This window comes from Corvus hawaiiensis, chromosome 12 (assembly GCF_020740725.1).
Source record: "Corvus hawaiiensis isolate bCorHaw1 chromosome 12, bCorHaw1.pri.cur, whole genome shotgun sequence".
Classification (NCBI taxonomy): Eukaryota; Metazoa; Chordata; class Aves; order Passeriformes; family Corvidae; genus Corvus; species Corvus hawaiiensis.
Window position 1 is genome coordinate 62,904 of NC_063224.1, and position 70,413 is coordinate 133,316.

Genomic DNA, 70,413 nt, shown 5'->3' on the forward strand with positions numbered 1-70,413 from the left:
ATTTGAAGCCTGCTGTGCCTCACAGCTGCTTTTCTGCCAAGGGCATTCCCATCTTTTCTCTTTTAGCCCAAATAAAGGTTTGCAAAGCTGAGTTTTGTGAGAAGTGCTTCATATTTGGATTATTCTTAACTTGGAGTTTCCCTCGGCACCAAAATCAGGGGGTAAACCCAACATGGCCTCAAAGGGCCATAAGATCCCAGATACCTAATCCCCAGTTCCCTCAGGATTGGTTCATTAAAGCTTTTCAGGGGTAATTTGGCAAACTTCAGGGTTTGGTGATTTCACCATCAAAGCCACATGAAACCTGTGCAAAAGGAACTCAACTAAAGCTGGCTAAAAGTGGTCCCTGCTGATGACTCATTAAAACACCCCCTTAAAAAGGAGCTAGGATTGATTCCACACTCACAAACCCCCCTTGCCACGATCGGCGCTCTCTGCCCGCCAAGGACACGGCACCGGGCAGGGACATTTCTCCCACTCCCCGGCAGAGACCTCCTCCTGCCACATCCAGGGAACCGCAGCCGCTCAGGGAACACCAACTTTGTCCTGGGCTGGGAACAGGACAGGGACAAGGAACACTTTGAAGTCATTCCCACCTCGGTGCTGTCCAGACCTGGCAGAAAGCGCTTCCCACACCTCTCCTGGAATTCTCTTCCCCGGCCCTTCCAGCTTCGGAAGGCTTCTGGGGGAGCCTCGGTGCAGCTCAGAAGCTGCACGCGCCTAAAGCATCCCCACGGGAACACGAAGCTTCCCTCGGGCATTTCGTTTCTTTATCCCAAATATTCTCCCCACTCAGCCACAATCTAGAAAGAACAAAAGGGAAAAGAAGGAAGACCAATTAATTCTGACGTAAGGAGTCTTGACTATCCCGACACACTGCCACGTGAAAAAACATCCCTGCCCCTCTAACAAAGCCCTCTGATACTGTCTCCATTCAGGATCAATTATTTAAACGCTGTATTAAGGAGCGTAAGGACACAACGCTTGGAATTCTCAACAACGGCTCAGCTCTCGGCTACTCCAAGCACTTTCCCACCCGGGGAGCTGAGCTGTCCCAGATTTAAACGCCACGTTTGATCCAAATCCGACAGAAATCTGCTCTTGTTTGGTTACTGAGCTTTCCCAAAAGCTGTGCAGTCGAGCCTGGAAATCCTCACTGAAGCTTTGCCATGTCACATCGGGATTTACCCTTGGGAAAACCCCACTGAGCACTTGGGTTTCAAGAGGTTGCACCCGATGTTACAGACGCAGAATTCCTGTGGGGTTTGGCATTTCCTGCACCTCCAAACACGTGAAAAGAATGAAGTGCAGAGTCCCAAGGCTCCATTATTGCCATTCTCCTCACATCCCTTTCCTCAGCTGCACGTGGCTTTGTGCCTCCTCTGAAGGGCTGGAAAGGAATTTGGGAACCCCCCCTCAGCTTCTTCGGTTTTCAGCCTTTTCTCTGAGGCAGCCCAAAAGGCAAACAGGAAAAAAAAACCCCAGAAGTGCACAAAATCCCAGCCCCTCCCAAGATGCAGCTCCTCACACCAAACCTTGGGAGAATCCCTGGTGCTTCCAACACCGCTGCAATCCCACCTGGAGCTGAGCTTACAGGCTGCTCTGCCTAATCCACATGCAAGCCTGGATAGCCCAAAGCCTGCAAGAAAAGAGGAGGCAAAGTGAAGGGGAGAGGGGAAAAAACGGAGTTTCGGGTTTTCCCCGTGTTCGCAACAGGATTGAAGGGCAGGATGGAGAGGTTTCGTGGAAAAGAAGTACCAAAGGCTGCTTCATTGCCAGCAATTAGCGCCGCTCAGGTTGAATCCAAGAGGACAAATGCACCGGGATCAAACAGGAGCGGCCGACAGGATGGGTTATGACACAGATCTGTGAAGCTGGAGCCTTCTTTCTTCTCCCGGGCTCTCCCAGAAATTCTCCATGGCCGGACGTGCTCCCGCTCTCCCCGCTGGGGAGGATGGACTTGGATAGCCCGGCTGACTGGTGAGCCTGAAACAAGAAAGTGATGCAGTGATCCAAGTGTTTTTCCAAGGAAATGACATATTCTCTGGACCTGGGATAACCCATATCCCATGGCCTTCTCCAGGAAGGGTCCCAGCTGGATATGGTCTCCCAGAAAGGATTCCATAGGGGCTCACCTTTTGCCTGGAGCTCGGCTGAAGTCCTCAGCAATGCCAGGGAATGTGGCCATTGGAGGCTTTGGGCAGGATTTGGCTCATTTGCCTTTTTAGGCTTTGTTTCCTTCTCTCAGCCTTCCCACTGGATTGTGGTCTCCGAGGAATACGTAAAATCCCATTGGATTCCTGCTCTTTTGGACATTTGTTTGTACCGTTCCTGTACAAAACGAGGCCCCCTGTTCGATGCTTTTCCCCACCGCTCCCCGGCAGTTTTATCTGCCACTGCATTCCCTGCGTTGCTTGGGCTCTTCCCAGGTCTCTGAGCTCCTTCACAAGGCAGGAGATCGATTTGGCCCAGGAACTAAACCCTCCCGAGGAATTGTCTGATGCCATCTCCGCATTTGACAGCTGATCCTTGTGCTCAAAGGATCCCTCTTTCTTCCCTTCAGCCAATTCCAAGGCTCATGCCCCCAGCTGGGATCAGTCCCCAGTCTGATCCCTGCAGTCTTCCCTGCCGGGATCCTGCTCAGGAATCCATGGGCTACGAATGTAAGAATTAATTCTTCCCACCCCTGCCCAGTTCCAAAGGATTTGGTGTCTGCCTTACCCGGCTGGAGCCTGCTTCCAACTCTGTTCTTGCTGCTTCTGCTGCTTTCCATTTCCCAGGAATTCCACCGACGGAGGGACAGCGTTTTCCACCTCCTCCAGGATTCCCTCTGTTGCGTTTGGGTGCTGGAAGGATATCAAAACTTTATTCCTAATGCTGGGCTCTGCATATGGCCGAGAAAATCCCGGCCTCCACACAGACCCAGATTCCAAACTTTTTGATACATTTTAGCAAACCGAGAAATTCACCTTCCCTGCTCCTTCTTAAGGGCATCCTTCTCTTCCCTTACCCGGCGGGCTCTCTCCCACTGGGGGTGGGTTTTCCCCTTCCCGTGCTAATTAGTCCCTACTTCTAGGAGGTTTAGGTACCTTTCTTCCCTGCGAGGGATTTCTTAACACAGCTACCGAGGCTTTGGGAGTCTTCTTTTTCTCCTACTTTCTGCAAAAACACCCTGTGATCCACAAATGCCACAATCCAGACGCCCAACTTCAACAAGACATCCTTTTTACCTAAAAACACTCACTCTCAACTCTTAGATCTTTGGAAGTTTTACCCCTGCAAAATTCCTCTATCTTTCCACCACTGAATTCCTCAGTCCTGCTTCCAAGGATTTCTTGAATACCATGGGGCTTTTCTCAACATTTACCCCCACGACCTTCCCTACGTGCCCACTGCTCATCACCTCATTTTTCCCTCAATGTCTTCGTTCTCCACCCCAGAGAGTTTGTCAAGTGTTGCCCCCAAAATGTTCCCCATCTGTCCACTACTGAGTTCCCCATTTTGCCTCCAAAATATTCCTTCTGTCCCCTCCAGATTGCATCCACTTTTACCCCCAACATTTTACTTCCTCTACAATATTGATCAAACCTTTTCCATCCCAAAAATGTGCACTCTCTCCCTTAAACAGCACCTCAGCTTTTCCCTCAAAAACGCCCCAGAGAGAAACTCAGATTCAGCCCCCAAACTCCCATTTTCCTACACAAACAGTTCTTGTGGCCCCTCTCAATTCCCCCAGGCTTTCAGCTAAAGGAAGAACTGGAAGCCTATTCCCTCATCTCCGCCCCTGTTTTGCTTTCCCGGAAAACCTTGCGATCCCACACTTTCTCCAAGAGATCTGCTGGGAGTACTGCAAGGTTTGCTCTGTCAAGAGCGCATGGGGGGTTTACAGCACTTGTTCCTCTGCATCTTTACCCTTTCATCAGCTTTCCCCTGGAACGGTGTTGTGGGAGAAGCTTGGAATTACCAGAAATGGATCAGGTGCACATTTCTGCCCCACCAGTTTTTATCTGGTTTGAAATTCCTGGAATTACCCTCAAATGTGCCCTAGAACACTGCTGTGAAAGGATCAATGAGAAGAACAGCCTGAAAGCAGAAAACCACCTCCAGCAGCAGCCAGAATGATCCCATTTCTCTTCTTACCTGGTCCTGCCAGAGCTCCCAACAGCCATTCCCATTCCGAAACAAGAGCTATGGAAGACATTCCTGCTGTCCGTGAGGGTGAGGTGGCAGTTCTGGATGGTCTTTGCTGTGGAACCAGACAACAAACAGAGTGTAAAGGATCTTGGTGGTCCCTTCCAAGCCAAACCACCTCGTGATTCCATGCGTGGATCAGCACCTGTCCCAGCTCCATTCCAGAAACCTCCTCCCATTAACCCAGAACTTTCCTTTTTCTGCTCAACATCAGGGATTTGCTGCCGAGTGCCCCGAGCAGGGGACGCCTCAGCCTTCCCTGGGACCGCAGCATTCCCTGCGCTGCCTCAGCACTCCCTGCGCTGCTGTTCCACGCCCATCCCGTGGTCCAGCGCCTGTGCGGGCTGCAGTGCCGGGCTCTCCCCACAAGGCGGCAGCACCGGGAGCGAGCAGCCCCGGCCGGTCCCGCTGGCTCGGGGCAGCTGCGCCTTGAACCCGCCCTGAGCCGGCGGGGCCGTGAACACAGCGGGCACAAACCCCACCGGTGCCCTTTATTTCACCCTCAGAGGCACAGGATCGCAGCATTTCCTGGGCTGGAAGGGACCCGCAGGGAGCATCGAGTCCAAATCCTGGCCCTGCACCCCAAGAATCCCACCCTGTGCCCGAGAGCCTTGTCCAGACCCAAACTCTTCCCCCAAGATCCTGAAAACACAGAGGGGCTGGGAGAAGGATGACAATGGAGGATTTTTTATATAGATCTCCTTGTACGATCGTTATATAATATTATTAGATAGTCCAGGAACCCATCCCTGTGCCTGGACACCCATCCCTGTGCCGGGACACCCATCCCTGGGCCGGAATACCGATCCCCCGCGGCCCCCACCGTCCGCTCGGGGCTGTCCCCGTTCCCCGCTCACCTCCGAGCCCGGAGCACCCGCCCCGGTGCCCCCGGCCCGGCCGCGCTGCTCCCCGGGCTCCCCGCCATTGCCGCTCCCGGCGAAGAAGGGCGGAAGTCACCGGGACCGCACCAATGTGGCGATCGGGTCAGTGGCTATTCGACCTTCTCAAGATGGCGGCCGGAAGGACACCCCCCCCCCCCGCTCCGTCTATTCGACTGCCTGAATGCTCCCGCCTGCCCCAGGCGCCGCTGACCCCACAGTCGGTGTCCGCATAGCGGGAAACGCCTCAGAAATCTGCGTGCAAGCGCTGGGCTGGCGTCGGCGTTGCGTTCAGGCAGCCGAATAGACGCACCTTGGGGGGGCCTTCCCTGCCGCCATATTGAGAAGGTCAGAAAACAGCGTACACGGCCGCCATCTTTAGTGTGGCGGTGACGAAACTTCCGCCCTTCGCCGCCATCTTGGGTGCTGGCAGAAGCCACTTCCGGTCGAGCCGCCATCTTTAGTGTGGTACACTTAAGGGCCCCCGCCGCTCCTCACAAGGGCGTCTATTCGGCTGCCTGAATCCGGCCCGGACTCCGACGCCGGCCCCGCGCTTTCCGCGAGATTTTCCGCGGTGCTTCCCGGTGCGAGGACACGGCTGGTGGGGTCAGCGGCGCCGGAGGCGGGCGACTGCTCCGCGACCGGCGGCAGGCATCGGCAGGGACACCTCTCAAAGGGGCCTAGTGCGTCCGCCATCTTGAGTGTGGCGGAAGTGTAAACCACCCTCTGCAAGGTCCTGGCAGGTTCTAATAAAAACGTCACTTAACGCCGTCCCGAGAGCGCCCAACTGCGCCTTCCTTTCCGAGCCGCCTCCTTGAGAGCGACACGCGGGCGGCTCGATTCCGACCGTGCCCGCCCGGTGCCCCCCGCCCAGGTCGCGCTGCGACCGCGCCTCTGCTGCCCGGCAAAACCGGCCCCGCCCCCCGCCCTGTCATTCCTCGCGGTCACCGCCCCGCACGGCGCCCACTCCTTTCCATAGCTGTGGCCCCGCTCACGCACGGCCGTGTCCCTCGGCGCTCCGAGCCGCCCTTCGCCCCTCCCCTCCGCTGACAGACACCGCCCCGCTCGCTCCCGCTCCTTGCCCTTGCCACGCTCGGCAGCCACCGAGGCCGCCGCCCGCCCTCTCGGCTCAGCCGGCACCGGGCGGCAGCAGCGCCGGGGCGCCGTGTCGGGGGCGGCAGTGCCGCGCTCTCGCCACCAGGCGGCAGCAGCGCCGCCCAGCTCAGCCCGGGGGCAGGGACAGAGCAGAGGGAAAAGCCGCCTCTGGGCGCTCTGCAGCTCCTGCAGCCCGAGCGTCTCGGCTCCTGGGGCCAGGCACTTGCTTCTTTCCTTCCTACAGAAAAACGCCGGCTCGTTATTCGCAAAACTTGCTGATCTCTATTCCCAGCTTCTTATATTCCTGTATGCGACAGAGTAGAGAGAGAGGGCTGGCTCATTTCAAAATGAATTTACATCTAAATCAGTAGCACTTGCCTATAGATGTAAAAGTGAAGAACTTAACAGGTTTTAGTGTTCTGCACACATCCCTCGCTGGGAGGAATGGTAAAAAGTTAAAAACGAATGAAATGTAAAAAGTAGAAACAAAGTTACAACAGCAGAAATTTAGAAACAAACAAAGAGGTAAAATACAAGAAACAAACAAATTTCCAAAGGTCGAAAGTTAAAAACAAACAAAGTTAGAAAGAAAAAAAAAATTAGAAACAAAATTAGAAAGGTAGAAATTTAGAAACAAAGTCAGAAAGGCAAGTGTTGAGCCTTTGACAGGGTACCCTTCCCTCTCGGACCAGGGTGAAAGAGCAGAGGAGGCTGCTGTTCTGCTGAGTTCTTTATTTCACAGTCTCACAGCTGTCTTGAAGGCAGAGTTCGAATGGGGTTACATGATAAAGCCAAGCAGCAGCAGCAGGCAAAACCAGCTTCTTCTATATGCTCCATACACTGTATTTTTTCTTACAGAAGTGTGGATTCTATTTGTTAATTGACCAGTAAGATGAACACACCATTCTAGTTTTCTTTTTCTTAACCCATCCTGGTCTAATTCTAACAGTCGTAAGCCTCACACAAGTGTCATCTGCCCTTGTTCCATAAGGAATCCCTCTACAGACAGGGAGTTGTCACCGGCCCCGTGCTCATGGGCTGCAGGGGACACCTGCACTGAGGAGGAAATGGAAATGGGAAAGAGGGAAATGCAACCGGATGGGACGCACCTCTGGCACCACATTTCCTCTTCTTCCTGCTGTCCTGGAAAGTCCCAAGTAAATCCAGTCCCTCAGACCTTGCCTCCCTGAACACCAGGAGAGCTGGTGTTTTACCCAGATCCCAGTGCCCTGCACGGCTGCGCTGACACGAGCGCAGGCCGATCGCTCCGCCCAGCACCATCCCTCATTTGCCTCCCACGGCTCCCCAAGCGGCCCCAAACCACCCCAGCGTGTCTGTGCCGGGCCCAGGGCCTGCCCCGAGCCCGACCAGAGGCTGTCACCCAGCCCTGCACCAGCTCCCACCCCCGGCAGAGCTGGGAATGCACTGAGAGCTCGGCTCCCCGGGCTCCCCAGCACCCAAACCGGTCCTCAGACACACAAAAATGCCCAACCTGCCCCTCTGGGCACAGCCAAACACCACAATTCCATCATCCCCAAGGAACTCTGGCACTTGCCTCTTCACCTCTGCCCATTTCCAGTAGCCGGGGCTAGGACCGGCCTGTCAGAAAGAGCATTCCCTAGGCAGTTCATCCCAGCCCAGAGGAGAAGAGGAGCCTGTCCCTGACCCACACCATGGGCAGGACAAGGGGGGCCCTAGCTGGCTTTGCCTACTCCAACACCAAAGCTCTTGGTCCCAAAGATGGGGCGAGTTCAGTGGTTTTTCCTGTCCTGAAAGAGAGCAGAAAAGGGAAGTTAATCCCACTGTGGAATCCAAGACTCCTGCATTTCATATTTCTGCTCTGATTGCTCACCGTGCAGTTTTAGCCATGGAAAAAAAAAAAGAGAAAGACACCATATCAAATAAAATTGCCCTTTTCCAGCATTTTTATTCCAGGCATTAAAAGGATGCTCATTTCTCTTCTAGCATTGTTTCCCTCATTTTAGGAGAACCGTTTTCATCCCAGACCCCACTCGTCAGTTGTTCGATCCTCTGGCACTGGATTTGGACAAAAGAAGGGATGCACCTGGACTGCAGGAAATCACTGAGAGAAAACCCTTCCAAAACCTGACAGAGAAAAAACAACAGGACATGCAGGAAGACACAACCCTCATTTGCACGTCTGGAATGCTTTTCTAAAGACTTCTCTGCACCTGGACGCTCCTTGCTCTTGGCTTTCTTTACAAGAATGCATTTGCTGCTAAACACGTCTCAGACCCTTACTTGATCGGGATAAGGTGGGATGGAGATGAAGACTCCCACAGGGAATAGCCAGGGAGATGCAGGGCCTGGGAACATCAAGGACGGAGAAGAGAAGGAACAGGGATTGTTTTTCTTGTTTAGAGCCAGCAGTGCTGTGAGCTTGGAGAACACACGGCACCGCAGGGATCCAGGGCAGGAGCGGGATAACTCCGGGATAAGGGGAATCTGCTCCCGCTCCAGGGCTGTGCCAGTGAAGGAGGGGAATTTTTTAGTGCCTTCATTGCACACAAAAACCAAACCCAGCACCACCGAGCTGGACTTCCGTGAGCTGCAACACAAAGCGGCCCCTGGCCTTTGGGGGAACACAACCTCCCCGAGTCACGGAGCCAGGGGATGACACTTGGGAATGATCCTTGCTGCCTGCAGGCAAATCAGATGAGGGAGCCACAGGAGCTCTGGGGTTTCCTGCTCTTCCTGCAACGCCATCGGTCCAGACCAGGAGACCTTTCCTGGAACAGATCTTCCCTGTAAAGGGAGCTGCACCAAAGCTCAAGCCCTCATTTAGAGACCCTTGGAAAAGCAAAGGTGAGAGGGGATTACCTGGAGCCCCAGGGGACCGAGGTGAAGGCGATGAAGAAGCAGACAGCAAAGTGCTTCCACTGCTTCTCACTCCAGCAAGGGGAACATCCCTGGAATTTCATGTCCAGCGTCGCTCCCAAACCCCACCGGTGAACCCACACGTACTCCAGGACTGATCTCCTTCAAACTTCCAGCAGCACAGACCCACCGGGAGGAACTGCAATCCAAGGACACACATCAGCAACCGTCTTCCCGCTTGCCGCTCTCTCCACATTTTCCCTTTCCAGTGGGATGCAGGTGCCACCCCCCAGAGGCAGGAGAACTGCCTTGCAATCCGCTACAAAACCTGCCTGGAAAGCCCAGGATGCCCGCAGCCAGCAGCCGTTTCTCCTGGAGCTCCTGCTGACAGGCATTTGAAGCCTGCTGTGCCTCACAGCTGCTTTTCTGCCAAGGGCATTCCCATCTTTTCTCTTTTAGCCCAAATAAAGGTTTGCAAAGCTGAGTTTTGTGAGAAGTGCTTCATATTTGGATTATTCTTAACTTGGAGTTTCCCTCGGCACCAAAATCAGGGGGTAAACCCAACATGGCCTCAAAGGGCCATAAGATCCCAGATACCTAATCCCCAGTTCCCTCAGGATTGGTTCATTAAAGCTTTTCAGGGGTAATTTGGCAAACTTCAGGGTTTGGTGATTTCACCATCAAAGCCACATGAAACCTGTGCAAAAGGAACTCAACTAAAGCTGGCTAAAAGTGGTCCCTGCTGATGACTCATTAAAACACCCCCTTAAAAAGGAGCTAGGATTGATTCCACACTCACAAACCCCCCTTGCCACGATCGGCGCTCTCTGCCCGCCAAGGACACGGCACCGGGCAGGGACATTTCTCCCACTCCCCGGCAGAGACCTCCTCCTGCCACATCCAGGGAACCGCAGCCGCTCAGGGAACACCAACTTTGTCCTGGGCTGGGAACAGGACAGGGACAAGGAACACTTTGAAGTCATTCCCACCTCGGTGCTGTCCAGACCTGGCAGAAAGCGCTTCCCACACCTCTCCTGGAATTCTCTTCCCCGGCCCTTCCAGCTTCGGAAGGCTTCTGGGGGAGCCTCGGTGCAGCTCAGAAGCTGCACGCGCCTAAAGCATCCCCACGGGAACACGAAGCTTCCCTCGGGCATTTCGTTTCTTTATCCCAAATATTCTCCCCACTCAGCCACAATCTAGAAAGAACAAAAGGGAAAAGAAGGAAGACCAATTAATTCTGACGTAAGGAGTCTTGACTATCCCGACACACTGCCACGTGAAAAAACATCCCTGCCCCTCTAACAAAGCCCTCTGATACTGTCTCCATTCAGGATCAATTATTTAAACGCTGTATTAAGGAGCGTAAGGACACAACGCTTGGAATTCTCAACAACGGCTCAGCTCTCGGCTACTCCAAGCACTTTCCCACCCGGGGAGCTGAGCTGTCCCAGATTTAAACGCCACGTTTGATCCAAATCCGACAGAAATCTGCTCTTGTTTGGTTACTGAGCTTTCCCAAAAGCTGTGCAGTCGAGCCTGGAAATCCTCACTGAAGCTTTGCCATGTCACATCGGGATTTACCCTTGGGAAAACCCCACTGAGCACTTGGGTTTCAAGAGGTTGCACCCGATGTTACAGACGCAGAATTCCTGTGGGGTTTGGCATTTCCTGCACCTCCAAACACGTGAAAAGAATGAAGTGCAGAGTCCCAAGGCTCCATTATTGCCATTCTCCTCACATCCCTTTCCTCAGCTGCACGTGGCTTTGTGCCTCCTCTGAAGGGCTGGAAAGGAATTTGGGAACCCCCCCTCAGCTTCTTCGGTTTTCAGCCTTTTCTCTGAGGCAGCCCAAAAGGCAAACAGGAAAAAAAAACCCCAGAAGTGCACAAAATCCCAGCCCCTCCCAAGATGCAGCTCCTCACACCAAACCTTGGGAGAATCCCTGGTGCTTCCAACACCGCTGCAATCCCACCTGGAGCTGAGCTTACAGGCTGCTCTGCCTAATCCACATGCAAGCCTGGATAGCCCAAAGCCTGCAAGAAAAGAGGAGGCAAAGTGAAGGGGAGAGGGGAAAAAACGGAGTTTCGGGTTTTCCCCGTGTTCGCAACAGGATTGAAGGGCAGGATGGAGAGGTTTCGTGGAAAAGAAGTACCAAAGGCTGCTTCATTGCCAGCAATTAGCGCCGCTCAGGTTGAATCCAAGAGGACAAATGCACCGGGATCAAACAGGAGCGGCCGACAGGATGGGTTATGACACAGATCTGTGAAGCTGGAGCCTTCTTTCTTCTCCCGGGCTCTCCCAGAAATTCTCCATGGCCGGACGTGCTCCCGCTCTCCCCGCTGGGGAGGATGGACTTGGATAGCCCGGCTGACTGGTGAGCCTGAAACAAGAAAGTGATGCAGTGATCCAAGTGTTTTTCCAAGGAAATGACATATTCTCTGGACCTGGGATAACCCATATCCCATGGCCTTCTCCAGGAAGGGTCCCAGCTGGATATGGTCTCCCAGAAAGGATTCCATAGGGGCTCACCTTTTGCCTGGAGCTCGGCTGAAGTCCTCAGCAATGCCAGGGAATGTGGCCATTGGAGGCTTTGGGCAGGATTTGGCTCATTTGCCTTTTTAGGCTTTGTTTCCTTCTCTCAGCCTTCCCACTGGATTGTGGTCTCCGAGGAATACGTAAAATCCCATTGGATTCCTGCTCTTTTGGACATTTGTTTGTACCGTTCCTGTACAAAACGAGGCCCCCTGTTCGATGCTTTTCCCCACCGCTCCCCGGCAGTTTTATCTGCCACTGCATTCCCTGCGTTGCTTGGGCTCTTCCCAGGTCTCTGAGCTCCTTCACAAGGCAGGAGATCGATTTGGCCCAGGAACTAAACCCTCCCGAGGAATTGTCTGATGCCATCTCCGCATTTGACAGCTGATCCTTGTGCTCAAAGGATCCCTCTTTCTTCCCTTCAGCCAATTCCAAGGCTCATGCCCCCAGCTGGGATCAGTCCCCAGTCTGATCCCTGCAGTCTTCCCTGCCGGGATCCTGCTCAGGAATCCATGGGCTACGAATGTAAGAATTAATTCTTCCCACCCCTGCCCAGTTCCAAAGGATTTGGTGTCTGCCTTACCCGGCTGGAGCCTGCTTCCAACTCTGTTCTTGCTGCTTCTGCTGCTTTCCATTTCCCAGGAATTCCACCGACGGAGGGACAGCGTTTTCCACCTCCTCCAGGATTCCCTCTGTTGCGTTTGGGTGCTGGAAGGATATCAAAACTTTATTCCTAATGCTGGGCTCTGCATATGGCCGAGAAAATCCCGGCCTCCACACAGACCCAGATTCCAAACTTTTTGATACATTTTAGCAAACCGAGAAATTCACCTTCCCTGCTCCTTCTTAAGGGCATCCTTCTCTTCCCTTACCCGGCGGGCTCTCTCCCACTGGGGGTGGGTTTTCCCCTTCCCGTGCTAATTAGTCCCTACTTCTAGGAGGTTTAGGTACCTTTCTTCCCTGCGAGGGATTTCTTAACACAGCTACCGAGGCTTTGGGAGTCTTCTTTTTCTCCTACTTTCTGCAAAAACACCCTGTGATCCACAAATGCCACAATCCAGACGCCCAACTTCAACAAGACATCCTTTTTACCTAAAAACACTCACTCTCAACTCTTAGATCTTTGGAAGTTTTACCCCTGCAAAATTCCTCTATCTTTCCACCACTGAATTCCTCAGTCCTGCTTCCAAGGATTTCTTGAATACCATGGGGCTTTTCTCAACATTTACCCCCACGACCTTCCCTACGTGCCCACTGCTCATCACCTCATTTTTCCCTCAATGTCTTCGTTCTCCACCCCAGAGAGTTTGTCAAGTGTTGCCCCCAAAATGTTCCCCATCTGTCCACTACTGAGTTCCCCATTTTGCCTCCAAAATATTCCTTCTGTCCCCTCCAGATTGCATCCACTTTTACCCCCAACATTTTACTTCCTCTACAATATTGATCAAACCTTTTCCATCCCAAAAATGTGCACTCTCTCCCTTAAACAGCACCTCAGCTTTTCCCTCAAAAACGCCCCAGAGAGAAACTCAGATTCAGCCCCCAAACTCCCATTTTCCTACACAAACAGTTCTTGTGGCCCCTCTCAATTCCCCCAGGCTTTCAGCTAAAGGAAGAACTGGAAGCCTATTCCCTCATCTCCGCCCCTGTTTTGCTTTCCCGGAAAACCTTGCGATCCCACACTTTCTCCAAGAGATCTGCTGGGAGTACTGCAAGGTTTGCTCTGTCAAGAGCGCATGGGGGGTTTACAGCACTTGTTCCTCTGCATCTTTACCCTTTCATCAGCTTTCCCCTGGAACGGTGTTGTGGGAGAAGCTTGGAATTACCAGAAATGGATCAGGTGCACATTTCTGCCCCACCAGTTTTTATCTGGTTTGAAATTCCTGGAATTACCCTCAAATGTGCCCTAGAACACTGCTGTGAAAGGATCAATGAGAAGAACAGCCTGAAAGCAGAAAACCACCTCCAGCAGCAGCCAGAATGATCCCATTTCTCTTCTTACCTGGTCCTGCCAGAGCTCCCAACAGCCATTCCCATTCCGAAACAAGAGCTATGGAAGACATTCCTGCTGTCCGTGAGGGTGAGGTGGCAGTTCTGGATGGTCTTTGCTGTGGAACCAGACAACAAACAGAGTGTAAAGGATCTTGGTGGTCCCTTCCAAGCCAAACCACCTCGTGATTCCATGCGTGGATCAGCACCTGTCCCAGCTCCATTCCAGAAACCTCCTCCCATTAACCCAGAACTTTCCTTTTTCTGCTCAACATCAGGGATTTGCTGCCGAGTGCCCCGAGCAGGGGACGCCTCAGCCTTCCCTGGGACCGCAGCATTCCCTGCGCTGCCTCAGCACTCCCTGCGCTGCTGTTCCACGCCCATCCCGTGGTCCAGCGCCTGTGCGGGCTGCAGTGCCGGGCTCTCCCCACAAGGCGGCAGCACCGGGAGCGAGCAGCCCCGGCCGGTCCCGCTGGCTCGGGGCAGCTGCGCCTTGAACCCGCCCTGAGCCGGCGGGGCCGTGAACACAGCGGGCACAAACCCCACCGGTGCCCTTTATTTCACCCTCAAAGGCACAGGATCGCAGCATTTCCTGGGCTGGAAGGGACCCGCAGGGAGCATCGAGTCCAAATCCTGGCCCTGCACCCCAAGAATCCCACCCTGTGCCCGAGAGCCTTGTCCAGACCCAAACTCTTCCCCCAAGATCCTGAAAACACAGAGGGGCTGGGAGAAGGATGACAATGGAGGATTTTTTATATAGATCTCCTTGTACGATCGTTATATAATATTATTAGATAGTCCAGGAACCCATCCCTGTGCCTGGACACCCATCCCTGTGCCGGGACACCCATCCCTGGGCCGGAATACCGATCCCCCGCGGCCCCCACCGTCCGCTCGGGGCTGTCCCCGTTCCCCGCTCACCTCCGAGCCCGGAGCACCCGCCCCGGTGCCCCCGGCCCGGCCGCGCTGCTCCCCGGGCTCCCCGCCATTGCCGCTCCCGGCGAAGAAGGGCGGAAGTCACCGGGACCGCACCAATGTGGCGATCGGGTCAGTGGCTATTCGACCTTCTCAAGATGGCGGCCGGAAGGACCCCCCCCCCCCCCGCTCCGTCTATTCGACTGCCTGAATGCTCCCGCCTGCCCCAGGCGCCGCTGACCCCACAGTCGGTGTCCGCATAGCGGGAAACGCCTCAGAAATCTGCGTGCAAGCGCTGGGCTGGCGTCGGCGTCGGCGTTGCGTTCAGGCAGCCGAATAGACGCACCTTGGGGGGCCTTCCCTGCCGCCATATTGAGAAGGTCAGAAAACAGCGTACACGGCCGCCATCTTTAGTGTGGCGGTGACGAAACTTCCGCCCTTCGCCGCCATCTTGGGTGCTGGCAGAAGCCACTTCCGGTCGAGCCGCCATCTTTAGTGTGGTACACTTAAGGGCCCCCGCCGCTCCTCACAAGGGCGTCTATTCGGCTGCCTGAATCCGGCCCGGACTCCGACGCCGGCCCCGCGCTTTCCGCGAGATTTTCCGCGGTGCTTCCCGGTGCGAGGACACGGCTGGTGGGGTCAGCGGCGCCGGAGGCGGGCGACTGCTCCGCGACCGGCGGCAGGCATCGGCAGGGACACCTCTCAAAGGGGCCTAGTGCGTCCGCCATCTTGAGTGTGGCGGAAGTGTAAACCACCCTCTGCAAGGTCCTGGCAGGTTCTAATAAAAACGTCACTTAACGCCGTCCCGAGAGCGCCCAACTGCGCCTTCCTTTCCGAGCCGCCTCCTTGAGAGCGACACGCGGGCGGCTCGATTCCGACCGTGCCCGCCCGGTGCCCCGCGCCCAGGTCGCGCTGCGACCGCGCCTCTGCTGCCCGGCAAAACCGGCCCCGCCCCCCGCCCTGTCATTCCTCGCGGTCGCCGCCCCGCACGGCGCCCACTCCTCTCCATAGCTGTGGCCCCGCTCACGCACGGCCGTGTCCCTCGGCGCTCCGAACCGCCCTTCGCCCCTCCCCTCCGCTGACAGACACCGCCCCGCTCGCTCCCGCTCCTTGCCCTTGCCACGCTCGGCAGCCACCGAGGCCGCCGCCCTCTCGGCTCAGCCGGCACCGGGCGGCAGCAGCGCCGGGGCGCCGTGTCGGGGGCGGCAGTGCCGCGCTCTCGCCACCAGGCGGCAGCAGCGCCGCCCAGCTCAGCCCGGGGGCAGGGACAGAGCAGAGGGAAAAGCCGCCTCTGGGCGCTCTGCAGCTCCTGCAGCCCGAGCGTCTCGGCTCCTGGGGCCAGGCACTTGCTTCTTTCCTTCCTACAGAAAAACGCCGGCTCGTTATTCTCAAGACTTGCTGATCTCTATTCCCAGCTTCTTGTACTCCTATATGCAACAGATTAGAGAGGAAGGGCTGGCTCATTTCAAAATGAATTTACATCTAAATCAGTAGCACTTGCCTATAGATGTAAAAGTGAAGAACTTAACAGGTTTTAGTATTCTGCACACAACCCTCGCTGGGAGGAATGGTAAAAAGTTAAAAACGAATGAAATGTAAAAAGTAGAAAGTTAGAAACAAAGTTACAACAGCAGTAATTTAGAAACAAACAAAGAGGTAAAATACAAGAAACGAACACATTTCTAAAGGTAGAAAGGTTGAAAGTTAAAAACAAAATTAGAAACAAAAAAAAAAATTAGAAACAAACAAAATTAGAAAGGTAGAAATTTAGAAACAAAGTCAGAAAGGCAAGTGTTGAGCCTTTGACAGGGTACCCTTCCTTCTCGGACCAGGGTGAAAGAGCAGAGGAGGCTGCTGTTCTGCTAAGTTCTTTATTTCACGATCTCACAGCTGTCTTGAAGGCAGAGTTCGAATGGGGTCACATGATAAAGCCAAGCAGCAGCAGCAGGCAAAACCAGCTTCTTCTATATGCTCCATACACTGTATTTTTTCTTACAGAAGTGTGGATTCTATTTGTTAATTGACCAGTAAGATTAACACACCATTCTAGTTTTCTTTTTCTTAACCCATCCTGGTCTAATTCTAACAGTCGTAAGCCTCACACAAGTGTTACATCTGTATTACACAGATTTGCACAGACAGTTTCCATCAGCTCTTATTGTTTATGTGAACACTCCATCTAAAAAATGTGAAAAGTCTAATTCGATCTAGATTTTGTCTAAAGTAAAGAATTCTGTGAAAAGGTAACACTGCTGCAGCAAGAGCTGTGTTTAAGATCTCTGCTACAGCTTTTTCATGTTTAAGACACTTAGCATCTATTTCTACTAAAAGTTAAAAATCTGTCCAAAGGTTTTAATTCAAACCTAGTGCTTTGGCTTCCCTCTGGGCCTGAGGCCAGAGGAGCCTTCACTCTAACAAGAAGGTTAGAAACAAATTTAGAAAGGTAAAAGTTAGAAAGTAAAAAACAAATTTAGAAAGGCACAAAGTTAGTAAATGTAGAGTGCTAGAAACAAAGTTAGAAAGGTAAAAATGGGGAGAAAAACAAAGCTATAAAGTTTCAAAGTTCCAAACAAACAAAGGCAGAAAGGGACAAATCTAGAAAGTTAGAAACAAACAAAGGTAGAAAGCTAGAAAGGTAGCAACAAAAATGGTAGGACTGTAGGAAGGTAGAAACAAGCAAAAGTAGAAAGTTAGAAATGTAGAAAGTCAGAAAAGTAGAAACAAAAAAAGAGAGAAAGTCAGAGATGTAGAAAGTTAGAAACTAACAAAGGTAAAAAGAGAGAAAACTTAGGTGGTACAAAGTCATAAAAGTAGAAACAAAAAAGGCAGAAAGGCACAAGGTCAGAATGGTAGAAATGAACAAATGTAGAAAGGTAGGAACATAGAAATGAACAAAGGTAGAAACGTAGAAAGTTAGAAATGAAGAAAGATGGAAAGATAGAAAGTTTGAATGGTAGAAACTAACATGTCAATTTAGAAGGGTAGAAAGCAACAAAGGTAGAAAAATAGAAAGGTAGGGACTCAGAACCAAACAAAGGTAGAAAGTTAAAAAGGCAGAAATGAACAAAGGTAGGAAGTTGGAAAGGCAGAAAGTGCAGAGGCTGGCAGCAGCCATTCCAGCCTTAACGAGAGCCCTGAGTGGGAGAGCAACTTGTTCCATTGATCTTCACTTTGCTAAGGGCCTCCTGGTCTCTTGGGAAAGATGCAGAGCAGGCAAATGACTACAGGTAGAAGCACCAGGTGTGACTGTTCTTCCTTCACCTCCCAGAAAGCTGGGGGGTTTCATGTTTGAGTCAGTGGCCTAGAAGGGGCAGAAAGTCTGCCCTGACAAGTGTGTGGGCATGGATCTGTTTTGTCTTTCCCTGTGCCCATTCCCAAAACTCTCTTAAAACTTTCCCAAAATAGAAACACAAAGCCTGGGGCAGATCGTGCCTGAAGAAAGAGCGGTCTCTTGTTTTTTTCCAAGCTGCTACAGAAACAACCTAAGGTAGAAAGGTAAAAATGAACAAAGGAGGGAAGGTGAGAAAGGTAGTTCAAAAGCCAAAGTCAGAGAGAGAGAGAGAAAGAAAGTCAAAGTCAGAGAGAGAGAAATAAAGTCAGAGAGAGAGAAATAAAGTCAGAGAGAGAGAGAAAGTGAGAAAGTCAGAGAGAGAGAAATAGTCAGAGAGAGAGAAAGAGTCAGAAAGAAAAAGAAAAATAGAGAGAAAAAGGAATAGAGAAACAGAAGAATAGGGTTTGAGAGAAAAAGAAATAGAGTTTAAAAGAGAATTAGTGTTGAAGAGAAAAAGAGAAACTGAGAAATAGAGTGACAGAGACATCCAGAAACAGTTAAACAGCAAGAAAAAGATAAAGAGTTAGAAAAAGTCAAGTGAGGAATAGACTGAAAAGTAAAGCAAAGCAGAGCAGCAAAGCAAGAAATACGGTGAAAAAATTACTAAACCACACCAAAGGAAGAGAGCAACCACAAGGGGGGAGGGGGGGTATCTTTATTAGGGTTTATTCAACTTGATTGAACGAGGGTTTTTTATTTACACTTCAGCAAAGCAAGTGGAAACAACAATGTACACAAGCACAAGTACAATCCATATGCACACTGGTCAAAGTCCAACTGACATACAGAGCAATATGTGCAAGTGCAGCAGCAAACACGAACACAGAGCAACACAAGCCAACCCCCTATCAGTACAATGTAACAATTGTTCTATTTCTGGAAAATTTAGGACATTTTATTGTTCCAGGAAACCCAAAACAACAGCAGCACACGGAGAAGAAAACACTCATCCACCACACACCTCCTTCAGCTGACACACAAACCCACCCTCGCTCTCGTCTCGAGAGCACCCCATGGGAACGCGGTTCCCGGGAGCCCCAAAATCATCCCGCCTGACAAATCCCCGGCACGGTCGGCACCCAAACCCTGGCGATGAACGTCACCTCACAGACCGGCTGGGTCTCAGATAAAAAAACCCAGCCGGGAGGGAGAAAATCCCCAGACAGCGCAGCTGGGTTGTTTTTACTCTAAGTTTAAAAAGTAGCTGAAAAGCCTGAAAGGCAAAACTCCCACACACAAGGTCAGAACCATTCCACACCCGCACTCTTCTCACAGGCAGACAGACAGTCACACATACACACAGTCACACACCCTTCAGCTTATACCCTGACTGCAGCCCTTACTCAAAACATTCCAGCCATGAAGATGCTCCGACACAGCTTCTGGATGCCGCTCCTCGACATCAAACAGTGCGCGCCGGGAAAATCGGCAGCGTAGGTGACCGCGGAGATCCGAAGCCACCTCAGGAACCTGCGATACAACGGGAGGCGGTCAACGAGACGCCGAGGGCTGGGAGTTATTCCCACACCGGGCCCGTACGTTTTCTACCCAAAAACCCATAGAAAAGAGATGAACCACTAAGTTTGATAACTCTTCTACTTAACTGTGACCCTACGTGCCGGGGCAGGGCAGCTCAAACCCAGAAAGCACACAGGGAAGTGTTTTACCACGTACAGCCCTGTGAAACAGAGTGGGCCAAGAGGCAAGAACTAAAACGCAGGGGAAAGCAGGGATTAGATACAATAAAATGTCGGTAGGGCCTTTTTTAAGCTGAACCTAAGTCGATCACTACATCAACTCAAGCTGAACTCTATGTTCACTTCCAAAGACATATGTCTTTTCAAATCCAGATTTGCAGTTTTAGGAAAACAGGAGCTGCGCGCTCAACATACCTGGACTCCTGGCCAGTGGACGGGTGTGACAGAGCCCCAGGTCACAAAAAAGAAAAGCAAAACACGTGATCACATACCCTTGTACAAGAAACAATATCAAAGTGAGACCAACTTGGAGCAAGTCTGGATCATTCCCATAAGGGTTACCAGGAGGGTTTCTCCGGTCTTTCTCTGCAATGGGACTCCCCAGCTCAAGTACAGAGCAGGATGACAGTAACGTTTTAGGGTAACTGCTGTTGTATCCCTTCCTAAGCCCTACTAGAATACATAATAATGATTTGATGCATTGCCTTTCTACCTTGATTGCTGTAACTGCTTCTTATCCATGTAGTTCATTCTTCTTACTTGCTTATCATCCATATAATAAATAAGCCTATCCCAAAAGAAGCACTCTTTTGTTCTGATCACTTCACTAACAGCACTAACTGGCAAAAGAATACTTCCCTTCCTCTGGCAAAGAGCTCTCCTTCTCATCCAGGTGCCTGTGGCTGAAACTGGAATTCCACCTCCAAAATGCCCTATGTCCAAGGTTAATAATTGCCAAGGAAATTCCCCACCGATCATAAGCAATCACCTATAACTTCTCCTCTGGAATCGTTACTGCTTTGGCTTTCTGTGGAAGTGTTTCAAACACCCATTGAGGCTTCAGGGGCTTGCTCGGGTTGCTTATGGCTCACCCTGACAGGCCCAAGCCAACTCCAACTACCCAGAATTTCAGGGCAATATTGATGCAGTTTCTAAATGCTCCCCTTCCCTGCAAGTCAGTCCTTCACTGCACAACCAGGGAGCCGATTTACTCCGTCCTTTGTACTCAAGAGCACCTCTCCAGCACAAATCCCACCTCTCGCAGACACAAACCAAACAGAGACCTACTGCAGGTGTTTGCATTGAAAGTACAATTCTTAGTACATCTGGCTACATGATTAAAACACATGCATGCATTGATGTCATAGAGGGAAAGCTTTTCAGCAGAGAAAACAGCCATTTTGGTAGCATCCTTGGATACACCTTCAGAAAAAGCAGAATTAGCACCAATTCCTAAGACTCCTGCTGAGGAATCCAGCCTTCCTTGGGACACCCAATGCAGCAGACACTGAAAAAGGAGGGAAAAAGCCAAGCTTGGAGTGGAAAAATAGAACATAAATACACCAGCCTTTCAAAAACCTTCACATTGCAATAGTGGGAAACAGTCACATTTACTCTTTCCATGCTTTTTGCGATTACACAAATATGAAATAGAAACATGTTACACAGAATGCAGAGGTAGGATTTTACAGGTGTTTATTTTGGCAGCCTGAATGAAAAACGCCTCTTCCCAACACTAACACCCAGCCCCGTTTAAATCCATACTTAGCCCAGGGGCAGGGCATATCGCCCCTCTCCCTACCACAGGCGGCTGGTGCAGACAGGAGAGACAACCCAGGCGGGCAAGGCCCAGCAGGTATCATCTCCTGGCACCAAAAGGTCTGCCAGCTTAAGAGTTATGGGAAGAGATAAAAAACCAGAGGTGACCAAAAGGCCTGGTTTCACACTGTAAAAGTAGTACAGGTTGTCAAGGAGGCAGAAGTCTCTTACACGCTCCCTGGGAACGGGCAAGACAATTTCTCCCTGAAGCCCGGACGCAACTTCATGGTCATTTTTCCAGAAATTGAGAGAGAGGATTTCAGTGCGTGCCCCTTCAACCATTTGGTGGTAAGGAACATTGGATCCTAAGTTCTGCTATTTCTTAGCTAGCTGAAAATTTAATGGTACATTTAACCCTGTGCATATAATACTAGTGGTCCCTTTTGTCTTACTCCTGTGTAGTAATAGTCTCTTTTAAGTCTCACGTCTGTTAGTTTTGTGTCCATTCACTAAATAATTCATTCTATAATAGACCAAATCAGCCATCATTAAAGAACTTACGAATGAGAGCGGCTCTTGGCGTGCTGGCCACCTCCGTAACGTGACTGCCTGCTACCAGAGGCCTGGGCAAAAGGCAGGGACTTCTCTAAACCTACATCATCCATTCATTACATTCTGGAGTAGTCAAATGAATATTATGAATGAATATTATGAAAAGAGGGGAATGTGTTGCCCCTGTGCAGTCAGCTAAAAATACCTCTGCTGCTGCTACACAAACCGGCTGCTTGCAAGCACAACACAGCCGTGCAGACGCAAGCATCCCAGCCTCTGCAGAGGCAGATCTTAAGGCATTTAAGACCGCTGCCGAAAGAAACTCCAAATGTACTAAGAAATTGTTTAGGAGAGAAACAGGTAACAACTGCCTCGAGTTTCCAAGTGCCAAAACCTGCTTCCGAGTGGCAGGGGGGGAAAGCGGCAATTCAAACGCCTCACAAATAAAAACCAAATCAACCAACCCATCAACCTAACAACACTCCTTTACAGCAAGCAAAGGCCACACATCCTAAGGGCTAGATGACCCATCAGCCAGCTTCCCCACATTCCTGCATTTCAACAGCTTCTGATTGCCCCTTGTACTCCCTACAAAAGCCAAAAACTAAACTCAAGTTTTAGAAAAATAAAATTAGAATTGGTGAAACTAACTCTAATAAAAAGTGTTATCTCTTACACGGCTAAAATCTGTTGGGATATCATTAAGAAGCAGTATATTTAGAATGCATTCTACTTACAACTCTTCTGCTTGACTAATCAAAGAGGCAAGCAGAAGCCAGCGTTTAAAAATTGATTCACAAAACCGAATCCTAACACAAAACCCTGTCCCTACAACCGTCCCAAATGCATTCACACATAAATAAAGGGCAGTTTGTAGGAGTGGCTGCCTTCAGCAAAATACCAAATTCCCTCTCGAAGGTGAAACTCATGAAAACTGATAACCAGTGAATCAAACTGTAATTACAAAAGCAGATGCTCTATCTACTCCCCACCAAAAAGAAATGTTCCTGGATTTTTCTGCGATAGCCACAGAGTTCGCTCAGATGCTTTAACTTCCCTTTAGAAAATTCTGTTCCTATATGTGAATTACCTCTGTGTGTGGGTGTGGCAATCAAGAGAACCACTTCAGGAGATACACATTAGCACTGCTAAAGAAAGAGATAGACCACAGAAACTCCTCCTGCCTGAGGGAGAGATTAAACCAGTTCCCTTTGTCCCTCAACCCCCCAAGCTCTGCCTGCTTGCAAAGACGAGATTTAAATACCAAAGGCCAAGCCAATCCTGGTGATATCGCACCCTACAGCAAAATTGGTTCTAATGAATACTCCTGCATTTCTAGAAATACAGGGCAATAGCTCGAAATGTTGAAACAAGAGCACAAGTGATAAAAGAAAGACTAGGACGTGTACCAGCCAAAGAACTACAAGCTACAGCACTGGTAGTAAAAAGAAAGACAAACACTGTATGACTAATTTTGTATGGTTATCTGGGCTGGTGCCACATGGTGATTGTACCGCTGAAAGTGTTAGAGTGGCAAGTGAATGAAAAAGAGAAGTTTCAGCAAGAAAAAGCTTCAATGGTTGTCTCAATTCTGAGCCATAGAAGTCCAGTTCTACCTGACCCAGACCTTACAAGCCTATTGTAACAACAAAATGGACTTGCTGACAAAAATCAGAAAGATAAAAAGTAAGCCACAGCACTGACATCAATTTGGTAAATGGTCGCATTATAAGTTAAGCCATACTAGAAACCTTATTTTTGCAGCACAAAGAAAAGACTAACCATTGACCAAAAAGGTGTGTAAAATACTTCTATACAGCGCTCCCAGTGCCAGCTGAAACTTAGATAAAGCCATCCAAACCTAGCACCATCCTACACATAAAAAGATAACAAAACACGCTGGTCAGCACAGCAGATAAGCTGTCTTGAACCTCTGAACCATCTATCAGTTACAAGTGATTACCAGGAGACGAAGGCATGCTGATACAGATCCTGATAGTTCAAGACTTAGCCACTGGTTTTCCAGCCCCCCTGTCCTAAACTGTACAAAGCGACACCCTTGCCTCTGGGCGAGCTCAGCTTTGCACTGAAACAAAGCAAATTTCTCACTGAAGCCTCACAAAGCGCTCCTCCACTGCCCCCGCCTGACAGCAGCGAGTGCAGCGCTGAGTCTGCAGCCAGAGGGCAGAGATGGAACCGCTGCCGCAGCTCTCTGGGGGAAACGCGCCCGCTGTTGCTCAAGTTCCACAGTTGTGATTTCTCCAGTCACCTTGAATGCCCAAGCACACCCTCACCGGACAAAAGCCAGGCACCGGGCTGTTGCAGTGGGGATACTGCAACACGCATATATCAAACCAGGAGTCCCGTGGAAAGGAAATATATATACGGACAGACAGATTCTTGCTAGCTGTTTCAGAGAGATGTTTATTTCTCCAACCGCATGGCCGGAGCTCTGCCCAGGAACTGTTCCAGTCACAGGACCAAGGGTCCTTCTGCCCGCGCAGGGAACACAAACCAACCAATGGGAACGAGGCTGAGCAGGGGCAGGGAAGCCCCGTGTCTGTGCCCTCAGGGCCCCTCTCCCAGGGCTACACGGCAGGGGAGGGACCCCAACACCTCACCCGTTTTATTTTAATAAAAGGAGAATGAAAACAACTGGATAAACATAACAAGAACAGTTTCAAAACAAAACAAGCCACCCTCCTGAGTCTTTAAATGTCCAAACAGATTCTCTGGAACATCTTAGGGCTGACAGAAGGGAGACAGGACTCTCCGGGCATGCTTTGTGGGGAAACTGAGGCAGGAGAGGGTTTAACTTCTTCCCTCCCCCTTTTCATCCCCCACTCGGCATTGGAAAGGGATTTTTGGGGAAACAATTGGCAAAAGCATGGTTTTGTGAGGGAAACCATGGGTGAAAAAACGGATTGGGAGTACACTGGGGGTAATAGGACATAGGGTAAAAGGGAAAGGTGGGATTAGGAAAGGGAAACTGTAGGGGGGGCTTACAATAGAGATACTGTCTAACATGACTACGATTTTTTGCATATATACTGCCTTTTACAGGAACACCATCAGGCCCAGTGACCTGCGATGCTTGTAACCCTTTTCTCCCTAGTACAATATTAAATTCCACCACCTCTCCATCTCCCAAGCTTGGGATGCATTTTTCAGGGTTATTCTTTTTAATAGCAGTTCTATGCACGAATATGTCTTGCTGGTTGTCACACCTTGTTATAAAACCATAATTTTGCTTAACATTATACCATTTTACTATCCCTAAGGTCTTAGTTGCTATGATCTTTTCCTTTTTCCGAGTGGCTGCTGTTTTCTGTCTCGCTGCGTCTTTGTTCTCTCTTTCGGTCGCTCCCGTGTTGGAATTGTCGGGGCTGCTGGTGCCTGCGCGCTCTTCCCGGGGTCGCGTTAGGGGCCGCGCGGGCCGGGCCGGGCCCCGCCGCTCAGTTCTCCGTGCGTCGCCTCCTCTGGTCGCAGCTTCGCTGCCGCTGCCGGGCGCTGCACCCACGTCTCGGCCGGGTCCCCGGGCGATGACTCCCCCGCGCCCTGCTCCAGCGCGCGTCTCGGCTGGGCGCGGCTCCGCTCCACTGCCACCGCCGCCAGCCGCTGCCCACGCGCCGCCCCTCTCAGTCGGGCGTTCACGGGGCTCGCTCCACCACGCGCTGCACAGGACCGGGCGGGCACCGCCGGGTCCCGCTGCTCCCGCCGCGCCTCGCTCCGCCGCCGACACTGCGGCTCGCGTGGCTCCGCCCGCGCGCGGGAACTGCCTCGCTGCTGCTCTCAGAGCGCTCGGTGCACGTGGCCTGGGCCGCACGGTCCCTGCGCCACGCTTCCCTTCACCAGGACACAGCTGACATTGCTCAACAGTCTCGGTAACTAAATAATATTCACGAAAATATTCTTCCATCGGCATATATTTTGACTCCAGTATTAACTGTGTCCAAACGGTTTTCCAAAAGCCCTTGGTAAGAATTAAATCCCAAGAAACATAGAAAAAGTTCTTAAACAACCATGCCAGGAAGTGTTTCAGTTCTTTTTGAGCTTGAATCAAGCTAAAATTTACAAATCGTTGTTCAAGAATCATTTTAAGTTTAAGATAAATGTCCATATGCGGCTCTGAGAGCCAAGAGTCTTCCCACGGTTCCTCCATAGTTTAGATATGGAATAGCAAAGCAAAACCAAGAAGAGGAATCCAAAGTTTCCAGGGTTTACTCACACAAATCAGTCGCTTAGGGATCGGGGATCGTTCTGCTCTCAAATCTCCACCATTTGTTGCAGTGGGGATCCTGCAACACGCATATATCAAACCAGGAGTCCCGTGGAAAGGAAATATATATATGGACAGACAGATTCTTGATAGCTGTTTCAGAGATGTTTATTTCTCCAGCCGCATGGCCGGAGCTCTGCCCAGGAACTGTTCCAGTCACGGGACCAAGGGTCCTTCTGCCCGCGCAGGGAGCACAAACCAACCAATGGGAACGAGGCTGAGCAGGGGCAGGGGAACCCCGTGTCTGTGCCCTCAGGGCCCCTCTCCCAGGGCTACACGGCAGGGGAGGGACCCCAACACCGGGCCGAGGGGGACCCGGCGGCGCCCGAGCCCCGCGCACGGAGCGCACGCAGCGGGCGGCACGGCCGGGGCCGGCTCGGCTCCGCACGGCTCGGACCGGCGCGGCTCCGTCGGGCCCTGTCGGCAGCCCAGCCCCCAAACTGCCATTCCTCCTCAGAAATTCCCCGGGGACCGGGAGTGCTCCCGCGCAAGACATTCGGTGCCGGGGCACGGCCAGAAGCGCCCTCAAATGCAGCGGCACGGCCCCATCTAAACCCTTCAAATGCTGGAAAAGCTGGAGTTTCCTTCAATTTAACCCCTGGAACTGAGGCAACGGGGGCCGTTTACCTCCATTTAAGCCAATACAATGGCAAATAAAGGGGTTCTCCCCTTCAATTTAATCCTCTAACATATCAGAAGGAGAGGGGCTTTCCTCAAATCTCTCAAATGATGGGAAGAGGGCGATTTTTACCTCAATGAAAATCCTTAAAAAACAGGGACAACGGGGCTTCCCCCTCAACGTAAACCTCAGGACGATGAAAACGGAGGGGGAGGGGGTTGGAGGGGGGGTGTTACCCTCAATTCAAACCCATAAAATGGAAACACCCGTGCCCTCCCCTTCCATTTCAAATGGAACATGTGGATTCCCGGTCAATTGATACCCCTAGCACCGCAGAAAAGGCAGGTTTTCCTTCAATCAATACCCTTAAAATCATAAGTGAAGGGGGATCTCAACCAGTTCAAACACAGACAATAAGGGAAGAGGAGCTTCTGCCCTCAATTTAAACTCCTTCTGTCCTCGTAACTTGGATTTTCCAAGTCCCCTCCCCTCATCCAAACAGCCTCTGCAAGCTTGGGGGGGGGTCACAGCATGCACTCCAGGGGACCTGGAGGAACAAGAAAATAGAAGCAGAAGCTCATTATTTTACAGGTGGGCATTCCACCCCCAGGAAGGCCCAAGTTATCCAGGGACCTTCCCAGACCACTTCCCAGATCCCATCAGGGTGGACTGCAGTGAAAGACTGCACGAACCCTGTTTGCAAACACGTGCACCCCTACGTGCGTACGCAGGGTTTATTTCAGAACCGTGGGGCTGCGACGGAAAGCAGCCATGCAGCCCTTTGGTCCCTATCGAAATACAGCAACAACAAAGTATGAAATGATCACTTAAAGAAACATAGAAGGGAAGAGAAAGTTTTACAACTTGTGCAAGTTGTGTCAGGGAGGGCCATTAGCAGGAGAAGAGGCACCATCTCTCCTTGCAGCATTTGCCTCTTACCCCCTTTCAAAGCCCCATTTGCAGCCTCCAGGCAGCGAGAGTTCACCCCCCCCTCCCTGTCTCATGCACACGGGCCATTCCACACCCAAAACCTTCCCTGGACCCGGCCCAGCACTCTGGCCCTCCACAAGTGGGCAACTCTCAGAGCCATCACTCAGCAATAGTCCAGCATCTCTCAGGGGCTTGAGCCAAACAGTTGCAGCAGCCTGGAACTCCCTGGGAAGAGGAACACACGAGTTTTGCACCCACGCAACGGAGGAGCTGCCCTGGCCCAGCTCTGCCTCCTCTGCCAGCAGCAGGGTAGGTGCAGCTCTCACCCACCAGGGCTGGCAAGGGGCAAGCGCCTGCGCCCAGCTGGGCACCGATGTGGCGCGGCCCCAGCGCGCTCCGCCAGTGCCCCCCAGGAACAAAGGGACAGCACCAAACAAGACTCACCGACAGCACTCCCAAAAACTCTCCAACACCATTTACTGCTTCTCTCTCTGCAAGGGCCCAACAAGTTCTGGCTCAGGTCTTGTCCCAGGCTCGCCGGTGACCTTGAGAGGAAAAGGTTATATTCAAATTCAAGCAGGAGTTAAAAACAACAGAAAAGCACAAATCAAGACAAATGATCTTCCACCGCCCTCAGCAGCCTCAATTCAGGAAAGTCAACAGAAACTCAAGAGCGCCACAGGGCAAAGGTCCAGGTGTACCTTTAGATACATTCAAACATCCTGGAGTCCTGGATTTTCCTAGTGCCTCGGTACCCAACGTCAGGGGGGAAAATATCCCAGTTCAGGCTTCCCCAGCCCATCTCCAGGTGTCACCCCCAGCCCTTCCAGTGGCTCCCAGTTCCCAGGCACCCAGTCAGCAGCTCCTCGGTCCTGGGAGGCGTGTGGCACTTCCGGAAGTACACCATGCCTTGGAGCAAGCTGAGCAAACAATTCCAGACCTAAACCCTTCAATCCCTGCAAGTCAAGGCAGATTCACAAATGCCCAGGAATTCGCACCTGCCATGGAAAAGTTAAAAGATCAACGTCTGCCTGAACTGCATTTGCAGGGTCCAATTGCACCCATTTTGCTCTGCCTCATGCTCGCAAATTGCCTGGAACGTGCTGTGTACAACAGCCTGGAAACCAGGGAAAACTCCTGACACTGGTATCCCGATGCCTCTTGCAGACACCCAGCTCAGGGAAACCTTTGCAGCAAAGCACATCCTAAAGGAGCTGTTTTCCCCGAGGAAGCCCAGCAGCGGCAGCGCTGCCCCAGAGCACAAAGCAGCAGCTCTGCTGGGGAAGAGCATCCTTCAGTTCCTCTGCTGCTCACTTGACCAGAGAGCTGTTCCTAGGCCACATTCACTCTCCCACCCTGGATGAAATACCTGCACCCCCCCTTCCAAGTGCTCACTGCTCCCTGCTGTTCACATGACCTTTTCTACATCAAACTACCAGGAACAGTGCCCAGACAAATGGAGACCTTTCAAAAAAAAAAAAAAAAAACACCACCAACAAAAAAAACAAAAAAAAAAAACAAAAACAAAACAAAAAAAAAAAAAAAAACCAAAACCACAACAACCTGGGTTTGCATAAATAAGCACTGAATCTAAAAACTTTTATGTTTCCAGTATTCCAACCATGTCCAGATGGTGAGCAGGTGCTAAAAATAACAACAGAAAAGCACAAAAAGAGACAAATCTTCCTTCTCGACCTTCAATATCCTCAATTCAAGAAAATCACCCGAACTCAACAGCTCTATATAGAAGGGGAAAAAAACCCACATGTACTTTGAGCTGGTGAGAAGAACAGGAACCTGCAGCAATTAATGCTGCACAGTCCACAGCAGCGAGAGCTCAGCACACGTCCAGACAGGCAATTCCAGCACCTAAATTAAAAAAGAAGAAAAAGTTGATTACTTTTTTTTAAAGTTACTCTAAGTTTGTAAAACCAAACCAGCCTTTGCTCTTGATTTTGGCTCACTGATGCACACACACACAAGAAGCCAACGGTCACACAGGGCCCGCTTGCAGAATTCCTGATCCAAACCCTCGCCTTTCCTGCCCAGCAATGAGGGAAATCTGACAGAGGATTCATAAAGAGCCCTCGCTGAGAGCAGTCATCGCCCCAGGCCTTCAGGCTTGGCAAGATCCTGAAGTGAACGGACCCAAATTCAATTCCTAAATCTGAATCTCTGACAAGTCCTGTTAGAAAAACAGCGGACAGTCCATCAGAACACAATTAAAAGGCTGCACAAGGAATAACAGAAGCTTTTCCAGGAATAGCACAAGTTCCTTCTCTCCCTCACCGGTCCAGGACCGTGAGACCGAACCTTGGGCCCCAGGAGACAGGAGAGCTGTTATCAACACTCGAACCTCCCAAGCGTTGTTATTGCTCAGAGAGCTGCGCCAGCACTGAGCTACTCCCATGCGCCTGCAGGGCTCTGGGGAGGGGCAAGACAACGTCCCACTCCTGCCTGGAGAAATTTCAACACCCTAAAAAGTCATTTCCCTTCTCTCTCTCTCTGACCCACAGCCAAAGCAGCTGTGTAGAACAACCCGGGGGATTTATGGGAGGGCTGATTCTCTCAGGAAAGACCCCAGACCCTGAGGAAACAAAACCACCCCAAATTTCCAGCTGAAAACACGCTGCTTCCTGAACGGGAGCGCACAAAACTCTCTATAGCCAGACAGGAGATGACAGACCGGAAAAAGCCAAAAGATGTGCTCTGCTTGCATGCACTCTCTGACTGGTAATTCCAAAGGAAATTCCCCACGGATCGTAAGCAGTCGCCTACAATTTGTCCTCTGCAATCATGACTGCCTTGGCTTTCTGTGGAAGTGTTTCAAACATCCAGGGAGGGTTCAGGGCCTTGGCTGGCTCGTTTATGGCTCTTCCTGACAGGCCCAGGCCAAACCCAAGCATCCCCCTCACTGCTCCAGCCCCAGTTTCAGGGAAATATTGATACAGCTTAGAAATACTCTCCTTCCCTGCAACTCAGTCCCTCCCTGCGCATTCCCGGAGAGGATTTACTCCGTCCTTTGTTCCCAACAGCACCTCTCCAGCGCAAATCCCACTTCACACAGACACTGACTAAGCAGACCTAAGGCAATGGTTCCAGCAGCAGCTGCAATCCCGAGCTCCCTGTCTCCTGCACAGCTCATCCAAGCACTCCCAGCAATCTCACCTCGGCCCAGACACTCTCTGTCCTCAGAGGGAAACACAACCCGATGGCACGCAGCTCTGGCACCACATTCCCTCTTCCCTTCTCCCTTTTTCCAGCACACCAGGCTGCTGGCAATGGCATTCCCTAGGCAGTTCATCCCAGCACAGAGAAGAGGAGCCTGTGACTTACCCACACCATGGGCAGGACAAGGGGGGCCCTAGCTGGCAGGGACAGGTTCTTCTAGCACAGAGCTTTCTGAGCCCAAAAAGGAGCCTTGCTTTGGCTTCCCTGACTTATTCAGCAGCCCTCTGGAAACATGTGGCAGGGAGGGAAGCTGCTTTTCCTGACACCATTCAGCTGCCAAAACCAGTAACCCCTCCACAGTGCTCCTGCAGCCTTGCCTGGCCCTGGGGCCATAGAGCAGGAGCCTTGTGGGCATGAACCTGCCCCTGATTCATCCCCTGAGCAAAACCCACTAGTGAAAGGTGGTGAGAGCAACCAGGGCAGGGGTGGTAAGCAAACCTGTGACCCCTTAGGAGAGGCCTGTGCCATCAGAAATGTAGAATGGTGTCTTTCAGTTGAAAGGGACATACAGTGTTCATCTGATCCAGTTGCCTCACCAAACACGCTATCTGACATACAAAATAATAAGCAGAAACCTTATTTCTGATATTTCCTCACTTCTAAGTCTCAGAACTTGCAACTAAACCTACTCCATCTGTAAATTTGCGTATGTCACTGATTAGATTATTTGTAATCTTCCTCGCTGCTGAAGGGTTAACATGGTGTCCTTACATCCTGATGCTTATAAATAATTAAGGACACAGCAGAATTCTTCACTAAAATCTACTGTAGTCTTTTCCAGAACTGATTTCTAATCCTTTCCAAGACAGCTGCACAATTTAATATTAAAAAAAAAAGGTGCTGAACCATATTTCACAACTTGCCAGCTGCCTGCCAGGGCAGAGGGGTGCATGGTTCTGGCAGGGAGGGCACAGCCTCAGCACCAGCCTGCTTGGAGAACCTAGCTCTGCTCAGTGCCAGTGCCTCAAGCAGCAGTGCCTCAGGAAGGACCACTTCCCAGCCCATCCAAAAGGACATAGGCATTTACTGGTCTGGCCACAGGGAGGGGGTGAGTGCTGCAATGGGGAGGCTCCTGCACAAGTTTGGAGTGGGCAAAGAAGGCACAACTGAGAAGGAATGGCCACCTCAGCCCCTCTCCTTCATTACAGCTCTGCACCTTCCCCTACCTGTAGGTCATAGGGAGAGGTGACAATGGGCACTGAGGGAATTAGTTGGCTGAGCAAGCGGGCAGGCAGAAGGTCCAAGAAGCTGACTTGTAAAAAAAAAACCCAAAACCTAGAAAGGTTAATCGTGATTAACCACATATCAGAAATGCCTTCCTCTCTAATGGTAAAGCCACTGACACACTTCTTCTTCTCTTGCTTTGTCATTTATCTTGTAAATCAACCCATCTGCTTTCAAACCAAACGTGCCAAGTAAATATGAAGATTATTAGGAAGCCTTTTTATTTCCCTAGAGCAAATTAAACAGCTGGAGGTTACATTTTTTTTTAATATTGCCAAGCTGTTACCAGGCGTAACAAAAGGCAGTTGGCTGCACACACAGCCCCGCAATGTTTCACGGGGCTGATGCAGCAAAATCAAGGAACTTGTGCCTTGCACTCAGCTGCAAATGCCGGAGACGCACCGCTGATTTTATGGCAACTGTCACACCAGGAGAGCTGATCCTCCCAGACAGTGGAAGTACACAATTAGGTCACATTAAACATCGAGAAAATGCCACAGCAGTTCCACATGCCAACTACAAGTGAGTGACACTGGAAAACAGTTCCCAGCTGGCAAGAGCCATCCCAGCATCAGTGCATAATTTCTGCTAAAAGTTTACAGATGAAGTCTGAGGGTGCAGAAGCGTGAGCAATCACCCAAACAGAGGGATTCATAACATTTTCCCACAAGGCAGAGAAGTAAGACAGGCAAGCACCAAAGCCTGGTTTATTCCCCCTGGGAAGCCACCGCTACCTCCTGTTCACAGAAACAGAGGGGCTGGGTACAGCATTCCTTCAGCAGGGTTTCCTTTAGGGCCAGAATAACAAGATGAAGCAGTGATGCTCACAGCAGAAGCTTCAGACTTGTGTAGGCTTTTTTTCCATGTACAACACCAAGCTCCTAGCCCTACCACAGGAGCAAAAGTGTTTGCAGTGTCCTTACCACTGACCCACACACTACAAAGTACGTCCTTGGCCAGAGGTGGACTAGCGAGAAAAGCACAGCCCAGTCTGCTTACAGAAAGCCTTTTGCATCCTGTCAGCACCACCTACGTTCAGCTTAGTCCAGTCTTGCACACCTGAAATCAAAGGTAGTTATGAAAGGCAGCTGTTGTCACAGATAACAGACATTCTGTTGCACAATATTTGGTGCTCGCCACAAATTGCACCGAAACAACTTCTATGCCATTGCCACAACAGTGGTAATTCTTTAAAACATGAATAAAAGGGCTCTGTACAGGAGGGCAATGCTGCATGGGGAGAGAACACACCACACCATGTAAACTTCAACACTGTGAGAAGTGTCAGTCTATGTCTTTTTACTCCCATATACTCCCATGTATCTTGAAACTACTTGTGGAGTCTACTGATTACAAAAGCATGCTTAATTTTGCCTGTGATCAAAGACATAGCCATGATGCAGCAGCAAGCAGTGCACCTCAGGGAAACGTCACACAGTTTTTGGGATGGTAAGTGGGCAGCACAGCTTTCTCAGCACAGGAATTAACACCTCAATTCCTTAAAAGTTTCCATTTTACCAGTTTCTTCACCAGCACTAGTTGTCATGATCAGCAGTCCTGTTGCAATATCTCCTCTGCATGCATCCTCACAGAGCGTCCCCACGCTTCGCTCCCAAACACAAGAGCAAGGCTATTCTTTACACTTTTAGGTCAGCCCTTTAGCACAGGCCAAGAGCAGCAGCTCATCCCAAAAGCAGCCGTCAGAAAGGCACAGGCAGATACGCATGCAGGAAGTAACCTCCTGAGGTACTGCTGCTGCACTGCCCATGACCAGGTCTGAGAGCAAAGCCACGCACCAGCACATGCTAAGAACCAAGCTGAGGGCTTAGAGGAAACAACCAACCTCCAGGATATTTTGAATTGTGAAACTTAATTTAAGTTACAGCCCAGAACAAAGACGTAGAAGTTATGACACCCTCATAAATCAGATTTAGTCTGGTCTGTCATGGCACAAGATTACAATGTCACACTTTCACAGAATGGTTAAAGATTGGAAAGGGACCACTGGAGGTCACCTAGTCCCCAGACATGCAAGGGTCCCCCAAAGCAGGTTATTGAGGATTGTGTCCAGATACCTTCTGAATACCTCCAAAGAGGGAGACTCCACAACTTCTCTAGGCAATCTGTTCCAGTGCTTGGGCATCCACACAGTAAAGTTCTTGCTCATGTACATCAGTTTCTGCCCGCTGCCTTTTGTACTATCGTTGGGAAATACCCAACCAGAGCCTGGCTCCATCCTCTTGGCACTCTCCCTTCAGATACTGATAGACTTTGACGAGGTTCCCTCTCTGTCGTCTCTTCTCGAGGCTGACCAGGGCCAGCCACCCTCTGCTTTTCCTCACACATGAGATTCTCCTTAACCATCTTTGTCACTCTAAGCTGGACCCTCTCCAGAGGCTCCATGTCTCTCCTGTCCTGAGGAGCCCAGAACTGCACACAGCACTCCAGCTGTGGCCTCAGCAGGGCCGAGCGAAGGCGCGGGGTCCGTCCCTCCCGGGGAGGCTCCGGCGGCCTGTGTGAGGGCCGGGCAGGAGCGGGGCGCGCCGGCCGCTCCCTCTCGCGGCCGCGGGGCCGCGCTGGGCTCGCAGCGCTGCGGCTGCCGGGCCCTCGCTCCCGGCAGGGCCCGGCCTGGGCCCCACCGCCCGTGCGGGAGCACCGGCTGCCGGACCCGCCTCCCGGGACACAGCCCCGCTCCCGCCCGACCCCTGCCCCGCTTACAACACCTCGAGCCCTAAGTGACAGCTGGGCTTCGCAGGACCGAGCGCGATGGAAAAAGGGAATCCAGCCGAAATACGCACGCCTCACACTCCCAAGCTGTAGGGTGGGGTCTGATGAGAGCAAGAGCTCATCAAGACAGGCCCAGCCTAACCTGGGGGGGACCTGGGACAGAGGAGCTTGAATGTCCCATACCTGGGAAAGCAACAAAAAGCCTTAACCAAAAATTATTTAATTAGTTTATATTCAGCATAAGTTTTCCTCCCTAATTCCCCATGCCCTCCCCACAACCCCAGCCAGCCTGGGTTTTGTAGAGTAATTTTAGGGCTCCGTGTTTCTGACCAGATCTCATCTACTGTGACATGTGACAGAGCCCAGTGAGTGGAAGGCTCCAGCCCACAGATCCCCAAGAAAATCTAAGATTTCCTTGCTGCTCATGCAGTTTTCTCAGACTGTTTGTCAAAAGTTATTGGTGGCTATTTTTTAAATGAAAGGAGTAGAGGGAAAATAGCTTTGAGGTATATTGGGCTAGCATATTGTTCAGACTCTGTACAGGGACAATAAAGCTTTTAGGATCCTTTGATTGACATATATAATGAAGGTAGCTGTCAAACTTTTGTGCAGCAATTTTATTTTGTATTGACAAGCTATTTCACTGGCCAGGGTTTTGCATAAAAGGAATAATTCACATTGTTGTGGTGCTGCTATTTACAGAGCCTAGAGGACAGTGGCATCACTACAATATAAATATTAATATTAAAATTTCTTTTGAACTACATAACTCTGTATGCAACCTATCCTACGTGCACATCTTCATACAGGGAGAAAGGCATTGTTCTGCAGAGAGAAGGGGGCCTGGAGCTGCTGGGGGTTGTTGTTCATTCACTGATTCATCATGTAGCCTTTGAAAAGCCACTTAGTCACTCTGCAGTTGAATGTTTCTCTCTGGGGAGCAGAGAACAAAGCCTCAACACAAACTGCCATCACTGTTACCAGTCAGAGTGGCAGAGCTCACAGAGCCAGCATGGGGTCAAGGGGCTGCTCTGAGCAGCCCTTGTGTGCACAAAGCCCAGGACAGCTGTGCTCTTCCCAAAGAAGCTTCTTTCTCCTGCCAAAGCAGTGGCAGGGTCAGCTTGGGCTACCTAAGACAGCAGTTGCTGCTTGCCCACTACCTTTCTTTGATTATGAACAATAACTTGCCAAGAAATCACTAGCCTCAGAGAAAACGGGCAGAAAGCAAACGAGAGGGCAAAGCAAAACATAAAGGAGAGGGGGGGAAAAAAATCCACATAAGCAAGGATGACTCTCACACTGTATTTGCTATGCAGTTAAGCCCACAAGTGGGTTGTGTATCTGAAGGTGGAAATACAAAGACATGTCCTGTTCCCTGGGGAAAGGTAAGCAACTTCTCAAATGATCTTTAGAGGCTATTATTAGTCTCGCACTAGCACTGACATACCCTGTGCCCAAAGCCACAGCATGCACACACTGTATCCATAAAAAGAGATATTCACAGCTCTGCAGCTCATAGAAGTGCTGTGCCCGTGCTCTGGTACCAGTATCATTTAAAACAAAACAAAACAAAACAAAAAAAAGTTTGAGTAGCAAGTGAGCGCATGGAAGAACTTGCACGGCAAGAATTTGGAAAGAGCATTGTTGCAGTGGGGATACTGCAACACGCATATATCAAACCAGGAGTCCCGTGGAAAGGAAATATATATAGACAGACAGATTCTTGATAGCTGTTTCAGAGATGTTTATTTCTCCAGCCGCATGGCCGGGCTCTGCCGAGGAACTGTTCCAGTCACGGGACCAAGGGTCCTTCTGCCCGCGCAGGGAACACAAACCAACCAATGGGTACGAGGCTGAGCAGGGACAGGGAAGCCCCGTGTCTGTGCCCTCAGGGCCCCTCTCCCAGGGCTACACGGCAGGGGAGGGACCCCAACACCTCACCCGTTTTATTTTAATAAAAGGAGAATGAAAACAACTGGATAAACATAACAAGAACAGTTTCAAGACAAAACAAGCCACCCTCCTGAGTCTTTAAATGTCCAAACAGATTCTGTGGAACATCTTAGGGCTGACAGAAGGGAGACAGAACTCTGAGCATGCTTTGTGGGGAAACTGAGGCAGGAGAGGGTTTAACTTCTTCCCTTCCCCTTTTCATCCCCCACTCGGCATTGGAAAGAGATTTTTGGGGAAACAATTGGCAAAAGCATGGTTTTGTGAGGGAAACCATGGATGAAAAAATGGATTGGGAGTACACTGGGGGTAATAGGATATAGGGTAAAAGGGAAAGGTGGGATTAGGAAAGGGAAACTGTAGGGGGGGCTTACAATGGAGATACTGTCTAACATGACTACGATTTTTTGCATATATACTGCCTTTTACAGGAACACCATCAGGCCCAGTGACCTGCGATGCTTGTAACCCTTTTCTCCCTAGTACAATATTAAATTCCACCACCTCTCCATCTCCCAAGCTTGGGATGCATTTTTCAGGGTTATTCTTTTTAATAGCAGTTCTATGCACGAATATGTCTTGCTGGTTGTCACACCTTGTTATAAAACCATAATTTTGCTTAACATTATACCATTTTACTATCCCTAAGGTCTTAGTTGCTATGATCTTTTCCTTTTTCCGAGTGGCTGCTGTTTTCTGTCTCGCTGCGTCTTTGCTGTCTCTTTCGGTCGCTCCCGTGTTGGAATTGTCGGGGCTGCTGGTGCCTGCGCGCTCTTCCCGGGGTCGCGTTCGGGGCTGCGCGGGCCGGGCCGGGCCGTGCCGCTCAGTTCTCCGTGCGTCGCCTCCTCTGGTCGCAGCTTCGCTGCCGATGCCGGGCGCTGCACCCACGTCTCGGCCGGGCCCCCGAGCGATGACCCCCCCGCGCCCTGCTCCAGCGCGCATCTCGGCCGGGCGTTCCCGGGGCTCGCTCCACCACGCGCTGCACGGGGCCATTCGGGCACCGCCGGGTCCCGCCGCTCCCGCCGCGCCTCGCTCCGCCACCGACACTGCGGCTCGCGTGGCTCCGCCCGCGCGCGGGAACTGCCTCGCTGCTGCTCGCAGGGCGCTCGGTGCACGTGGCCTGGGCCGCACGGTCCCTGCGCCAGGCTTCCCTTCGCCAGGACACAGCTGACATTGCTCAACAGTCTCGGTAACTAAATAATACTCACGAAAATATTCTTCCATCGGCATATATTTTGACTCCAGTATTAACTGTGTCCAAACGGTTTTCCAAAAGCCCTTGGTAAGAATTAAATCCCAAGAAACATAGAAAAAGTTCTTAAACAACCATGCCAGGAAGTGTTTCAGTTCTTTTTGAGCTTGAATCAAGCTAAAATTTACAAATCGTTGTTCAAGAATCATTTTAAGTTTAAGATAAATGTCCATATGCGGCTCTGAGAGCCAAGAGTCTTCCCACGGTTCCTCCATAGTTTAGATATGGAATAGCAAAGCAAAACCAAGAAGAGGAATCCAAAGTTTCCAGGGTTTACTCACACAAATCAGTCGCTTAGGGATCGGGGGTCGTTCTGCTCTCAAATCTCCACCATTTGTTGCAGTGGGGATCCTGCAACACGCATATATCAAACCAGGAGTCCCGTGGAAAGGAAATATATATGGACAGACAGATTCTTGATAGCTGTTTCAGAGATGTTTATTTCTCCAGCCGCATGGCCGGGCTCTGCCGAGGAACTGTTCCAGTCACAGGACCAAGGGTCCTTCTGCCCGCGCAGGGAACACAAACCAACCAATGGGTACGAGGCTGAGCAGGGACAGGGAAGCCCCGTGTCTGTGCCCTCAGGGCCCCTCTCCCAGGGCTACACGGCAGGGGAGGGACCCCAACAGAGCATGGTAATCCAGCTTGGTCAATGGGCACACAATTTTTTAAGAGTGTACCAGGTTTGTTTGTTCAGTCATTCCTATATTAATTTTCAATTCCAGAGACAGGAGCTTCATGTCTAGCCCCAAAATAACAGCATTGTCTGAGACAAAGCCAACTTGGTAAGGGGTACCAGAGCTTTTCCCAGCCCGTTTATGTAATAAAGCATTATATACAACTGTTGGAAAACATACCAGTTTAAAAATCTTTTATATATGACTTTAGCCGGGTTTGCTCATCTTTGCCCCAGGGGAAGGGAACTGAAGCTTCTTTCCAGGGCATTGTTTCTCTAGGTGAGGCCTGATGGGCTTAGCATTTCAACAGACTGGGAGTAGCCCCAACAAGATAAGGCCATAGATGGAACATCAACAGAACATCAGCGGCCATCTATGAACATCTACCCCAGACTCTGCCTCCGGCAAAGACTGATAAGAAAATCAAGCAATGAAGATCTAATTAACATCAGAAGCTGAAGAAATTCGGATCTAATAGGAGAGCAGATACTAGGAACTACACAATTTGAGACCAATGAACACTGACCCAATTTGTTTCTGAGTTTTGACTGCAAAAAAGATCTGAAAATTCTAATAAAGGTCACGTGTCATGGAATGATTCTCTCTGCACACCCGGGCTATGTGTGGATGAGATGATTTCTGTGGTACATCCTGGCCAGAGAAGAAAGTAGTGCCTTGACTCTCTAACATTAAAAATGTTGTTGGAGGGCTTTTTGTTTTTCCTGCAGTTTCAGTGACACAACCAGGAAGCAGAACAGGAGCTTTATGTCCCTGTTACTTGGGTCCTAAAATACAGAGAAAGAAGACAGGGCAGAGAGCAAAGAAGAAAAACAGAGCTTTGTCCTCATTCACATGATAGCCCTGAAAGGCTTTAACCCAAAAGATATAACTGTATAGTGAAACATCTATGGGGGACTCTCTTGCCTGGCACAGAGGGGTTCTGCAGATAGACCTCCAGGGTGGGCAAAGAGTACCAAGTCGGCAACACAAATTACTTCAGGCCAAACTCCAATACATAACTAGAGATTCCATAGATACATCCAGCCTTAAGCCCAGGAGCAATACAGGTGGGGAGAACGGAGCCTGGGTGATTTAAACTACCTATTTAAGCAGTTCAAGGCAGCTGGAAGTAGCACTGGTGCCTCTGGGTTTCTCTGTTCATTATTTAAGGTGAACATAAAAACACAGAGTGCAGGAGCCCAAGGATGTTCCTCACTGGCTTCAAGCTGGCAGTTTGCTAAAAGCAGCGCTCGTTGGTTTCCTTGGTTTGCCGACCAGCAGTGCCACCTCCCCTCCCTGCTGCCACGGTGCTCAGCCTTCCCCAGTGTTAACAAAATGCCCTTTTGTTAACACTGGTTACTCTGCTTCGCCAGATTTTAGCTCTGAGAATTTCTGAACAGTTCAGCATCTGCTTTAGCCAAAACAGTTCCGCTATTTCCAGGAATATTATTAAAGGAAAAATACACTGCTTGGCACATGCTACCTAAATTCAGGCAACCTTTTATATGAGGATCTCTAGCTTCGGAAGGGAAATTTTGAAATCTGGCAGAGAGGTGACCTTTGTGGTAGAAATATGTCTATCCCTATCAAAACCTACCTACCTTTGGCCAGATTACAGAGCAGGGAAATACTTGCAGTTAAGGGCGCAGTAACGAGTTCTGAGAACTGCAGTTACTTGCTGTTTCTGCTGTGGGCAAGAGGTCCCTTATCTCCTGCAGAGCTGCAGCTTGTGCTCATCCACTGCCTTGGCCAGTTATGGCTGCACAGGTCCTCCATGGCTGGATGACGAAATTACAGAGCCAAGGGTGAGCGGAGAGACCAGCATTCCATCTGACGCCTACATACATTCCCGTAACTTTCGGATACAGGACAGCCCCATCTGCCACACAGCCCAGGTTCAACGTCAGCATCACGAGTGCTGCGCAGGCACGAGGGCACTGCGGAAAACAAACTGTGACCAAAAAAACCAGGGCCATTACAATACATCGATGCATAGCTGGAAGAATTAATGTCAAGCAGACAATGGCATTGCAGACGTCCCCTAATAATGAAGGCTTGAATCTGCTGTCTCAGTAAAACTCTCTAAACGAGGTTTGTGTGCAGCTTATGGAGAGTTTCTGAAAGAAATATAAATATAGGCCATCATTCTGCAAAGCTTCACAAACCCAAACCCTTGCATTCAGGTGCCATCTCACGGACTTTGCTGCAAAATCAAGGCCATTCACGTTAAAAGCACAGACAAGAACATCTGCTCAAGCTGATGTGTTTTAACTGTATTAGTTAATTATCCAGACAACTCTTCTTATGTCATGGAAATGCAGTTTGAACACTGGCAGATAAATGCTCTTGCATTAAAAAGGGAGAAATCATTATTTGCTGTTGTATGTAAGCAGCCATTAGAAGAAATAGTCCCACCTTTCACTCAAGCATACCTTCTCCCCCATCTTCAGCACATTATGCAGTCCATCTGTGTATCCATGTGTGGGATCTCAGGACTCATATCCATATACTGAGAACTGGCATGTCGTCATCATCCTAGAGAATGATTTCAGTTCATGAAGTGCTGCTAGGAAAAAGATTATAATTCCTCTCACCAAAAGCCTCAACAGGCTACAAAGGAAGAGTACAAGGAAAAGTTAACTTCTTTCTTCATTATATGTATGCCCTTTCCTCATACATAAAGCAGGAGCAACACAGAACTTCTATACATATAAAGAAGTTCTATAAATAGATAGATTATATACTTCAGTACACATATATATGTAGATAGATACAGATCTATGTATTATTATATACATACTTCAGGTCTGGTTAAAGCACAGCGGCGAGCAGAGGGGGTCTGTGGTGCTTTCATTCCGTGAGAGAAGGAAACCATACCTCCTGCAGAAGGCAAACTGTCCGTGCAGCCTGCAGAAGGCACTCAACAAACAATTTTGGTTTGTCACTCAAGTGCTTGGTTAATGATTCACCCTGAACAACCAGGCAAGGAAGAAGCGAGCTTGTCCTCCTTCAGTGCACTGGCTGCATTAAGAAGAAAGAGCTCAATGTGGAGCCAGTGCAAGAGAGAAACTTCCCACCTGCACTGTTGCAGGAAACTCTTCCCAGGAGTATGAACTGGGATTATGTATCACAACAGCAGGTATGGCTGGAACTATGGAACCAACCCAGCCACACATGGACCTTGTGATATATTTTTCATTAGCAGAACCCAGATCCTTTACACAGTAGTTGACTCCCAAATGTGGAAACTGCAAGATAAAAAGCACATTTGGGTGACTTCTTGATGGGTGACTGCAGAGCCACAGGCTCATCTCAGCTCTCCCACAGACCCAGCCTTGGAGCGCCTGCAAAATCCTTTTTTCCTCTTATGCTTCTGAATGGTTAAGGCAGCGTGGCTAGCCATTTTACAGGGGATTTCAAGAAAATGACACGCTTGATGTTTACATGTTTTTGCCCATGAGACAACTTTGATATGCCTTGTGAAACACATGCTTTCACAGAAATCTGAGGAGGAAAATGACATCACCAAGAACAGCAAAATATTGTTCTGTTTGGAACAGACAATTTTAACAAGACTGTTTTAACGGGAATAGGATTTGGTAGATATTTTTAAATGTTGGCAGCAGTTTTTGCGAGACAAAATTTTATGATATCATTCATTGGACAGATTGCTAATCTGCAAAAACCCATCATTTGAGACCCATTCTAACATTACAGAAGTCCCTTGATTTCCATGGACACAAGGTCAGGCCATTTATGAGTGTAAAGTGTCCCCAGTACTTAATTTTTCCAGGTGACACTCGGTGCCACTTGGCTGTTTGAAAGACAATTTGAGCTAGTACACTTCCACAAAGGACTGCACAGAATGGCCACGTTCTTCTTCCCTTCTAAGAGTTGCAGAAGCAGATATAAATGTTTCTGTGTTCAATAACTAAAATTAAGATTCCCTTTGCTTGTAGCCTCCTTCAAGAATGTCACTATTCTGTTTGAGAAACCACATCCTGCTCTGCATCCTATGTGGATTCATTCTGTCAATCCAGGGAGATCAAGTTCAGCAGCCTCCCAGGACTGCTGAAAATCTCCTGGAAGTCCACAGTAAACATTTCTTTACACACTGGATCAGATCTGATGAACTATAGAACTTCACACCAGCCAGGAAAGTGTGTGGGACTGACTTTTTAACCAATGCAGACGTGGGGGTACACTTACAGGCCAACTATAATTTTCCCTAGAGAATGCTGAGCATATATTTTTTCCACTCAGAGCTATTGTTCCATGTTTTCCCAGGACTTCAGAGTGTGTCCAGCAGTGACTGGAACCCCCATGCACTAAACCCACTCAGGCTTACCCGGAAGCTTCTGTGGGAGCCTCAAGTTTTGGTGCAGCTCAGAAGCTGCACGCGCCGAAAGCATCCCCACGGGAACACGAAGCTTCCCTCGGGCATTTCATTTCTTTATCCCAAATATTCTTCCCACTCAGCCACAACCTAGAAAGGAAAAAAAAGGAAAAGAAGACCAATTAATTTTGACATAAGGAGTCTTGACTATCCCAACACACTGCAAGGTGAAAAAACATCCCTGCCCCTCTAACAAATCCACCTGATACTGTCTCCATCAAGTATCAATTATTTAAACGCTGTATTAAGGAGAGTAAAGACACAATGCTTGGAATTCTCAACAACGGCTCAGCTTGACTACTCCAAGCACTTTCCCACGCAGGGAGCTGAGCAGTCCCAGATTTAAACACCACATTTAATACAAATCTGACAGCAATTTGATTTGATTTGGCTGCCAGCATCGGAGCTGCTTCCACACAGACACACGAGGCTGCTCCGAGCTGCCATTTCATCGGCCCCTGGGGACAGGAACAGCACCCGCACCGGCCACCTGGCTCAGCCCGGGCTCCATCCAGCAGTCACGGAGAGCCGCTACGAGCTGAAATCCTCCCGGCCCCTCCTGTCGGGGAAAGCCTGCCTCCAGCTCCGGCTGCCCCCAGCTCTCATCTCCCGGCAAACAGCAGCTCCATCCTTGGTGGCTGCTCCCGGCTGCGGGCAGCTGCCGCCCTTCGGGCAGGCCGATGGCTCGGGCAGCTCCGGTGCCTGCTCTTCCTCGATGCTTTTGCGTTTTCCTGCAGCTCCCCGGGCCGGAGGGAGCGGGCGGCGGCGGCGGGGGGGGAACGAGAGCCCGGCACGGCACCGCGGGGCGTGGGGACCTCTCGTGGGAGAGGCGCGGCGCGAGCGGGACGGAGGTGTCCCCGCCGATGCCTGCTGGCCGGCGCCCACGCGCCTCCCGCCCGCCCCCGACGCCGCTGACCCCACAGCCCGCGTCCCCACACCGGGAAACGCCGCGGAAAATCGCGCGTGCTAAAAAAGCGTCACTTACCGCCGTCCCGAGAGCGCCCAACTGCGCCTTCCTTTCCGAGCCGCCCCCTTGAGAGCAGCACGCGGGCGGCTCGATTCCGACCGTGCCCGCCCGGTGCCCCCCGCCCAGGTCGCGCTGCGACCGCGCCTCTGCTGCCCGGCAAAACCGGCCCCGCCGGGCCGCCCCCCGCCCTGTCATTCCTCGCGGTCGCCGCCCCGCACGGCGCCCACTCCTTTCCATAGCTGTGGCCCCGCTCACGCACGGCCGTGTCCCTCGGCGCTCCGAACCGCCCTTCGCCCCTCCCCTCCGCTGACAGACACCGCCCCGCTCGCTCCCGCTCCTTGCCCTTGCCACGCTCGGCAGCCACCGAGGCCGCCGCCCTCTCGGCTCAGCCGGCACCGGGCGGCAGCAGCGCCGCCCAGCTCAGCCCGGGGGCAGGGACAGAGCAGAGGGAAAAGCCGGGGCAGTTCTGTCACAAGAAGCAACAGTGCACGCCCAGAAAAATAGCTCAAGGCAAGGTCACCTTTAATACTGAAGCATTCAGTGAATATGACCAGCAGAGACCCCTCTTAATGAATCTGCAGGACCATCAAAAGACTTCCAGGAGGAGGTGAATGCATGGAAATTCCTTCTAGGAAAGTGATTTTTGTGTATTAGATAAGAAACAGATTTTAATGACAATGTGTGTTTATAGTGGATAAAACCCCGCCCGCAGGTGCTGTTTCCATGGCGGCCGCTGGAATGCGGCCCGGGCGCATCCCCAAGGGAAAAGGAGGCACAAAATGAGGAATTGGGAAGTAGGAGGGCAAGGCTGCGCAGCGCCCGCGGCGCCCCGAGAGCGAGGAGCAGCCCCCGCTCCTCTGAGGGCCCATCTCTGCCCCCTGTCCATGTGCAGTGCCCGGGGAAGAGCAGAGTCTGGGATCAAAGAACCACCCAGTCCCCCACAGCAAGGAAAGCCCGGCACCCCGGTGTTTCAGGGGCACACAAAGGGCTGTGCAGGGCAGGGAAGGACCAGCAGGACCTTTCTCCTCCTCAGCCCCCGCTCCAAGGCGCAGCAGCCCCAGCTATGAGCGGCCAGGATGAGGAGGGGGCGGCTCCTGCCAGAGGCCGCTCCCAGAGGGTTCCCCGGGCACAGTTGTGCAGGGAGCTGCTGGTCCAGAGGGGCAATGGGGGCATCCCGAGTGTCCCTCCAGGGACAATGGTCGGAGCACCCGGCAGGAGCTGGGGAGCAGCCGGAGGCACCTGGGCACAGAGCACTGCTCCCAGAAAATGCCCAGGGAAAACCCCTCGTGCCAAGGGGCAGCACCTGAGCAGGCAGGGCAGCATGTGGGATCCCAGGGAAACATTCCACTTTCCCCTTTCATCTTGGCAGCCCTTCCCCAGTGCCCCCAGAAAAAAAGGGGGGTTATGAGGAGAAAAGGGATTTAAACGGAGGGAAAAAACTTCCTTTTCCATAATTGTCTGTGTTTAAATTGAGGGGGAATCCCCTTCCTCTGCAATTTTAAGGGTATCACTTGAAGGAAACCCTGCCTTTTCCATGCTCTTAGGGGTATCACTTGACAGGGAATCCCCATTTTCCATTATTCTCCAGTTTAAATAGAAGGGGAAAACCTTGACAATGCTATTTTATTGGTCTGAATTGAGCATAACTCCCCCATTTTCACCATCCCAAGGTTTAAATTGAGGGGAAAGCCCGGTTGTCCCTCCTTTATAAGGGTTTGAATTGAGGGAGAAATCCCCCTTTTTCCATCACTGGAGAGACCTGAAGTAAGGCAAACCCCTCTTTTTCCACTATTTTAGGGGATTCAGAGGAGAGAACCCATTTATTGCTATGGCATCTATTTAAGTAGAGACAAACACTCCCTAGTCTCTCATTTTAAGGGGTTCAATTGAAGGAAGCTCCCCCTTCTTCAGCATTTCAAGAATTTAAATCTGTACTTCAGGGCACTTCTAGCTGTGTACTGGCACCTAATCTCTCACAAGGGAGAGAGCCCAGCACTCACAAAATCCTCCTGCTGCCAGAGAGCCCATTATTTTTTCAGTTTTATTTATAGTGAATACAGCCCTAATTAGAGACCCCAACAGGAGTTACACCATGTATATTATTACTATTCTTCTCCACCCTCCATAGTCCTATGACTCAATAGTCACTAATGAACAATTATAGAACTTAACAAGGAATCATGCAACTCATCTGTCTACGCTGCCAAAACAAGAAGCTTTTTTACCCTTTCAGTGGATGCAGCTGTAGTAAAACAGAAGGCATCTACAGAGCCCTTTACTCACCTGGAATTTAAGTCAGAGCAGCCAAACAGCTGCAGCTCCTCTCAGTGCTTTTATCCCTTATGGTAAAATTGCCTCCTCCCTTTCCCCGGGCATGGTGGGAAGGAGAGGCGGGCCCAGCCAGGAGTATATTAACCCCAGCCCTGGGTAAAAGAGGCCCATTCCTTCTGTGGGGTTCGTTGGGGTAAGGGTGTCTTCTTATTTCCGTGAAAGGGGGGGGGAGGTTGTTCAGGTTTTTTCAGCAGGTACTTTTGGCATCTAAAGCAATAAAGGCTTTGAAGACACTGTGAAGAAGATGGCATTGAATGCATGGTTAATGATTTTTGGATTGAGTGTTCAGGGTTGATAAGGTGCTTGGTGCTTTCTGTAATTTTTTTTTTTTCCCCCTTGTTTTTCTTAGAAGCATTGCAACTTGCTGGAATTCCAGATTGTGTCAAGTATGACACTTCACATCTGTTCAGCAGATTCATTGTGCTTCAAGAGGGAGCTACCCTGGGTCAGAGATGACATCGGAGATGGAGGCTTCTGATAGGTAAGTTAAGGACTGCAAGTATGAGTGGGAGCAGGAGCAGGGTCCCAGTTAGTAGCTGACTTGTTGGGATTTGGCGTGTATGGCACTACAGTGGTGCATTGATTTTGGTTTTCTTTGTCATAGCTGACTAAGAGGCCAATCTGGTGATCCCAGTGCCTTTGGAGATGGCTGAGGTGGACTCCTTTTGCATCCAGTGTGGATTCACATCACTGGTCATCTGAAAGCTAAGTTGGGGGCCAGGGCCCAGAGATGGGATGATAGCAGGGTAGTGGGTCGGAAATTCCTGGGAGAGATTTAAAAACTAGCGTAGGGGAAAGGGATGCTCTCCAAGGGGCTTCTTAGGTAAGCTAAAGGGAGCAGCCCTACTCCTGACTGCAACTGTAGGGTGTGCAGCGCAGAGCAGTTCCAGTGTGTGTCGTCTTGTCTGGTGTGTGTTCTGTGTCTTTGGCTTCCCTTGGATCAGATCTCTCTGCCTTTTACCCTTAAGGTGCTTATCATAAGCATTGGCCATCATCTCTAGCTTCTTGAACTTTTGTACTTCTCGGTAGGATGCCAATATCACTTGTTCTTTTACCAGTGGGCTTGGCCACATCTTGGAATCACATCTTGAAAGCATTGAGTCGGATCTCTTTTGAGGCCTTGTTCCCGGCTGTACTGCCATCCATCCTTTGCAGTTGTGAGCTGTAATGTCCTGGGGCTTGTAAGATTGTCAGGATATGGGAGCATTCTAAATGTGGCCTTGTCTCTCACAGCCATCTTGATCATTGTGACTGACAGTTCTTAGAACAGGTCACTGTTCCAGTCTTTTCTTCTGCTCCTTAGAGCCTCTTTCATCCACCATTGCCATACCATCAGTTGTCTCTTTTGGCGTCATCCCTGTCCTTGCCATTGTTCTTCTTGCCTAGAGCTTTTTTTATCCTCTTCATGTCACACTGCTTGTAGTATAATGTGTTGTTTGAGTTTGTGTCTAGCCTGGAATTGCTCTGCCCTGTAGAGTAGTCCTGGGAGGGGGGTAGGTGGAGAAGAAAGGAGACTTTACAGGGAGCCTTTTGCTTTGCTCAGCCACCTGAGCCACGCCTCGGATGGAGTGACTGTGGCCAGTCTGTGTGGTGTTCAGTGGAGACGTGGGAGTGGTGCAGTGGTGTCTTGCAGTTTCATAGTAGTTTGTCCGAAGGCCCACTGTTGTGGGATCCTAGGCAGTTTGCTTTGAGGAATGAGAACTTGGGAAAGGCTAAGCTTTCCTTGTCTGTCTGGGTAACTTTGACAAATAATTCTTTTGCAGAGGGAGAGCATGTAAACCTGATATGAACGGAGGAGACCAGAGGAGCACAGCAACGAGGTGGGTGGGTACCTGAAGTCCAAGCTATGTCCTGACTTTGGGCTCTATGTTTACCTCACTGTTGGGATTTTCATTTTGAAGATGCGAGGCACTTGGCACAGCAGGGTATTGGCACTGGGGGGACCATGAGCTGGATGAGTATTGATTCCAGCACAGAACTGGATGCTACTGGAGTTGTTGTATTAGTGATGAAACTATAAGTAGCCTTTCATTTTTTTTTTTTCTGTTTTACAGGTGGTCTGCAGCATTCCAATCGCTACTCCAACATGACAGACACCCTTGCAGAAAGAGGTCACAGTTGAGCAGTTTCAGGTGGAACCTACCTCGGCAATGCAACACTTTTGGACACTACATCGGCATGTGCCTTTCCATTTTGTTTTTCCCCTTCTCCCCTGGGAAGGTTGGTCATCATTCAGCTTTTCAGGGGTGGTGTTTCATTTTGGTTATGTTGCAGGGCTGTTCTTTATTTTTAGGAAGTAAACCTGGATATCAGCAGTCAAGGTTGAGTGAGTGAGGTAAGCAGTGACCAGTGGAGACAACCAGTTATTGCTTGGGTGCCACATTCTGGGGCAGCTCAAAGCATGCATTGTCTAAGCATCTGTTTGTGTGTTTTATGTGGCCCACTTGTATTATGCCTGCAGAGGCTGAACCCCCTCATGTACCAGCTGATGGAGCCAGTTTATCACCCTTGAGCTGCCCCTGTGAGCCTTCCAGAAGTATTACAGGGCTCTGTGATGAAGCCTGTACCTTTTCTGTTTGAAGGTGCCATCTGGGCGGCCTTTGGCAATGGCTGAGGAGTTGCGGTGAGTCGGGGAGGGACCCGGGAGGAGCGAGGGTCCACTCGAGTTTCAGCAATGCCACATCGCCTTGTCTCCTCTTAACCCAGGGATACCCTGCGACGGCGGCCTCGGAGTGCGGCCCTAGGGTGTGAGCCGAGGACCGGGGCGTTCTCAGGAGCCGGTGAGTAGTGGAATTGTTGGGTTTTGGCTGATGTGCTGCTGAGTTCAGGCACTGATGTTTGGTTTCTTTTATTGTAGTAGACTAAGAGAGAACAGCCCTCTGAGGGCAGGAACTTCCCAGATAATGAGGCGGCCTTCTTTTGCACCTGATGAGGATTTGCATCCCTGGATATCTGAGAGCTAAGTCGAGGGCTGCACCTCAGGGAGGGGGGGAGGAGAGTGGGGTGCTAGGTCAGGACTTGGTGGGAGGGATTTTTGAATTAGCTTTGGAGATGGGGATGTCCACGAGAGGGCCCCTTAGGCCACGTAAAGGGAAAGTCTCGCTTTTGATCACAATGCTGAAGTGTGCAGGGCAGAGCAGTGTTGTGTCACTTGTCTATTGTGTGTTCTGTGTCTCTTGGGCATCTTGTGTCACATGTCTTTTGCCTTACCCCTTTGAGGGGCTTATTAGAAATGCTGGGCATCATCCTTAGCAGCTCCTTTGCGTTCCTTGGCCCGACGCTGGTACCCTTGAACCTTTGACTTGCAAGCTCAGACATGCATCGGAATCGCATCTCTCTTTAGCACTATTGAGTCAGACACCTTTTACAGTCTTGTTCTGAGCTGTATTGACAGCTGTGCACCGCAACAATCCCTTATAACAGATTAGGACTTGGGAGAATGTGAGGATAGGTAGAGGATTCCAACCGTACGATTCTTGGGCATCCATCTTTGCGGTTCTTGGCATAAGTCCTTCTGTTAGGGTCTTTTTCTGCCAGAGTTCTTTGAGCCTCATCGGCCTCATCTAGGTCATCTCATTGGTAATTCTTCTTGCTGAGAGTTTCCTCTCCTTGTTGCATCCCCTTGTTTGTCATCTCCTGTGTCACAGGTGTCTGTGTGTTTGGCCCGGGGCTGCTTTGCCCTGCTACAGAGTCTGGGTGTAGGTGTAATAGGATAAGTCCTAGGGACTTTACATTTGTAATGTAGGGATTAGTTGGACTCAAGATGGTATTTCTAGATTGGCACAAGATGTCTGGAGGTGGTAAGTTCTCATGCAGTACTTTGACTTTTGTCATCACTTTCTTTCAGATGCAGATGGATTGAATCTGTGGCAGAGCGCCCCATACCAGGTGAGGTGGTTCCCACAGGAAGGTCAGTCACCGTTTGTCTTTGCAGGGCAAGTGTAAATGGTGACTGTGTTACAGCTTTGTTCTTCATCTTTATTTGTAGGCAGTAATGCTGAATATCAGTGGTCAAGGTCGATGGAGTGAGGTGAGCGGTGACTGGTGGCCAGAATGAGTTGTTACTGCTTGGGTATCAGTTTCTGGTGCAGCTCTAAGCATCCGTTTTTGTTTGTGCGTTTTAGGTGGTCCACTGGGTAGGTGTCCCGGCCCTGGGATGCTGGAGGCCAGGTGGGTGCAAGCTTAAGGTATAGGTGTGGTGTACTTGGGTTGGAGTGGGGAGGCTGTGGTTTCAGTCTCTCAGCATGTTTTTTTGCTTTGCTTCTCTGCAGGTGCTGCTGCTGCCCTGGGCATGCCAAGGGACAGAGGCGAGCAGGTGAGCTGGCATTTAGGTGGGGCGACTGGTAGGTGAGAGGTACGTGACAGCATGCGAAGCGTGTCCCTTTTCGCTTTGCAGGTATTGTCCGGGCCACCTCCGGAGTCGGATGGAGATTTGAGGTGAGCCTGGGCCAGTGTTGCAGAGGGAGCCCGTGCATTATTCTTCTGGAGGGCAATAGTCGCAGTTTCTGTTTTGTTGTCATAGGTATCACAAGTAGGTGCAGAGCCTAAGTTTGGAAACGGCCGGTGAGCGATGCGCCTCGGCAGTTATGAGGGAGAGGGGCATTGTGCAAGGGGTCACTTCTGGGACGTGTCATCACAGTCTGAATTTTGTCATTATTCTCTATCTTTCGCAGCTGCCCAAGTGGGCTGTGGGCCATGTATTGACATCCTCGGTGCTGAAGTGTTCTTTTCTGTCGAGGACAGATTTCGTCTGCTGGTCTTTGGAGAGCTAAGTGTGGGGACTGTTGGTTGGGAGAAAGCAAAAACCTTTGGAATCACAGGAGGCAATTTGAAGTTAGCTGAGAGGAGAGGGCTGTAGTGGGCTGGACCCCTTGGAGGTTAAGGGAGAGAGGGTTTCTCTTCAGCGTCACTCGAGCCTTTGCCGGGCCGGGCAGTTCCAACCCATCTCCATGTTCTCGTGCGCTTCGCATCATTGGATTTTGAGTCTCGATGTCATTGTCCGTCTTTTCACCCGAGGAGCCTGCCTTCGGGTCTGGCATGATTGCCACGGTCTAAATTTTGCCTACTCTTCAGTGTAGCCACACTTTTGAGCACTTTTGAGCGTAGCACGCGGGCCTCTTGCATCTTGGCCATTTGTCGGTCGGTCATGTTTTGTGACGTCGCTTCAGCCTTTGGTGGCAGAATGATTCTCTAGGGATCCCTTTGTATCAGCTGGCAGTCATTGCCTCCTTCTCTAGGCCTACTGCACTTCTTGAGCATCCTCTTACCAGCTTTGGCACTAACTTCTCATAAGGAGTTTACCTTTCACTGTCACGTACTACTGCCATAGAACCTTCTTTCCTTCGGCGTCATCGGCCTCTGGCTCATCTTGCACTAGGAATCTTGGGTCCATCAGGTAAAACTGCTGGGCCGTTTCAGTTTGTGTCTATGTTATGTGGTCTGTGTCCGTTGTCTTCAGTGTCATAGGGCTTTGTGATGTCTCAATGCTTTACAGGCATCGTTATGGGCCATATCGGCAGCAGGAGCACTTGCATACTTTCCTGGATCGGGCTTATTCTGGCATCTTTATGGTTTTGCTTTTTGAGACCAGAAGTAGTACACAAGGTGTTCCTATCCATCTTCCTTCTCAGTTTTGGTAGTATCTTTTTTTCACGTGCCATTCCCTTGGACTTCTATATGAAGTGTACTAGACCCTCCTCACTGCAGTAGTTTCATAGCTTCCATTGCCTCAAAGCATCCTGGTCTCAAGAATTTATCTTCTGAAGCGTTATCTCAAGTCTTCGTGTCATCTTTGCTTATATTTGATGCACTGGGTGTCCATGTGTCACTTATGCTTGGAGCTGCCCTGCCCTGGCACATTCAGTCATGGCTAGTTTGAACAGTTTTAAAACTCTCCTCTCTTGTCTATGGGCTTTTGGGTAGAAAGTTTATGGGCCTGGTGTGGGGATAACTCCTAGCTGTCAACTACTTGCAGACTGCCTCATGCTGTCTTGCAGGTCCCCGAGGCAGATTTTGATCCCTATGGTCACTGATGCTACCAATTTTCCCAGGATCTACTGTTCCACATCAAGGAGCAGCAGATGGAAGAAGATGTTAAAGCATCTTCTTTAGGGGGGAGTGTTTCTAGTAAGGGCTGCAGTCAGCGTGTAAGCTGAAGAAGGGGTGTCTGAGAGTGTGTCTGTCTGTGTGTGTGTTGACTGGCTCTAACCTTATACGTGTGTTGTTTTTTGCCTTTCAGGTTCTTCAGTTCATTTTAAAATTTAGAATGCGAAAAACCCAGCTGGTCCTGCCCATGCTGTGGGGTCAGTCAGAGGGACACAGGGTTCCTCTTCTCCTCTCTGCTGGGATGAACTGCCTAGGGAATACCATTTCTGACAGCCCAGTCCTACCTGTGTCTTTTGGAAAAGGGCAGAGGTGAAGAGGCGACTGCCAGAGTTCCTTGGGGATGATGGAGTTGTGGTACTTGGCTGTGCCCAGAGGGGCAGGTTGGGCATTATTTGTGTGTCTGAGGATTGGGGAGCTGAGCTCTCAGTGCATTCCCAGCTCTCCTAGGGGTGGGAGCTGGTGCAGGGCTGGGTGACAGCCTCTGGTTGGGCTCGGGGCAGGCACTGGCTCCGGCACAGACACAGGGTGGTTTGGGGACGCTTGGGGAGCCGCGGGAGGAAAATGAGGGATGGTGCTGGGTGGAGAGATCAGCCTGTGCTTGTGTCAGTGCAGCTGTGCAGGGCCCTGGGATCTGGGTAAAACTCCAGTTCTCCTGGTGTTCAGGGATGCAAGGTCTGAGGGACTGGATTTACCTAGGACTTTCCAGGAACAAGGAGAAATCTGGTGCCAGAGCTGTGCCCTGTCAGGTTCTGTTTCCCTTTGGGGACAGGGAGTCTCTGGGCTGAGGTGAGATTGCTGTGTGAGTGGCAGGGAACAGGGAGCTGAGAATTGCAGGCACTGATGGAATAGTTGTCTTAGGTCTGTTTGGTTTGTGTTGGTGTAAACTGGGATGTGGGCTGGAGAGGTGCTCTTGGGAACAATGGATAGAGTACATTTGCTCCATGGATGTGTAAGGAAGGACAGGGAAGGGGAGTATTTATAAACCCTTCTCAGTATTTCATGCAACTTTGGGGTGGAGCAGCAATGCAGGTGGGTGGGTTTGGCCTGGGCCTGTCAGGACTAACCCCAAAGAATCCAACCAAGCCCCTGACCCCTCAAGGCATCTGTGAAACACTTCCACAGCAACCTAAGTCAGAAATCCAGTGATTATGGAGGTAAAATTATAGGTAATTGCCTATGATCCGTGGGGAATTTCCTTTGGAATTATCAATCAAGGCAGATCATATCTTTCAGCTCTTTTCCTGGTGTGCAGTTTCCTCTCTGGTTTAAATGAGTTTGTGTGCTCCTGTTAACAAGCAGTGTGTTTTCACCCTGAAATTTGGGGTGATAGTCTTTCTTTAGCTTTTTTCCCCACAACTGAATCATCCCTTCCATGAATAGTCCATGTTGTTCTACACAGCTGCTTTGGCCGTGGCTCAGAGAGAGAGAAGGGAAATGACTTTTTAGGGTGTTGAAATTTCTCCAGGCAGGAGTGGGACGTTGTCTTGCCCCTCCCCAGAGCCCTGCAGGCGCATGGGAGTAGCTCAGTGCTGGCCCAGATCTTTGAGAAATAACAACGCTTGGGAGGTTTGAGTGTTGATAACAACTCTGTCTCCTGGTAGCAGTCCTCGGCAGAGGAGGGAAAAAAGGAACTTGTGTTATTCATGGAAAACCTTCTGCTGTTTCTTGTGCCGACTTTTAGATCTTTGTATGATTTACTATCCAGTGTCTGTAGGTAGAGAATGACTTATTGGAGGTAAAAATTGAAATAATCAGTAATGGACAGGTAGGGAAAACTTTTGAAGTAAACTTGAGGTGACCCGTAGTGGAGAGCATGAAGATTTTGAAGTAAACAATAGCAATCAGTTGTGCACAGGTAGGGAAACCTTTGGGGGTAAAATACAAGGGCATCTCTAGGTGAGGGAATGAACACTTTTTGAGGTAAACTGAGTGAATCAGTCATGGAAGTATTAGTAAATTCTGGGGGTGAAACTTGATGTAATCTCCATGGTAGAAAAGAAATCAATCTTTTGAGGTAAAAAGGAAGTAATCAGTTTTGGAGAGGCAGGGAGATTTTTGAGAGTAAACTTGAGTCTGTAGTGCAGAGAATGAACATACTGAAGTTAAACAGAGGTAGTAACTTGCAGACAGGGAAAAAATTTGGGGGTCAAGTCTGAGGTAATCTCTAGGGGAGACAACATTTTTGAGGTAAACTGAGGCAGTCACTAGGTGACAGGTTGGCAAAGTTTTGGGGGTAGAAATTAAAATGACCTGTTGGGCAGAGAATGGACATACTGAGGTGAAAATCAGGTAGTAAGTAGTGGACAAGTAGCAATAATTTTGGACGTGAAATCTGGGGTGATGTGTGGCAGGGAGAGCGTACATCATGAGGTAAAGTGAGACAGTACTGGAAAGATAGTGAAATATTTCAGGGTAAAACTTGATGAAATCTCCAGGGTAGAAAGAGACTATTTATAGGTCAAAAAGAGTAAATAATTAGTGGGCAGGTAGGGAAAATACTGGGGGTAAAACCTGAGGTTATCTCTAGGGGGAGAGAATGAACATAGTGAGGTAAAAATCAGGCAATGAATAGTGAATGTTAGGGCAATTTTGGGGGGTAAAACTGGAGCTAATCTCCAGAGTAGTGAATGAATACTTTCTTGTAAAAAAGGAGAAAGCAGAAGTGCACAGACAGGGACAGCTTGGAGGGAAAATCTGAAGCAATCCCCAGGGAAGAGAATGAACAGCATGAGGTAAACTGAGGTAGTCACTTGCAGAGACACAGTGAAAATTTTGGGGATAGACACTGAGACATTCTCGAGGATAGAAAAAATTACTTTTTGGGGTAAAAATGGGATGATGGGTAGGGTAAAGCTTGTGGGAAAAACTTGAAATAATCTGTAGGAAAGAGCATGAGCATTTTGATGGAAAAATGAGATATTTATTCTTTACTTCCCTTTGGGATAACTTAATCTGCACCCTTCCATGAGCAATTCCTTGGCTTCTCCTGGAGAAAACCCCACGGCAGAGGCAGTCTGCAAAGGAGCCCAGAGCTGTGCTTGGAGCAGAGAGTGCTGAGAGCTGCGTGTGCCTCTGCTGCCCCAGGCTGGCAATATCCCCATGGCACAGACTGGGCAAATGGGATTAGAGGGAGCACAATCCCTTCCTGGAAGAGGTTTTCTCCTGTGCAGATCAGGCACGGGGCAGGAAGGGAACTTTGGAAATCAGCTGAATTCCCCCAGAAAGCATCACTCACACCAGCATGGATGACATGACCTGTGCCTACTGCTCACCATGCACCTGGCCAGAATCAGGAGCAAAGGTGGGTTTGGGTGTGAGCACTTGAAATAACTTTGAAAGAGAAGCAATCACCTTTTGCTGCTTCTTTCTTTCAGATGCTGGGATTGCCTCTGGGCACATGTGCTGAGCTCTCCCTGCAGGGAACTGTCAGCCCTGAATGCCTGTGCAATAACTGCAGCTGCCCAGGCAGGGACAGGAAACTATTCCACACATGAAATTGCCATGACCCAAGGCCCTCCGAGAGAGAGTGTAGAGAGTTACAGCACTGATCCTGCTCCCTGCTTTCCCAGTAGTGCATGAACATGATTTCATCCTGATCCTGAGAGCTCCAAGGACAATAACCACTGAGGTGCCACTGATGATGCCACTTTTCTGATGGGCCTGGCCCAGAACCATAGGCCAGCAGGGTTCTGTGGGAGCAGTTCAGTTCCCCCTCCATTCCTGCACTCTGGGCAGTTCTAGGAGACATCTGATCCCTTTCCTAGGCTGCCACCACAGCCTAAGCTCCCACCCCCACTGGGCCATGACGGCATCTGCGTTCCCAGAGCCAGCCGCCAGCTTCGGCCCTCGCACCACTGCTGCACATCAGGCCCGCCCAGGGGAGCTGAAATAAAGCCTGGAACTCTCAAGGGTAAACTGGTACCACAACCACAAACCTCCCTCACTTGAGAGTAAAGAGGTGTCCCTGTATTTACACACATCCAGGAACAATACTCCTCTAGAGCAGTCTTGGATTTACCTTTTTATCAGTTGAACTGGCACAGCTGCCCCCTGATGCCATTAAATTGTCCATCCCCACAATCCCTGGTCACCCTTGGCTGTGGGGTTTTTGCTGTCCCACAGTGAGTTAGGAGGGATCTCTGGCCAGCCTCATTGCCCAAGAGCATTTGAAATCCTAATCCTCACTTCTCTGACTACTGAATGTCTTAAACGCCACTCTGCATTGTGCAGAAAAGCGCCTTGGTCCCACTGGAACTGCACATCTCTAACAGCTGTTATCAGTTATTCTAACTGAGTAAAATAATTATTAAGGAAAAGAGGAACCAGTTAAACCAAACAACTTTTGCCTGACGTTTTCCTGAGGAATGAGTTGGGAGCTCAGCCGCAAGGCCCTCAGACAGGCACAGTGTCTGATATAAACTGTATCTGGGTACACATAAAAAATGTTATATATAAATAGATAGCTATATGCCCTAATATCTAATACATATTTATATTCATGAGTTATGTAAGGCATAAATATCTGCCCTATATATAACCAAAAATATTTTTTATCACAAACTACCTATAATTTACCCCCTGACGCCTGATGCTAGGAATGTAACATTTTTAGGGATCCTAAAATCAAACATATGCAGGAAAATAAACCATGATTTTATGCCATTACTTCCAAGATGTTTTCCTGGATGTGTACTGCTCCGTCTGTTTTTCTGTAAGATCTTGTGCCTTATCCCTGAAGTGCACTCAGAATTGTCAGGATCATGAAATCCATTTGGGATTTTACTGTCGCTGCAGTATCCAGTGAGATGAATTTTTTCAAAATTATTTCTCTCGGACCGAGCATATCTCCTCAAGTTCCTTCTCACTTTCTGCATCCTGGAAATGCAAAAAGGGAAAAGATAAATGTGCAGCTCAACTGAAACAAATAAAAAGCATCATTTCCCTTCTTTCTCTCCAACCCCAAATCAGTTTTTAAGCATATCATGGAATCCTGGAATGGTTTGGGTTGGAAGGAGTCTTGAAGCTCATCCAGTTCCACTCGCTTCCACTGGACCAGGCTGCTCCAAGCCCCATCCAAGCGTGAGTCTGAAAAACCCCAAACAAGTCCCAGATCTAGACAGCCCACTGGAAGAAAACCCAAAATTAATTAGAACAGCAGAGCCTGGCTTTAGTCTGGCACTTCTTCTTGACAGCACGCAGAGCTGAACGGAGTGGTCAGGGCACACTCGAGGGCAAACTGGGAGAAATCACGGGGGGGTCTGGACAATGTCCTGGCGGGGCGGGATCTGCCCTGGGATGGAGACCCAGCGCCGCCACCGAGCGCCGTCCCGCTCGCCCCCCCTCCGGCCCCAGGGTGGGTCGGTCCCCGCAGCGCGCGCCCCTTCGGCCGGGCTCGCCCACTCTCCGTGAAGAGGGGCGGGAGAGGGAGCTAAGCAGAAGCTGCGGAGACAGGATCCCCTCATGCCGCTTCTCACCGTTGAAGCCCCCGGTGTCGGCCAGCACCGTGGTGTGGTGCTTGAGCTGCTCCAGCGCCGACTCCATCTTCTGCCGCTCCACGGGGGACACCGACACGTCCGCGGCTCCGGGGGACTCGCGCGCCCACGAGGGACGGTACGTGCCCGAAGGGCACCGGCCCGCGCGCTCCCGCCGCCCGCCGCCAATCCCAGCCTGGCTGGGCGGCAGCGGCCAATCAGGAGCGCGGACAGGAGACGGACAAGGCCGGGAGGAGCCGAGGCGGGGCAGCGGGAGGGAGAGCGATTCTGATTGGCTGGTTCGTGAGGGGCGGGGGTTCGCCTTGGCGACCGTGACGCTGCCGTAGTCCCCAACGGAGCGTATCGGGGGGGTCTCCTGGCCCCGAGATCTCTCGGGCCCGGAACCTCCTGTCCCCGGAGTCTCCGTGTCACCAGAACCCCCGGCAGTCTTCCCCGCGGCCGGTACGGCGCCCGACCCGCCCCTGAGCCACCCGTCCCTCATGGCCGTGCGGGGCCCGGGCGCGACCGGTGCCGCAAGATGGCGGCGGGCAGCCCCTGAGGGAGGCGGCCTTGAGGGAAGGCTCGAAGCCGCATCGGTGGTGCCCCGCTGCAGGAGCTGAGCGCTCTGTGCTCCCTTCCCCGCCGTTGTGGCAAGGTTCGAAATGGTTTATCGGGTACAGCTCCAGGCGCTGAGAGAGCCCCCGGCCCAGGAAGGCAGGTGTTTTGGGCTCGTGGTTCGCCTGAACTTTATTTAGGCTGTAAAAGAGGTGATCTTGTTAGTGTGGGCCCACTTGGAAATTGAACTCCTCAGAACATCTACAGAAGGAATTACCAGTTATTTCAGCTGAGTGATTTAATTATTAAGGAAAAGAGAAAACAAACTTTTGCTTCTGGAAACAGGATGGCTCTTGGCTGGAAATGTTGGAGAATCCGTGTAACAGGCTCCTAGTCATGGGGTTATGCTGTTCCCTCTTTCTGTATGGTTCCACTTGGGACAGCTGCCACAGTCGTTCCCCTTCCAGAGAGGCAAGAATGTGCTTTTGTACAGCCTTCTCATGCTTTGCCCCTATTCTTAAGACACAGCTATCCAGGCCGTAACATCCTTCCTGTTGAATGTCAGTCCCCAAAACCAAAAGGAAATGTGTGGTTTCAGACATTCTGCTGAGTTTCTGAGACTCTCAGTGACAAACCATTATGAAAACCCAGTGAAAGAGACGGAGATGGAGTTATAAGTATAACTTAACTATTTTAATAAATCTTGTACAGTGCATGGTTATATCATTGTCTCCTTCGCTCAGTTACATCAATGTACAGTACTTTATAGCAGTGTCTGCAGGCAGTACAAACAGAACAGATGCACAGCTCAGTCGCATGGAAATTTGTAAAAGTGACCTCTGCAATAAGGTCTACTGAGATATTTGTTTTAGGAAGTGCTCCTGTGGCTCCCAGCTTTACAGAGCTGTCATGTACACTCCTGTTAAAATCCCAGATAACTGTAATTCCCTGTGATTTGCTTTCCTGTACCCCCCAGGACTAGAGGATGGTGTGTTTCCTAGCTCAACATTCGTTTTTATTTTCATTTTAGAAACTTTTTCACCTCCCGTGCTTGCCATCCTGCCTCCCATCTCCACCCTAATCCGGAGCCAGGGCTTCTCAGGAGGATTGTCCTCTTCATCCCTCCCTGACAAGGTGAGTGCCCTTCTCAGATCCTAGCAGGGCTGTGACTAAACCCAGGATCCTCCCCTGCCTGCACCCTAATTCTGCTGGTGAGAGCAGTGTCCTGTTTCAAACGAAGAAAACAGATTATCTATTGGAGACACTTAAGAATGAAGCCAAAACTAAGGTGCACTGGTGTTCTCAGTTTTAGACATGAGTTCCCCAGATGCTGTTTTAAAGCTTTTTCCATTAAATGTGCAATGACAGGCACAAATTTGGACAAAGACTCAGCATGTGCTGAGAGAGAAAACCCAGCTGTCCCTGGGCTGTGGGCAGCTCTGGAGCTCGGTGTGCTTCACTGCTTTGCAATCAGATTGGTCTGTCAGTCAAACAGAGATAGAAATGCAATGTGCCAAACTTGCTGTGGACAGGAACTACGCTGCTTGCTTGAGTTTTGAAATGGTGAGTAAATTTTGGAAGCATAATCACTTAATTCTGCTTCTAGAGAGAGGCATTTTCCTCACCCCTATTTACAGATTGCTATATACAAATGCACATAACTTTATGAAGGAAAACGGGAAGTAAAGAGAAACACCCTGTGCTAAATTAGAGGGGTTTTTTTCTTGTGGCTATTTAATTTGTGTTAAACCTGCCTTTCCCAGTGTGCTTTGGGGTTTCAGCTGTTTGGGAATCATTTCAGCTGACTTTTTGCAGTGAAAACATGAAGATGGGGACAAGTGACCAACACCCTGGGAAGGGCTGTGGGTGTGCCTGGGTCGGGAGCAAATGGTCAGGGCTTATCTTCTCCTGGTTTGAGGCCCGGTTTGGCAACACCACCACAACATTCCAGTGCAGGATCTGTGCCCCAGGGAAGGGCTGCCCATCTGCCCCGAGCCCCAGCCTCTGCATCAGCAGCGGTGGGCGGGTGGAACTCACCTATTTCCAGATTCAAATCCCTTTGTTTGTCACTCCTGCTCATTTCTAGCACTGAAAGCTCATTTCAGCTGTTCAGAGATAGCACTAGCTGGTCCATGGATTTAAGGAAGCAGGCCAGACTTCGGGAATGTGTGTTGCCATTCTAGCCTTGTCCAACGAGGGGGCACAGGGGGACAGGACAAGGACAGGCAGTTGTCACCGGCCCTGTGCTCGTGGGCTGCAGGGGACACCTGCACTGAGGAGGAAATGGAAATGGGAATGGAAATAGAAAGGGTTAGGTAGCCGCGGGGTCTGAGGAGGGGTGGCCGATGCCGCGCCGCGCAGGCGTGGAAGCGAGGGCTCCCGAACGCGGAAGTAAGGCCGGGATGGAAGCGGGGGCGGGAGTGATGACGTCAGCAGCAGGCGCCGCCGTTCAAACGCGGAAGCAGCCGCGAATCCGGGCCGCATGGGGATAGCAGGAGGGCCAGATGGAAGCTCCGGGACCGCCCCTGGCCGCGCGCATGGCTCATCTGATGGGAGGACCCCAGGCTCGGGAGGTAGGGACCTGCCTCTGCCTTGCGCCGTAACAGATGGATCGGGCGAGATGGAAACCGAGAAATATTCTCGGCACTCTCGGTTCCTACACTCAGGTGTATTCCTAGTTCCTGACATTCCTTTAAAACTACCGAATTCTTCTCTCAGGTCCCTGGAGAATGGGGCTTTGCAGCCTGGGGGAGTTCTTGCAAAACGGGGTCTAGTGAAGCGCTCTGCAGGAGTGATTGTGCACCTGAGCGGTCATTTAATTGTCCCCTTTAATGAGGGAAACGTGATTAAACTCCCGGTGCTGTGCTGCTGTTGTGTGTCGGCCTCGAGGTGTGAGACAGTCTCGGTATCACACTGGAGTTGTTTAGTGGCTGGACTGGGACTGGGACAGGTCTTGTTGGTCAGGAACAAAAGGGAAAATTTATCTTTTGGCTTGCTTAATATCTTGGCTTTATTAATGTATCAATGTCAATTTTTCTCATTTGCTGCCTCCTGCACAGTGTGTTTGCAGCTCTGTGTGAGAGCAGACTCTCCCCTGTTGGGGAGTGAGACAATCCTGGAATATCCTGAGCTGGAAGGGACCCACAGGGATCACCCAGTCCCACCCCTGTCCCTGCCCAGACCCCCCAACAACCCCAGCCTGGGCATCCCTGGCAGTGCTGTCCAAACGCTCCTGGAGCTCTGGCAGCCTCGGGGCCGTGCCCATTCCCTGGGGAGCCTGGGCAGTGCCCAGCAGCCTCTGGGGGAAGAGCCTTTCCCTGATCTCAGCCTGAGCCTGCCCTGGCCCAGCTCCAGCTGCTCCCTGGGTCCTGTCCGTGTCCCAGGGAGTGGAGATCAGAGCTGGAGGCCCCGATGTGTTCTGACCTCACACTTCTCTACCAGAACAAACCCAGTGCCCTCAGCAGCTCTTTCATGGTCCTTCCACATCCCTCCCCATCCCCATGTCCCTTCTTTGGATGCTGTCAGCTTTTTATCTTTTGTATATTGTGGCGCCCAAAAGTGCCCCCAGGACTCCAGTACAGTTTAACAGCAATGAAAGAAAACAGTGGATTTCAACTTTGATCTCAAAAGCTGTCTCAGGCCCCTGATAGTGCCTCGAAATGTCTTTGCAGTTCTTGCTTTATGACTTGTGTCAAACACGGAGAGAGTGAGACTGAGCCCCTGGAGTCAGATTCTGTGTGAGAAGCCACACAGCAAGCCAGAAATCTTTGCTCCAGATCACCAGAAATTTACACTGTTGAGGGTGGAAATACTGAGAGTTGAGTCTTGGGAGCTGAGCCAGGAAAGCAGCACCTCTGCCATGGGCAGATTTGGCACGTGGAGAGAGCTCGAGCAGCTTCCAAGAGGCCCCAGCAATGTGTGTGTGGAGCTGGGAGGAGCATGAGTTGCAGTGTCGTGTTTGGAGTCCCCCTGGGTGAGGATGTAGGAATAGACTGGAGGTTTTGGTGACTGAGGTTTCTTTTCTGTGGCAATAATTGTTCTTGGCCACATCATTTCGGTTTGTTACTCTCCTGTGGTTTGTTTTACAGGCCTATTTCCTTTCTCTCCTACTATGGTGTCTCAGTTATCTTCAGCAGAGGCTCAGCAATAACTAAACTTGAGCTTAGATACTTAAACTTCAGTTCAGAGTAGATACACGGAAGAAATCCTTCCCTGTGAGGGTGGGCAGGCCCTGGCACAGGGTGCCCAGAGCAGCTGTGGCTGCCCCTGGATCCCTGGCAGTGTCCAAGGCCAGGCTGGACACTGGGGCTTGGAGCAGCCTGGGACAGTGGAAGGTGTCCCTGCCCTTGGCAGGGGTGGCACTGGATGGGCTTTAAGGTCTCTTCCCACCAAGGCCTCGTCTTCCTTTGCCTTCAGTGTCTGCCTCAGAGTTTGTACCAAAACCAAAGTGAGGTTGGTGTCACCTTCTCTAAACTGGGAGAACAGATCACTCCAAGCTGTGGGGAGTTGGAGAGGCTGTAGGATGGAGAGGGTGCAGCCCTGCAGACGCCGAGCTGTGGGGTTGCTGCTTTCAACACCCTCGTTGTTCCTGCGGACACAGCTCAAGGTGGGTCTGAGAGAGACAAACTCTGCTTTTGGGGGTTTGTGTTGATGGGGAGGGGAGGGGAGGGGAGGTCACTGCTCTGCTTATTGTAACTGCTGTGGCAGAGCCAGGAGCCCAAGGCAGGACAAAGGCAAAGCAAACCTCTCCTAGCTCTTGGGTTCTCTTCATTCCCAGATATTCTGATTCCTGCCCAAGTCCAAGTTCATTGTGCTGTGCAGGATGCGAGTTTAATCAGGTTTTAGTGCTGGTTTAGCTGAGTATTTCTAGGGCTTGAGGATGAAGCCAAATGCTCTGCATTGAAAAAGTGATGGATGTTCAGCACAAGATTCTCTTCAGGAACTGGCACGAAAAGTGGTTGCTGAAGCCGAGGGAGGAGCAATTCCCAGCTTGGCTGGAAGAGGGAGAAGTGCTCACTGCTGGTCTGTCACTTCATCCTCATGAGTGAGTCTGGGAGCTCCCGAGATCAGCCAGGCTGCAATTTCAGATAGTTTAGATGGTCTGGCCTTGAAAAATTCATATTTTGGTGCCTGGAACAAAAGCTGAAGGTGGCAGGAAGTGGCAGCAGTGGCAGGGAACTGAAGTGACACCACCCTGAGCTCAGAACTAATTTTGGTTGTGACCTTGAGCAGTCCCTGGGCCACACCAGAGCTTTTTGTGTCATCTGCTTTGGGAGATTCTTCCTTGCCTGTGGAGAAGTTGGGTCTCGCACAGGTCTGCTGTGGAGCACCTGTGCCACCACCTTTAAAGAGCCACACTGGAGGTGTCAGTGAGCCCCTCAGTGCCTGCCCAGCCTAGAGCAGGGCTGGGAGGGCAGGGGGCTCAGGGAGTGCTCATTCCTGGTGGTGTTGGAGCTCTGAGCCCAGCCCTGAGCTGGGTTTGTGGCTCTGAGGGCACGGGGAGTGTCCGGAGCAGGCCTGGCCTGGGCAGAGTAGGAACTCCTGGAGTAACTCCTGAGTAACCCACACCTTCCACGCGAGAGGGAGGCACTCCCAGAGTCAGGCGCTGTCTCCTCTGAGGTGCTTTGGGGTTTAATTCTGTTCTCATAGTGACTCCTCTCACCTGGGAACCCCATGGTTACCTACAGAGGGTCTGAGGCCTTAGGGATGTAAATATGGACAGGAGGGATTGGAATCTGCCTATCAGGGGATCTTCCCCTTGCCCAGAGGAGAGTGTGCAGAACTCTTCTGTGTGATGATAATGTTTTCATACTTTAGGTGTGAAAATAAAAAATGGGAGAAATCTCGTTTTTCTGGCAGCACACAAAGAACTTTCTTCTGTGTCACCACTAAAACTCTGTGAGGGGATGAACACCTGGGAATCTGAAAGACACATAGCTGGAAAGCATCAATATGAATGGATTTTTCTGCTTCTTTTTGCACTTGAAAGAAAGGTGAAAGTTACAGGCTGAGTCAAGCTTTTACCCTTTATTTCAATCAATTCAGTTATTGCTAAATATGGCTACACACAGGTAGCCCAGGTGACAGAGCTGCCTCCAGCTGCTCCTTGGCCCCAGTGTCCCACGCGGGATGCTTGAGTTATCCACTGAGAGCCCCCTTGAGACTGGAGCACAGGTAAATCTGCCTGTCTGAAGGGCAGGATTGTGTCCTAAGTCCCTCCTCATTCCTTCCTTTCCTCAGGCCCCAGCTGTGGCTGGGCCCACCATTGTGGCTTGGGTGGCAGTGGCACGTTGGAAAGCCCTGGGGGTGCCAGCTGGGGGTGAGAGCTCGGGGTGCCAGCCCAGGCTCCACCAGCACTTGGCCCACACTAGGGCACAGATTGAGAGATGAACTCTTGGAAGCTTGTCCTGAGGAGGATGAATGGTACCTGCTGGCGAAATTCGGTGCTTTCACAGAGCTGTGATAAACCCCAAAGTCTTAGACTGCCAACCTACAGCCTCTGCACCGTCACGTTCCCCAGTTGCATTTTGTATTGGAATTTTACCTGCTCCCACCTGCGTCCTCCTGCTGGCAGTGCCAGCAGCCCAAGTGCTGCCTCTCCTGAGAGCAAGTTCCTGCCTGTTTCCTCTCCCAGCCCCAGCTCTTGCTTCCCTCTGGCAGAGGCAGCTTTAGGTGCAATATCCTCATGTTTCTGGGAGTGGGTTTTGGAATAAACCTACACACGGGATGTCCATGGGTTGCTGCTATGGATTCTGTGAAAGGTGATCAGGAAAAGCAAGTTCAGAGTTACTCGGGATCCTCTGATTCCTGCCCATCTCATGGAGCTGGTCAGGGTGAAACTACTACTCCCATGCTTTTTATTTTCCTCCTCTTAGTGCTGGTTTTTCCCCAGGTAAGTCAGTGTTGGAGCAGCCCTTGTGGGTTTATCTGTAATGAGCAGTGGTTGTGTCTGCACACGGAGATAGCAGATTCCAGCTGTAGTGTGCAAACGTCGGTGCTTTGTGCCTTAGTGCACACCCACATTTGTCAGCTGACAGGGCTGATGTGGTGAGAAAACCTCGCACTCTCCAATAACCTGAGCACAGGAACTTCCTGAGTTGTTACATTTAACCAAAGCTCTGATAAAAAATACTACATTAATTTTTCTAATGGAGACCAGATTCCACATTATCATAATTTACGTTTTTGGATAGTCTTTGATTGACTCTGATGGGAAGGGAGGTGAATCAGTATCTTGTACTTTAGGGAAAGATCTAGGGGAGAATTGAATTGTACTTCCTTGGAATTCACATCACCCCCCCTTGGTCGGAGATGTTGATCTTGAGAACAACAAGCAGAGAACAGCCCAGGAAGGGCTGAACGTGACAAAACAGTGCAGAGCATACAGAAATCCTCTTTGCTGTGTTCATCATTCTGTCTTCATCTTGGATTGTTTCCACCCTTCTCCTCCACCTGGAAGTCACAAGCATCCTGCAGTGGCAGGTACTCTGGGTTCTTCTGCCAGGAGTAGTCTAAGAACAGCTTTTGCTGGGAGCAGCTCTGACCTTGCTGAAATCACTGCTGAAATCTCCCCTGACTCTTGCAGTGCCAGAATTTCAGGGTGGCCGTGGTGAGGCAGGGACTGAGCCTGGTTCATTGTCCCCAGAGCTCGGGTAGTACAGGACAGTCAGGCCAATAAAGCCCCTGCTCAGGGCTGGGAATGAGATCCTGGCCAGCTTTCCCTCTCTGCCCCTCTCTGCAGTCCTGCTGGGCTATGTCATGCTACTGTGTTACAGCATTGTTCCATGTCTTTTTTTTTTTTTTTTTTTAGGAAGTAATGTCAGATATTGGCAGTCAAGGGCGATGGAGCAAGGTGAGCTGTGACCGGTGGACAGAATGAGTTGTTACGGCCTCGGTCTCAATTTTTGGTGCAGCTCTAAGCATCCGTTGTTGTTTGTGTGTTTTAGGTGGTCCACTTGCAGGATGTCCTGGCCCTGGATGCTGGAGGGTGCAAGCCTAAGGTATAGGTGTGGTGTACTTCAGTCGGAGCAGGGAGGCTGTGGTTTCACAGTCTCTCAGCATGTTTCGTGTGGTTTTGCTTTGCTTCTCTGCAGGTGCTGCTGCCTCCCTGGGCGTGCCAAGGGACAGAGGCGAGCAGGTGAGTTGGCATTTAGGTGGGGTGGCTGATAGGCCAGCGGTCTATGGCAGCGTGCTGAGCGTGTCCCTTTTCATTGTGCAGGTTTGTCCTGGCCACCTCCAGAGTCAGATCAAGATCTGAGGTGAGCTGGGGCAGTGGTGTGGAGTAGCCCGGGGATGCTCTTCTTGAGGGCAACAGTGACGTTTTCTGTTTTATTGTCTTAGGTACCGTGAGCAGGTGTGGAGCTGAAGCTTGGAGAGAGCAGGTAAGCGATGAGCCTCGGCAGTTTCGAGGGAGGGGGCCTTGCGGAAGGGGTCTCTTTTGGCGTGTGTTGTCAGAGGCTGAATTTTCTCGTTGTTCTTCATCTTTCGCAGCTGCCAAAGCGGACCGTGGGGAACGTGTTGACATCTGAGGTGCTGATGCATTTTTTCTGTCAAGGATGGATTTTGTCCATTTGTCTTCAGAAAGCTAAGTGTTGGGAGCAGTGGTTGGGAGAAGGGAAAGGCCTTTGGAGTTCCAGGAGGCAATTGGAAGTTAGCTTAGAGAAGAGGGCTGTTGTGGGAGGGTCCCTTGGAAGTAAAGGGAGAGGGTTTCTCCTCAGCATCACCTGCGTCTTTGCTGGGCAGGGCAGTTCCCACCCATCTCTGTCATCGGCCTTTGAGTCTCGACATCATCGTGGATCTTTTTGCCCGAGGAGCTCGCCTTTGGGTCTGGCACGATCGCCACAGTCTCCATTTTACCTACTCGCTGGCGTAGCCGCCCGCAGGCATCTTGGCCACTTGCTGGATGGTCAAAGGTAAGGGATCAAAGGTCGGGTTGTCAAGGAATGGGTCAAGGGGTTAAAGGTCAGGGAGTAAAAGGTCAAGGCTCGGGCTCAGGATTAGAGGTTCCAGCATGATTTTCCATGATGGTTCCCAGTGTGGGGACACGGGGTGTGGGGTCAGTGGTGCCGGGGGCGGGCAGGAGCCCCGTGGGCAGTGGCCGGCAGCAGCGGGGACGCCTCCGTATGGGTCGCGCCCCTCCACTGCCAGCAGAAGCCCCCCTGCGCCGTGCGGTGCCCGGCCGCACTCCTTGCCCTCCCCGCCGCTGCCTTCCCGCACTCCCACCGCACCCCCTGCTCCCCTCCAGCCCAGGGAAATGCAGGAAAACACAAAATCATCGAGGTGGAACAGTCACCGGAGCTGCCCGAGCCATCCCCCTGCCTGAAGGCGGCAGCTGCCCAGAGCCAGGGGCACCCAGCAGGATGCAGCTCCTCTTTCCCAGGAGCTGGAGGCAGGGTTTCCCAGGCAGGGGGAGCAGGGAGAATTTCAGCTCCCAGCAGCTCTCTGTGAGTGCTGGATGGACTCTGGGCTGAGCCAGGTGGGAAGTGTGGGTGGTGTTCATGTCCCCAGGAGCTGCTCAAATCCACCTTAAACTCCTGGAATGGTCTGTGCTGGCAAGAACCTTACAGACCATCCTGTTCAGCCCCTTGCCATGGTCAGGGACACCTTCCTGGGGTGTCTGTGCCAGAGTGGTGGAATGGGCAGGACTTTCTCCCTGAGCCCAGTCCCGGGCAAGATTGGGGTTCCCATGGGAAGAAGCCTGTGAGCTGCATTTCTGGAGCTGGGAGCCTCCATGCCTGGGAGTGTTTCCAGTACTGCTCTTTGGCTTTTTCCATAACTGGGCATGATGTTTCTCCCCAGAGCAAGGTGGTTTTCCCTGGATTGTTGGGGTTACACACTGGCTGTTTGACAGCTCTGTTGTCTCTTTCTCCTGAATGGAAGAGCGAGGAACGGGGGATGCTCCCGACTGTCACAGGGATGTGGGAACAGCCCAGTTCCAGTGAGGAATGGGACGCCCAGCTCGTGGCATGTGCCCTGAGATGGTCTTTGCTGTTGTTTTGTCCTTAGAGCCTGTTGGAGTGCTGGCCTGGATTTGGGAGGAGCCAAGTAGCCTGGAGCAGTGAGGTTTTTCCTGTCAGAAATCCATGCTGGGGATGTTTTCCCTGGCTGTCCCAAGGGGAAGGAACAGCTCTGGAGTTTTTGCAGCCACAGGCTGGGGATGCATCCCCTGAAAACCAGTTCAGGATCATTCATCTGGCTCTGTCCCTGACCTGTGGCTTCCAGGGAGCCTTCTGGTCTTCTGGATATTCCCAGGAGAGGATATTTCACCACCTGACTTTTAAGCCAGGAATTCCAAACCCAGTAAGTCGGTCACATTCTATGGGAGCTGCCCCAATGGTGGGATGGCAGAGGGCACACCCGACGCTGCTGTTTGGGACATTCCCGACTGGAACGGGAGCCAGCTGGGCATTTTGGAGCGCTGAGGCCACAAGGGCAGCCTTGAGTGGCATTCCCAGGCAATGCTGAGGCATCCCATGGCTGTGGCACGTGGCAACACATGCCTGATGTGGAGCAGAGAGAGGAAGGGAGAAAATCTGAGTTGATGGGAGGAATGGAATTGGGCTTTCCAGAATGGAATTGGTATAGGTGCTGATGGTATCATGGAATCATGGGGTGGCTTGGAAGGGACACAAAGACCCTCTGGGCTCTGTTATCCCATCCCGTGGCAAAGAACACGTCCAAAACTGCCTCCTCACCCTCATGGAATGGCAATGGGTGTTGGGAGCTCTGGCTGGAGCACCTGGAGACCAGGTAAGAATAGCAGTGGCATTGTTTTGGCTGCTGCTGGATGTGGTTTTCTCTTTTCAAGATGTTCCTCTGATTGATGTTTTCACAGTAGCTTGCTAGGCCTCATTTGAGGATAATTCCAAGAATTTTGAAGTAGTTGGAAAAGAATGAGGAAAAAAGGTGAACCTGATCCATTTCTAGTAATTCTGAACTTCTCTTGCAGCACCGTTCCAGGGGAAAGCTGGTGAAAGGATAAAGATGCAGAGGAACAAGTGTTGTAAACCCCCCTGCCTCCCTGACAAAGCAAACCTTTCTGCAATCCCAGTAAATCTCTTGGAGAAACTGTGGGATCATAAGGTTTCCTAGGAAAGGAAAACTAAGGACAGAGATGAGGAAATAGGCTTCCAATTAACAATGATTTGATGGAGGTAGGAATGATTCTTGTATGTTTGATGCACCCCTTTTTATTCCTGGGATAATTTTAAATGATTTCTTTAAAAAATCATTTCAATTTGGGAATTCAGATTAGAGAGGAAACGATGCAAAATAAATGCAGGGAGAGATCACAGAATCATCCTGGAATGGCAGAATAGTTTGGGTGGGAAGGGATCTTAAGGATCACCTCATTCCATCCACAGGGTGCTCCAAGCTGCGGCCAGCCTGGCCTTGAACACTTCCAGGGATGGGGCAGCCATGATTTCCCTGGGTTTACGGGCACAAGAGGAAATTTCCAGCAGGAACTGAGGGGTTTCCCTTGCTCTGCCTGGCCCTAGCAGGGCTTTGGGAGGCAGAGGCTGTGGGAACAGGAGCTTTGTCCACTGCCTTGGGGGAGTCTCTGATGTCCCAAAACCCAGCAGAGCAAGTGGTTGTGGTTTAACATCCCATTCAAAGGAGATGCCAGGCCAGGAACAGGAATGGACTGCAGAGCAGGGATGGTGCCCAGCAGAGGGGTGACTGTCCAGGGGGTCCCAGCAGTCCATCCCTGCTGCCCAGGTTTGGGATGAGCAGGCTGGTGACTCTCCCTGTGCTTGCTCTGCAGGATGAGGAAGCCAGGCCTGCTGAGGAGGAAGATGAGGAAGTGTGTGAGGATGGAGACAGTGGCCACCAAAGGCTGGGGAAGGCACAGATCCAGGTAGGAGACGTTGCCTTGCGAGGAGAGGGACTTGTCTGTCCCGTTGGAATTTGGGGCGTGAGGCCAGTGGAACAAAGGGTTTGATTCCATTTTCTTGCTCGGGTTTTCACGTGCCTTAAGAGAGCTTTGCGAAAATGTCATTATCCCTGATTGAGTCTCTGAAAAACAGGGATTGAAGCTTTCAGAAGGGGCCCAACCCTGCCTGCATGTATCCAAGTGCAGCCCCCCCTCCCTGTTTTTGTGTACAGCTGGGATGAGACCTCAGCTGCTGTTACTTGCCAGCTCA

At 50.8% G+C, this 70,413-nt stretch overlaps 2 long non-coding RNA genes across 15 annotated transcripts in view; one reads left to right on the top strand and one right to left on the bottom strand.

The window, feature by feature from the left end:
* Positions 1-12,201: 12,201 nt before the first annotated feature.
* LOC125332172 lies at positions 12,202-42,899 on the bottom strand. Of its 9 annotated transcripts, XR_007206382.1 has the most exons (6): positions 42,794-42,899; positions 41,246-41,352; positions 40,878-41,011; positions 29,156-29,253; positions 27,829-27,929; positions 27,543-27,609 (listed from the first exon to the last, which is right to left on the bottom strand). It is a non-coding gene; the product is annotated as an uncharacterized LOC125332172 (long non-coding RNA). The 9 variants fall into 9 exon arrangements; XR_007206383.1 differs by lacking the exon at positions 41,246-41,352 and having other exon boundaries at positions 40,878-40,980; XR_007206381.1 differs by lacking the exon at positions 41,246-41,352 and having other exon boundaries at positions 40,878-41,008.
* A 16,212-nt stretch (positions 42,900-59,111) lies between these two features.
* The window catches only part of LOC125331956, a 14,542-nt gene continuing 3,240 nt past the window's right edge, over positions 59,112-70,413 (top strand). Inside the window, exons 1-10 of one of the 6 annotated variants that reach the window (XR_007206285.1) lie at positions 59,112-59,404; positions 66,217-66,270; positions 66,364-66,407; positions 66,489-66,528; positions 66,611-66,651; positions 66,761-66,799; positions 67,013-67,182; positions 68,276-68,569; positions 69,219-69,423; positions 70,035-70,392. This is a non-coding gene — a long non-coding RNA (uncharacterized LOC125331956). Of the gene's footprint in view, positions 59,405-60,828; positions 60,844-66,216; positions 66,271-66,363; positions 66,408-66,488; positions 66,529-66,610; positions 66,652-66,760; positions 66,800-67,012; positions 67,183-67,676; positions 67,714-68,275; positions 68,570-69,218; positions 69,424-70,034; positions 70,393-70,413 lie in introns of those variants that run through there. The other 5 variants (XR_007206287.1, XR_007206289.1, XR_007206284.1 and 2 more) reach the window with 5 other exon arrangements.